A 72089-nucleotide genomic window follows, 5' to 3' on the forward strand; every position below is an offset into this window, starting at 1 on the left:
ATCTGGGGCAAGAAAAACTGAAGAAAATGGTGTTAGCTGCATCTTATATACCCATGGCGCACTGATGTCAGGGAAGAAGCGACAGCAACCGACGCCGGACCAAGACTTTGAAACTCTGGCCAACTGCGGGACCGCCTGACGGCAGGATAACCCAAGTGTAATGACTGCAGCAGTGAATACACTTGAACATCTACATTTCTGGTAGGTACAAAACTGTACTTTATCCTTATGCCTCACTAGTGGTCCCTGAAACAGGATATTGCGAACTAGATTTTTTGCAAGTGGGGCCAGCCTCGCTGCAATCTTTTTGCCACATCCATCAATGCCAAATGCAGCAGCTATTTCACCCTAGTCCTCCCACCATGACAATCATCCAGGGATGCACTTATTCACAATTGGCCCTCGGGACTTCTATATGCCTTTCCCACATTCCCTCTGATACCCAAGGTTCTTCAGAAAGCAAAATCATTGGGTTGCAAGCTAATACTCATTGCTCCCTACTGGCCTTGTCAAATCTGGTTCCCATTTCTTTGGCCCCATCTTCAGGAGGAGCCTTGGATTCTGTACCCAGTTCCGGATCTGCTGATGCATCAGTCGGGCACGCTACACCCTTCCTTACAGAATCTCAAGGTGACAGCTCGGTTCCTCCACTTCCCATCTTAGCCAGGCTTCCTGACATCTCCCCTGCAGTGCAACATATTCTAATTTCCTCTCTCAAATCCTCTAATAGAAAACTGTATGCTAGTTCTCTTGTTGGGCAGCCAAAAATAGTATTGATCCTTTTACTGCACCTATTTCAAAGATCCTCGAATTCCTCTCTGAAACCTTTAACCAAGGAGCAACAGCAGCAACTATCAGAGTTCAACTGGCTGCTATTTCCAGCTTTCATGTGGGAGAAATGGGTTCCAACGTTATGTCCCACAGGCTATGCAAAGTTTTTCTGAGGGGTACTATCCTTTTGAGACCCCCAATAAGAGAACCACTTCCTCCTTGGGATCTAAATTTAGTCCTAGCTGCCTTGATTCTTCCTCCGAACCAGCTAATTCCTGTTCTCTAAAATTTTTGACTTGGAAAACGATTTCTTGATCACCATTACTTCAGCTAGGAGGGTATCAGAATTTCAAGCTCTATCCATGTGTCCACCTTATTTAATTTTTCACAAAGATAGGGGTTTCTCTCAGAACCAATACCACCTTCCAACCAAACGTTTGCTCAGAGTTCAGTCTGAATCAATCAATAGAACTACTTGTATTCTTCCCGAAGCATGGCAACAAGGCAGAATATAAATTCCACCAACTGGATGTTCATAGACAGTTATGGTTTTACTTGCAGAGGACACAGGAATTCAGATGATCTGAACAATTGTTCGTATCCTTTGCAGAAAACAGAAAAAGATATTCAGTCTCAAAAGTAACTTTATCAAAATGGCTTTCAGACACCATTACTTACGTCTATAATTCACAGAACAAATAGCTGCCAGGAAAAGTTCAAGGACACTCAACTAGGGCCTTATCTACCTCTACTGCCTTTCAGGCCAGACTGCCTTTAGACTCAATTTGTGTGGCAGCTACGTGCGTTAATCCCCATACCTTCATCACTCATTACAAAGTAGATACAGGGTATCCTTTGGTTCCACATTTCTAAAGAGTCTATTCCATTGAGCCACCCAAGAAGAACGTGTTGGGGACGCGGTCACAACCAAAAAGAAGGAAGGTGAGATAGGGACAACATAACTTAAAGAAGTTATGTACTCACTATAACATTCCATGTTTGTTGTCCTTGATCTCGCCTTCCTTCTTGCATCCCACCCTCCTTCCCCCTCCTGGAGGATCGAGAGGAATTATCCATCTTTTAGCTATATAGGCCTTGATTCCCTTCCTGGCTTATAAGTTGGGTAGACTGAGTTCTTCTACTTATGGCTTGGTGGGTTTTATATATGTATGTATATACATTTATATTTATGTGTGCCTGTAGTTTGTATATCTGTATATTGTAGTCTAGTGTTATGGGTTATCACAAACGAGATCTGGGTAACTCCCACTAGGCATGATGGGATAGAGTCTAGCCTCGAGCCAGTGGAAGCTCTCGAGCTTTAGAATACAGCCGAGTCAGAGCTGAGGATCAGCTCCAAACCCAATCAATCAACCAACCAAGAAGGAAGGCGAGATCAAGGACAAAAAACATGGAACATTATGATGAGTACATAACTTCTTTTTGTCATGGTAGAAGTTGGAACATACAGAGTTAACTTGCAAACTCTGAGAAAATGAATGTTTTGATGTGCTATGAGGTTAGTTAATACAGCAAAGAGACAGAATGTCTCTAGTTAGAAATTCTTTCTATTGTCTGGAAACAGAAATAATTACAGGTTTCAAGGGTAAAAGTATTTAACTGGTTTTACGGCTTCCAGTTCCAGACAACGTCTGAGAGAGAAGTCTTTAGACACAGAAGTAAAAAAGAATGATGTAAGCTAAGATAACCCAGCAGAAATGTTTGATAATAACTTAAGAACTATCTCAGAGAGTAAGTCTGTGCATTTTGTATTTATCTTTGGACCTGTAAACATCCATTCAGGACTTCCATTTGCCTGGCTGTGTAAGTAAGTTATTTAGAGCATAGTTTATCTTAGGGATAGGAATATAGTAAGATCAGTATCAATGATGTTCTTCATCTCACATTGCTGCAGTCCTTACTTAGGGGTAGTCCGCTGTCCTCGGTCGGCCCGAATACCAAAGTATTAGGCTGACGTCGGTCATGGGCGCTCAGATCTGACATCAGAGCGTCAGGGTATAAAAGCGCATGACCGACGTCATATCCTCAGTCTTTTTTGCCGCATGGTCCGATGCAGAAGCAGCGTTGCAAGTGCCGTTCGGCGTTCTGAAATTTTTCGTTTTTGGAGTTTCAGACCGATACCAAATTGGGCTAAGTACCCCGTTGGGGAATATTTTTGTTTTTTCTTGCCTCAGTTATTTACCGGATGTCAGAAAAAGTGAATAATTGTATTTCTTGTGGGAAACAGATACCGCATAGGGATTATCACTCTCTTTGCATTCCTTGTTTGGGACCGGAGCACGACGTAGTCGGGTGTCGGTTTTGTGCTAGGTTTAATAAGCGCACTATTAAGCGAAGGTTAAATTGCGCTAGGTTAGTTTTTGGTAAGCGGTGTAATTATAATATGCCGTCGGATCCTCCGACGCCCACTTCCACGAAGAAGCGCAAAGACAAATCTTTAAAGCCTAGGCAGGATGATTCGTCCATTTCGGACGCCGGTCCTTTAGAAGCTACAGTGGAACAGGTGGATCAGGCTGAAGTTTCTGTTGAGACTCAGGGGGAAACTTTGATTTTACAAGATGTGGCCTCTCAGGAGTCAGGTCAGGCTGAAGGGGCCTCTCAGGTTACTGTTCTCCCTTCTATGCCTAGGATGGTTAGGCCTTCTGCTTCTATTTCTAAGGCTCCTTCTAAGGGGAGGTCTGTTTTGCCTTCCTCTGGTGTCAGTCCTGGTGCTTCAGGGTCAGTGCCTAAAAAGCACATGCTTAAAATGGCAGAAGATTTGATTACTTTAATTAGAGGTTCTATGCCCCCTCCTGATAAGAGGCCCAGGGTGGAGCCAGAGTTGGAAAGTTTGGATCAGGCCTCAGATGATTCAGAGTCTTCTGCTGAAGTCATTCCAGATTTTCTCCCTTATTCTGATTCTGATGCAGAGGATTCCACTCCTTCTGCTTCTCCTCCAGAGGATTTTTCATTTTCAGAAACTCTTCATTCCATGAGGGAGCATTTTAAGTGGGAAGGACAGGATTTCTCTGATTCACGGAAGAGGCTTAGGGAGTTCTTGTTTTTACCACAGCATAGACCCTTGGCTATACCTCCTGTTTTGGATGTTGTTCAGGATGTTTTTTCGGAGGCTTCCCTTAATCCAGATTCTTTGCCTCCTGCACCAGTTAAACCGGACAGGTATTATAGGGTGCCTGAGGCTCATAAATATCTGTATAAGAGTCCTAGGGTGGACCCAGAAACTATTAGCCAGGGGCCTAAGGGTGTTAGAGCCTCTGTTGTAAAGAATCCAGTTCCTCTAGATAAGGAAGCTAGAGCTTTGGACAGATGGGGTAAGAAGGTATATACCTCTTCTACTTTAGCAATGAGGGCTTTAAATTGCCAGTTCCATATGTTGAAGTATCAGAATTTCCTCCTTTCTCAGCTAAGATCTAAAGTGGATGCTTTGGCAGAGGGCATAGAGTGTAAAGAATTGCAGGATTTGGTACATGTATCTGAACAAGTGGGGAAGCATTCTTTGCAGTGTGGTTTTGATGCTTTACAGGCCTCTTCTAGGGTGGCTGCCACTGGTTCAGTTCTTCGTAGGCACGCCTGGCTTAAGGATCAGAATTTATCCGAGCATGTTAAAACTAGAATTCTGGATGCCCCTTTACAGTCTGAAGTATTATTTGGGCCCCCTGTGGAGTCTGTTTTGAAGAAAATGGAAGACAAGGCTAAGTCTATGCAGACTGTTAAAGATTTTTTACAGGTGCAACCTCCAAAGTTTAATAGAAATTGGCCTACTAAGGGGTGGACGTACCCTTCTTCTGATTCTCAGTCTAGGGGTAGATCTAGACATGGTAGGGGCAGAGCTCAGAGTACCTTCAGGCCCAGGACATGGAGTTCGCCTGCACAATCTGCTGGTGAGGGCAGGGGCCAGTCCTTTCGTAAACAGGCCCAATGACCTGCATTTCCGGCTGCCAGATTCTTCTTGCATGGCAGCCCCTTTGGGAGGAAAGCTAGCACTTTTCAAGCAAAACTGGCTTTTAGTCACCCAGGACAAATGGGTATTGGACATTATACACCGAGGTTACAAGTTCTATTTCCATACCTTGCCTCCTTTCAAAGGTATGCCAGACGTTCCTCCTCGGCAAAGGATAGAGGCTCACAAACAGATTTCTTTACTTCTTCAAATGGGAGCTATACAGCCAGTTCCTCTGTCAGAAGTGGGCCTAGGATTTTATTCTCGCCTGTTTCTAGTACCAAAGAAAGGAAACACATGGAGACCGATTTTGGATTTATCTATCCTGAACACTTACTTGGACATTCCAAAGTTCAAAATGCTGACGTTACAACAGCTTTTACCTCTGCTGGGAAAAGATCACTGGATGGTTACTCTGGATCTGAAAGAGGCTTATCTTCATGTTCCAATCAGGCCCATTTGCAGGAGGTACCTGTGTTTTCGGGCTGGAAATTTACATTATCAGTTCTCTGCATTGCCCTTTGGCTTATCTACTGCGCCCAGAGTGTTCACAAAGGTTCTGGCTCCAGTGATAGCCTTTTTCAGGTTAAGAGGAATACAGATTTATCCTTATTTGGACGATTGCCTGATTATTGCACAAGACAAGGACGAACTTCTTCAGCATCTACAGTATGTGATGGTAGTGTTAAGATGCCTAGGGTATTCTGTGAACGAAACAAAGTCCAGTCTAGTACCCTCTCAGGACATGTGCTTTCTGGGTGTGAGACTGAATACAGCTTCCCAGATGGCCTTTTTGACCCCGGACAAACAAAGAAGCCTTTCTCTTTATTTCCATCAAATGTCTCTACAGTCCAGGCTGACTGCAAGGACAGTCCTTCAAGCCTTGGGGTTCATGGCATCTTGTATTCTGGTGCTTCCCAATGCCAAACTGCATATGAGGAAGCTTCAATGGTATCTCAAAAATGTATGGACACAACACTGCCAAGATCTAGACACTGTCATTCAGATAATACTTTGCATTCAGAAGGAATTTTTGTGGTGGGCTCAGGAATGTCACCTAAACAAGGGACTCTCTGTGACCCGACCAGAGGCGAGTCAGATTCTAATGACAGATGCCTCCAACAAGGCTTGGGGAGCACACCTCAATGGAAAATGGGTGCAAGACACGTGGCCTGTCAGACTTCAACATTTGCATATCAACTTGAAGGAGATGTTAGCAGTCCAATTTGCATTGATGGCTTTCAAGGATTTACTTCATCCAGGGCAGGTGTTGATTCAAACAGACAACACTACTGTCATGTGGTACATCAACAAGCAAGGGGGAACTCATTCGTACCCACTTTGCAGGCAAGCGATGATTTTGTGGGAGACTGCTCTCAGTTTACACCTCAATCTTCAGGCAAGGTTTCTACCAGGAGCACAGAACTCCTTAGCAGATGTGCTGAGCAGACAAATAGTGGATCCTCACGAGTGGAAATTGGATCCTCATATATTTCAAAAGTTGACAGTGTTATGGGGAACTCCAGACATAGATCTGTTCGCTTCTCCACTAAATTACCAGTTGCCAAAGTTTTGCACAAAAATGTTTCATCCCACAGCTTGGAAGGTGGACGCTCTATCATTCAGTTTGAACAATCTTCATGTATATGCCTTTCCACCTCTGCCTCTTCTACCCAAGGTACTCTTGAAGGCCAGACAAGACAAGCCATCCATGATTCTGATAGCGCCGGATTGGCCTCGACAACACTGGTACCCACTACTGAGGAGTTTAGTACGAGAGCCTCCATGGCCTCTGCCTTTGATTCCGCACCTTTTGTCTCAAGAGGGCAATCACTTCCTCAATGTCAGGATTCAGTCTCTGCATCTAACAGCCTGGCATATTCTGTTTTAGACTCTGGAGGGTCTCAGCTTCCACAACAAGTTTTGAATGTTATTTTGGAGGCCAGGAGGCCTAGTACCAGGAAAGTTTACGCTGATAAATGGAGGAGATTTTTTATTTGGAGCAAAGGGAAGGACTTTGATGTTTCCAAGCCTGATTTAAGTGTGTCTCTTCAATATCTTACTGAGTTATTGGACAAGGGTTTGTCCTTCTCCTCCATAACGGTTCATGCTGCAGCCATTTCTGCTCACTATGACTGTGACCCTCCTTTATTCTCTCATCCTTTGTTTAAGCAATTTCTTAGAGGGGCAAAGAACATAAGACCCCCACGTAGAGCTCCTACTCCTGCTTGGGATCTCAATTTTGTGTTGGAAAAACTTACTCTACAACCTTTTGAGCCTGCAGCTACTGCCGAGTTAAAGTATTTGTCATGGAAGACTGCTTTTTTGTTGGCCATTACCTCTGCAAGAAGGGTTTCTGAATTACAGGCCCTTATGGCAGTGGAACCTTTCCTGATTTTTCATAAGGATAGGGTATCTTTGCGTACTAATCCTTCCTTTATGCCTAAAGTGGTGTCTAGTGTGGCCTTGAACCAAACTATTCATTTGCCTACTTTTTATGCAGACCCCCAAAATAAAGGGGAAAAGATTTTGCATACTTTGGATATTCATAGGCAGTTGCGTTATTATTTGAGCAGAACCAAGGGGTTCAGGCAGTCTCAGCAGTTGTTTGTTTCTTTTGCTCTAGGTTCTCAGGGAAAACCTGTTTCAAAACAAACTATTTCTAAATGGATTGGTTTTTGTATTTCTTTCTGTTATTCCCATCATGGTAAGGAGATTCCGGCTGGAATCAGACCTCATTCCACTAGAGCTACTGCCACTTCTACTTCCTTTCTAAGGGGGGTAGCTATGAAAGATATTTTGGAGGCAGCTACTTGGAGTTCAGTACATACTTTTTCTAAACATTACCACCTTCCTCTCTATTCTAAGTCTAGGGCTGGATTTGCCACTGCTATATTACAGGGCATTTTAGCAGCCCCTAATGCTTTATGATTTTGCCATCCTCCCTTTCCTCTGCTTTGGGATTCTACCCATAAGTAAGGACTGCAGCAATGTGAGATGAAGAACATAGTACAGTTTTGTACCTACCATAAATGTAGATGTTCGAAGATCCACATTGCTGCAGTCCAATTTACCCTCCCTCCTTCCCCACTGTAGTTTGGCATGGTTATATGGTTTGGGTGGTGGTTGTTGTTGGGCATGTTTTTGGGTGGTATTCTGTTTTTGGCTGTGGCCTTTCTTTTTGGGGCCTTCTGACATCTGGGGCAAGAAAAGACTGAGGATATGACGTCGGTCATGCGCTTTTATACCCTGACGCTCTGATGTCAGATCTGAGCGCCCATGACCGACGTCAGCCTAATACTTTGGTATTCGGGCCGACCGAGGACAGCGGACTACCCCTAAGTAAGGACTGCAGCAATGTGGATCTTCGAACATCTACATTTATGGTAGGTACAAAACTGTACTTTTTCTGTATTTATGTGAGACTGTCCTGCAATGTTGTTTTAAAATAGTTCCTGTGATTCTGAACTCTGTTGTCACTGTGTTGAGTTATTGAGTATTGTCTTGTGCTTTTATTAGATATTATTAGATATTATTAATTGTAGCTGGTTTGTTTAGAGATAGTTAATCTCTTAGAGTACTTGCTTATGTATTTGGGGACACTTTACAGGCCACTCTTGAATAGCCTTAAAGTCTTGGACACACCATTTGGATAATAGTAACATCACACAGTAGAATTGGTCACACTTTGTAAGGGCCTTATAGTAGCTGATAAAGAGATGGTTGGTGGCAGTGATAACTACTTTTTAGTCTGGGCAGCAGGGGGCATAGCTAGTAAATTTGTGCCAGCTTTCCCCAGGAGTGCCTGTGTGTTTGCATGTAAATCAAATCTCAAAGTGCATGTGTGTGTGTGTCAACTACTTGGCAGGGACACGAAGCACTGATTGGACAGAGAGGATGCTGGAGGTTTTGTCATGACCACTCAGCTGAGATCTTAACCCTATAGCTCTGCCAGTGGGAAGTCTTATTGGGGATCTGGAGAGATAAGGAGAAAACAGCCCCAGGCTGTGATCTCTGTCTGCTCTTAAGGGAAATTTTACTTTACTGTGTGTGTACTTGTCATCCTTCCAATGTGCACGTCCCTCACTGGTGTTAGTGGTGATAATTGAGACTCCTTGATTACTGGGCCAGTGCAGGGGTGTCACACTTCGATTGAATGGTTGATATACAGATGTGGAGTGCTATGCCATCTACAGCTAGCTTAAGTAAGTTAGGAAGGTTGGCAGGGGGGTTGGAACATGGTTTTAGCTTTTGGAGGAGTTTTTTTTATAGTGGAGACTGGGATGTGTTTGAAGGAGAAGAGAAAGGGGTGGGAAGTATGTGCAATAGAGGGAGAGAAGTTGTGGGTGAGAGGAGTGGAAGGAGCGATGGACTTCTGAGGGAAAGACATGGTGAGCTTGGCAATAGAGTCTATGAAGAAGGAGTTACATTTGATGGCTGTGATATGGTCTGGAGAGCTAGGGTCAGGGCAGGGATTGTCTTTTTGGCCAGGACTGAGGAGGGTAGAGGTACTTTTCCAAACCTTTTTGGGATTGGATTTGTGCTTATTTTGAAGCTTTGAGTAGTATTTGCAGTCAGAAGAAATTAGTTTTTTTTAACTCTTTTACAAAGTTGTTTGTATTCAGTAAGGGAGTTGGGTGTTTTATATTTTTGGTGGAGTTTCCATGATTTGTCATGGGTATGCATGAGGGTTAATGTTTCTTTGGAAAGCCATGGGGCAGTAATGGATTTTGCTCTTTTTGTTCTGGGAGGGGCAAAGCAGTTTAGTAGGTTAATAAAAGTAGTATTAAATTAAGTAACAGCATTGTCAAGAAGAAGAGTTTTCAGAGGGTTACAGTTCATCTCTTTTAAGCTATCAGAAAAGGTTTGTGGGTTGAAGTTTTTGAGGTTGCGGGTTAAGATGTAATTGTACTGTAAGTGTAGGGAGGAAGGAGTGCAACTAAGGGAACTGGGCAAAGTGCTGCTGTTAGAAATATTGTTGGGGTGGGAGACTAATATCCAGTCCAGAATGCTGCCTGAAGAATGGTCTTCATTAGGTCTAGTAGGAGAGTTAATTAATTGAGAGAATATAAGAATATAAGTTGATATTCTGGGAGGACATGGTTGACTGAATAGAAGTCCAGTTAATGTTAACGTCTTCTAAGATTGTTTCATTGGTAATATTAGCTGAGAACCAAGAAAGAAATATCTTCCAGAAGGGGGATGTTATTTCCAGGTGGGATATATAGAGTGGCTATAACTATGTTTTTATGGTTGTTGATTTTCAGGAGGGCTAGGATTATTTCAGCCATTCTGAATTTGGGTATATGGTTGGTATAAGCATTTACTGTTAGAGACGAGGGAAAAAAGTAGTGTTACTCCACCACCTTTCTTTTGAGCTCTGTCATTTCTTATGATTCTGTAGTTGGGGGGGGGGGGTTGGAGTCTTTCAAATGTGGTTTGAAACATGTTTCAGTGATTCATACTATGTCAGGGTGTTTATGGACAAACCAGGTGTGGAAGGTAGGCAGTTTGTTACATATGCTTTGGGTGTTAATGGCAGTAAAACGTGGAAATTTGTGGGAAGAGGGAGTAGCGGTTGGAATTTGATATGGATGCTGGTTTACAGGGGGTCTTGGGTTGGAGTGGATGTTGTCAGAAAGAAGGATAGAGATACGTTTGAGGATATCTCTTAGAAGATTTGAGGCACCAATAGAGTTGGGGTTGAATGAAAGGACGCATAAGGTATAGGGATTGTGGTGGATGGGGTAGATAGTTGGGTAGGTGAAGAGCTTTATGGCAAAGAAGAGAGAGTCATTGCTTTGGTAGAGGTGAGAAGAAATGTAAGAAGTGTAGGGAGGTTCTTTTATGAAGTGTATAGAGGTTGTGTGTAGGGGTGAGGAATAAGGGAAGTTGGGGAGGCAGGTTAGGTGGAGTAGAAGGAGAAGAGGGGAAGGAGTATGTGGAGTAAGAAAGTTGCAGGTATATGCTGTACATGGCTATAATAATGTGGTCTGGAGGTGAGGAGTGAGAAGTGATAGGCAAAGTGGGGTGAAGTATGAGAAGGTAGGGAATCCTTTGAAGCAGAGCTGGCTTAGCAGTAGAGTAAGGGGAATTGATAAGCAGAGAGAGGGAATGTAGACAATAATGATTTAGTTGGAGTGAGGTATAATAGGGTGAGTAAGTGGAGGGAGTGGTTAGAAAATGAGTAAGGGGAAGTTAGTAAGTGAGGGGAAGTTAATAAGTAAGGGGGGTAATATGGGCAAAGTGCGTTATGATAGGTTGAGTAAGCCTGTGGGAGTGGCATAGTGGATATAAAATTAGAGATAGTGGGGGCAGGTGGGAACTGAGGGCAGGGTAGGGGAGCAGAAGGAGGCCGAAGGGAGAATGGAATGGGCAGAGTGAAACAGAAGGGATGTATGAGACGAGAATGTCTACAAAAACTATTAGTGAAAAACAGCCACAATTGGGAGGATAACACTGCGGTAAGTCTGAAGTGAGTGCTGAGAGTTATTAGGTTGTGGTTAACAGGGTAAGTACACTGCAGAAGAAGATTGAAACACTTAACAGAATAAAAACTCTGAGAAACGGGGAGCAAGGCAGTAATGCACAATATATTGTTAAAAGTGGAAATGGGGGGTATACTGCCATCTAGTGGCGTAACTGTGCAAAGATAGTGTTGAGGAAAAGTAAAAATGCTGGCAGGGAGGAAAAAGGCAATGGAGGGGGAAAAAGTAGGGGTGAGAGACCGCTGTTAAACAGCCTGTGTGCACGCCGTTTGCATAGGCAAAAATAATTATATAGTAAGAACTAAGGAGCAGGAGCCTAACATACATTCAAATAACAGTAGAGAGAGAGTGCCGTTGAATCCAGAGATGGTTTGCAAAAATTCTAGTGCACGTTATGTGAGTTGGAGGAACCAGTCAGACCACTGTGTAGCTGGTTGGGAAGGGAGCACCCGAGGTTAAGGACAATAGCAATCTGTAATGAAGAGAAAATGAGTTAAAAAAACAACAGCAGATAGCAGTTAATTAAGGAAGGAGAGGGGTAGGCTAGGGTAGTAGAAAAATGGGTGACTCTGGTGAAGGATAGGATCCTAGCAGTTTACAATTATGTGGAGTCAGCCAAGGAAGTTATCACAATACATTATAGCAATACCATCAAAAGAAATAAGGCAATAAAATGGAAGGTAGGACACTGTATCCCGGGTTCACACAGGAATGCTTGTATATAGAAATAAGCAATACACAATGTAGAATTGAGTGAGCAGATGCTACTACAAATGAATGAGCAGTTGCTAATGTATATACATTAGGGACTTGAAAGAGCAGGTATTAATACAACTACACAATATGCATTTGAGTGAATGGGAAACTAAAAACACCCTCAGTCAAATTATTGATGTGCATTATATTATGTATCTTAGCCGCTGTAGGAACAGTACAATCAGAGTCAAAGCAGAGAAACAGCTTTGACACTCTTACTAGATCAAACATTTACTAAAATCAAACATTTACAAGCTTTACACTCTTACTGGGTATAACATTTGTGAGTGATATAACTTATATCAACTACAATAATCTTCTAATTGAAGGAAGAAGGGGTAGCCAGTACAGAGAAGTAGTGGTTGATGAGCCAAAGACTGTTATCACAGTCTCATTTGGAGAAATTCTTGAGATCCTTAAACAGAGAGGTGGTTGGACCTCTACGAACCCTTCACCGGAGGAATCAGTATTTCTGGAAGCCTTTGGAACTGGCCAGTCTACCTCCTGGGTTGATCTTCCCACCAACAAGCTCATTGATTTGGTCTCTAGATGGGCATGGAAGGAATCTGACTCACTTGAGCCAATCCCTAAGAGGCCAGATTGGATTCTGGCTCCACCTGCCAGGAAGGAATTTTGGAGTAAGGGGGTGCCAATGGATGCCATGGTCGTGGTGGCGGCCATTAAGAAGGAACTCATTGAGCAAAGTTCCTCTGTTTATCCCCTTAACGGGGAGTCTAGGGTGACAGACAACTTTGGGAAGCATGTTTATGCTTCAGTGACCTTTGCCCTTAGGTCGCTGAACTATTTGGCACATTTTACAAGACTACAAAGGGATTTGATCAAAGAACTTTCAAAATCCCTTTGAGGGACCATTACTGTCGAGGCTCAATCTTCTGGGGCCTCCCAGTTGACTACTCTCCAATCCATTTCAAATTTGTCCATGAGGCTTATCTTGCTTGAAGCCGAAGGTGCCTGAAGTACAGCAGCTTCAGTCAGGCATATCCATTAAGAGGCATTCTTGATGTGCTTATGTGATTTTGCAGAGCCTTTTAAGTTCTCATTTGTCAATGTCCACTTTGATGGCAATTCATTGGCCCAAACGTGAAGTGTGAGAAGAATGGAAAGACCCTCTCTGCAGTGGGCATACATTTTTCAACCCATCAAAGATCCTTTCTAGGAATCAATGAGGTGGTCAGAAGATTCGGTTCAGAAAGTCGCAGGGTCCTTTCCAGGACACATGTAGAGATAGTTCCTCTAGGGGCAGAGGGGGGAACTCTAATGGACAACACCATCCACTCAGCAGAGGAGGCCCACAAAACCAAGCCTCCAGAGATTCTTTCTCTGACAGACCCTGTCAGCGCTCCTGAAAGGAGGCTCAATTGTCCCCACTCTGGAGGCAATCAGGCATTGACTTTGCACTAGAGAGCCTAGCTAGGTTTAAGAAGAGATACTTGGGTCCAGAGAATTATTTCCAGACGCTATATAATTCCCTTTTCCCTGTCGCCTCCAACTGTATGCATGATTCCCGATGTTCCACCCAGTCAGAGGAAGCAAGCAGCAATAGAAATACAAAAGCTGATAGAAAAAAAGAGTCATCCAAGAGGTCCCACCAGATCAGATAGGATCCAGAACTTACTCAAGATTCTTTTTAGTGCCAAAGAAAACAGGGAACTGGAGACCAATTCTGGATCTCAGTGAATTGAACAAATCAGTTTGGCATACCAAGCTTTGGATAGTCATGGTTCAGTCCATTTCTCTTCCTTGGCAAGGATGACTGGATGTGCTTGATAGACCTTCAAGACCTTGATAGAGTACTATCACATAAAAATGAACAGACAATCCAGAAGGTATTTACACTTCGGACTAGGAGCCAGTCATGATCAGTTCAGAGTACTGCCCTTTGGCCTCACCGCAGCCCGCAGGGTGTTCACCAAATGCATGGCAGAAGTAGTGGCCAATTGAGAATGCAGGGATTATGAGTGTTTCTTTATCTAGATGACTGGTGCATTACAGCCCTGACCAGGCATCTACTATTACTAACAAGAGTTTAGGTGATCCAGAATTGTTCTCATCTGGGGAAAACCATAAATTACAAGAACTCACAGTTTCAACAAATTCAAACCTTGGAATTCATAGGAGCAGTCTTCAACACCACATCAGTGACAGCTCCGCTTCCTTTCTCAAGAGTACAGACTATCAGGTTCCAGGTCAGAAAAATAAATTACATTACCAAAATTTCAGCCCACTTAAATCTTCAAACCCTGGGGTCTATGTCAGCTGCTATTATCATAGTCCCAGTAACAAGGTTTCATACGAGAATTTTCCAAAGGATACTAGCAACACAGTGGTCAGTTCTTTCCCAGTACATGTCAACCCAGGTAATAATTACTCAGGCATGCAAGAAATATCTTTGGTGGTGGTTTCGATCAGATCAGGCCCAACATGGTCGTCCTTTCATTCTCCTTCAGCTGAAAGTCATAGTGACTATGGATGCTTCCCACATTGGGGAGGGACACTTCCTGGGGAAAACAGTCCAAGGCACATGGTCCCCTGAAGAGGCCAATTTGCATATCAAGGTTCTAGAGATGAGACCAGTGCTCTTAGCATTGCAGACCTGGCAAGATGCTCTCCCTTTTGGGAGAATTGTGATTCAAACAGTCAATATGTCAGTTGTTTGGTACATCAGCAAGCAGGAACCAAATCCTGTCCCTCATGTCAAGAGGCAGTCAGAGTATGGCAATAGGCGATCTTATCCAACCACTCATGAGTGGTCTGTCAACAAGAAAGTGACAGACATGATTTTCCATCAATGCTGCGATCTTTTTGCATCTTCCCTAAAAAAAGTGCAGCATCTTCTTTGCCCTTTACCCCCCCCCCCGGGAGAATCACTGAGGTGCACTGTACTCCACAATTGGCCTCCCAGTCTCCTTTATGTCTACCCCCACTCCCCAAATTCCTACAGAAAGCTGCTCATTGCTCCTTATTGGACTCAACAAATTTGGTTTCCCTTTCTTTGGCCTCATCTAATTTACCCACCTTGAATTCTGGATCCAATTCCAGACCTTCTGTCTGACCCGACAGGCTTGATTCACCCAAACATCTCACATCTCAAGCTAACAGCATGGTTTCTCCAATTCCCTTAATAGCCAGACAACTGCTGCTCTGGTCCCCTGTCCATCATATACTTTTATAAAGTTTCTATGAGAAAACTTTATAGAAGTAAATGGAAAAGATTTGTTTCCTTGGCACAACAAAAATGTATTGACCCCTTCTCAGCTCCTGTATAATGTGTTATTGATTTTTTATTATCAGTTTTTAATGAAGGAGCTAGTTCTTCAAACATTAAATTTCAGTTAGCAGCAATCTCTAATTTTCACATTGTATTTGAAAATTCTTCTCTGGCCTCGTCTAAACTTTGCAAAGCATTTTTGAGATGCACACTCCTTCTGAGACCCCCATATATATAAAGACCCTACTCCACCATGGGATTTGAACTTGGTACTGCAAGCCTTGACTCATTCCCCCTTTGAACCAGCAGCAAAATGCAATCCTAAGTATCTGACCTGGAAAACTATCTTTCTAGTGGCTAATACCTCTGCTAGAAGAATTTCAGAACTTCAAGCACTATCATCTAAACCTCCTTACGTGATCTTTTATAAAGATAAAGTCACTTTATGTACCAATGGATCTTTCCTTCCCAAGGTGGTGTCAGAATGCACTGTCAGTCAATTTATTAACTTGCCAGTTTTCTTTCTTAAATTTGTAAACAAAGGTGAATATACGTTGCATTTATTGGATGTTCACAGACAGTTTTGTTTTTATTTACATAGGACAAAAAAATTTAGAAAGACGGATCAATTATGTATCCTTTGCAGATTCTAAATTGGGCAAATCAGTTGCAAAGGTGACCTTAGACAGATGGCTGATGGATGGCTTATCATTTATTTACAGCAATTCAGGTCTATCCTTACCAGGACCTCTTAGAGCCCATTCAGTTAGGTCCATGTCTATTTAAGTATTTCTTTCTAGAGCTTCCATGGATGACATTGTGTGACTGCAACTTGGTCCAGTCCTCATACTGGTCTCCAGGGGAAGAGCAGTTTTTGGCTAAACTGTGTTCAGGAATATCCTTCCTTAGAGTCCATCTAGGATTTTAGGTAGCTGGGGACTCTGTCTCAACAGTTGGGGATAGAAGGAAAATTTACAATATCAGATAAAAAAAAGTTATGTACTTACCATAACATTCCATCTATGTGGTTCATTTGCATTCTTCCTAAGCTTTCCACCCACCAACACCCATCCTTTGCCATTGCTGACGTCTGGGAGAGCAAGACACTATAAGGATACTGCTGTCCTTAATATTGAACTCCAGCTATGACCTTTCTGTCAGAAAAGTTGTAGTGACTCTCTCTGCTTTCTGTGAGACAGCAAACAAAATCTGAGTTATGTTACAGGTTGGAGCATTATAGGTAGGTGGAGGAGCTCGAGAGTATTTTGGTGGCCACGAGCTTGAGTATCTGCAGAGTTGGATCTGAGGGTCGGATCTGAACCCAACAGTTGAGGAAGAATGAAAATGGACAACACAAATGGAACATTATATTAAGTACATAACTTCTTTTTTCCTTTCATCTTAGGTCTTTAGCTTTGGCTGTTTTCAAACAAACCATTTATTCTTGCATACCTAAAGCTATTTCATTTTGCTATTCTTTTCATGGGAAGAGCCTTCCTTCCTCTGTTAAAGGACCACTGTGTGCTGCCTCACTTGTTTTCTCATTTCTGAAGTCCCGTTTTCCCTCATCTTTTGAATGACACACCATGCCATATTTGTTCTGCTATCCTAAATTACGATTTCAACATTTTTTTTTCATTAGCTCTTCTTACAGGTCTGGTGAGCCATCTTTAAGCATGTCACAGTCTTGCAGAGCTGTAGAGAACATATGGATGCTCTAACCATTTAATAATGCCCCATGTTATTTTTCACTTTTTCTTCAGTTGCTGTCTAAGAACCGCCCACCGGCCGCCTCCTTCAGTCCTTTCACCCTGGGAATGCCTGCACTATTAATTATGCAGGATATCTTTTAATTTTGGTTTCTGCAGCCAATAAAAATGTGATGCTGATTGGTTGTGGGAACTACTCTATTCAGTGAAGTTGCTAGATGCATCTGTTTTGTTGTTGTACCTATTTACCCTACAAGTGTTTTTTTGGGGTGAAGATTTTTTTCCTTCTACCACAAGTATGTTTAGCACAATTACAGATGTCTGAGACATTTTCATCAGCTTGTAACTACTACTTGTCTGTGTATCACCTTTTCTCTAAGATTCACTTCATGACAAAAAATGTAAGATGAATCCACAAACTAAAAAAATGCTGCCTTGTCACAGAAATCATAAACAATCGTCACATTTTCTCTAAGATTAGTCATGCCATACTCCTCATCCCATCTTCTTTGCTCGAGAATACTATAAATGAAAATACGATAGTGCACTAGTGCAATATTGGCTTGATAAATCAATGCCGATATTGCCTTTGCAGGTCTGACTGAAGTGATAAAATTACTGCTGTTGATTTTACTAGTTTTTGTCATGCTTTTGACTTTCAGTCTTTAAGATGGCAATTATTGATGCACATTTTCACATTTCCTAGTTTACATTAGTGCATTGATTATTTTACTGTTGAAGTGTCTGCTTCACGTTCTTATTTTTGTAAGGTAAATCAGGTGTCTTATGAAGCAGTGGCTATCAGTTCATCTTTGATGCAGGCAATATGTTTGGTATCTTGGATTTCTGTTGCATTGAACAATGACTTCCTTAGACCTTGAATTTAGCCTCTGCAAGCTTCTATCTTGAGTCTCCCAGTTAGCTTTGAACGGTTAAGGCGAGAGTTCGTTAAGCATGGTTGGTTGAGTAAGGGAAATACATGCAGCATTTAGCGCCATGCTACGATTAGCATTATATTGTATACTGCATTTTGATGTCTTTTTTTTTTTTTTTTTTTTTTTTTTTTTTTAGAATATCCATGCAGTGGCGACCTATTCAGTTTTGAATGCTTTGCCTGTAAAGTAAGTTCTGCTATGTACTGCAACCGATCACCATAGCTTATAACATTGGGATTCAGATGGTAAAGCTCCGATAGAACTGGATTAATAGAAACCGAAAAAAAATAGAGGCCCTTTACTGGAGAGAACAATCTTTTGAGGTTACTGATCCATTTTTTTACCTTAATGATTTTGAAGGACTGAAAATCACTGAATTGTGCAGAGGCATGGGGACTGACAGCTATCCGAGACGGGTGAGGAACAGGATGAGTGGGACTGATCAAAAAAGTCAAATCGGACATCAGTGAAAAGGCTCACATTGAATTGCTTTTGTCCATGTTTAGCAGAATTTCTTCTGTAAGGGTCCCCAAATTAAATCCATGCTGTTTCAAAGGTACTGATGCAGGTGAGATAATAGCTGGCTGTAGATAATTTTTTTCCTAGATTTTTACCTAATACTAGCAATACTGATAATGAGCAGAAGTGGACTGTTTTATTGGTCCTATATTGTATGGGCAGAGGGCTGACTAGTATTGGTTTCCACACATTGGGCATATGGTTAGATGTAAGACATATGTTGTAAATGTGCAGTAGAAAAGTTATTATGGATTGAGACCCAATAGCGCATGGATTTGTTTATATTTTTTTGTTAAATTTTGCAATTTATTGATAATTATGACAGTAAGGTAGTACTTCATTATGTTGTAGTAGAAAGATGAGACCGCATTATTTTAAATTGCACGTGTTTAACTGAGACATAAAGAGTACTGTAATGAATTTTGGTTCAATAGGCAAACACACGCATTTCATATTGCACAGTAGTTTTATGTCCTGAATGATATGATAATTGGCTATGCGGGGTTAAAGCCTGGTGTTTAAAGCCTTATTAACTTGGAGATAGAGCAGAAATGTGTTTAATAGTTTATCAACATTGCGAGGATGTGATGTGATGTCAAATGGGGCACGCGTTCATGTGGCCAATGTAATTATTGCAGATACGTTAGACACGGTAACACAATTAAACATCCAGTCACTGGGAAGGTATATAAGTTTAATGTGAAGATTGATTGTGCCACCAGGAACATAATGTATTTAGCGCAACATGATTGTTGCTTATATTTCTATGTTGGGATGATGGGTCGTATGTTTAGGGAAAGGATCAGTGACCATGTTAGTAGTATTAAGAACAAAGATTCTGTAAGTGCATTATCTAAATATACACAAGAGACTGGTGTCTCCCATATTTTTTTGTTTATGGCCATCAAGCAAGTTGATGTGGGTGATAGGTTGGGAAACATTAGGAATAAAATCGAACGTAGTGAGCTTAGATGGATACTAAAACTTAGGGCGGATAGGCGGTATGGAGTGAGTGGCAAAGTCTCCATTAAGCCAGTGCTTGAAGCTAGGGGATTGCCTAGGAGATAGTGGGTTTGAATTAAGGAATTATTAATGTATGTAGGCTGTTTGTGGTTTTTGAAATGTAAAGCTCTCAATGAAGGCTTTTGTGTAATGAATAGAGCTTTAGCCTATAGTGGAGGTATAATAATATGTAGGTTTTACTCTGTTAATATTTGATGTTAAGTTGTCAATCTCGCCTTCATTCTTGCTTGATGGGTTCGGAGCCGATCCCTCGGCTCCGACTCGGCACTTGCTAAGCTCGAGAGTCACTTTTACCAGCTCGAGGCAGCCCCATATCCCATGATGCAAGGCGGTAAGTACCCAGATCTCATTTGCCGCTTCGCTTATGAGGTCCTCCTTTTACCAGCTCCTGGTAAGTGATTACTATTTTAGCCCCTTTTAAACTTAAAAACCCCTTATTGTTAGTTTTTATTTAGTTTTAATCTGTTTCTGACAGAAATTTGTCTGTCTCTTATTATTTTTTAGTCAGACTTTACCCATCCCATCCCCCCCCCTGTTAGGGTGTGTGTGTGTGTTGGTACTTATACCTTTTTGGTATATTTAAAATTTAAGGCTTTGACTGGTGTGTGTGTGTGTGTTTTGTGTGACACCATGTCAAAAGAAAGGGTCTCAGGCTTTAAGAAGTGTGACTCGTGCTGTCAGAAGATGTCTCTGACAGACGGTCACACTTCTTGCCTTTATTGCCTGGGGCCTCTTCACCTGCAGGACTCCTGTGCTATATGTCATTCTTTCAGCCAGAGAGTCCTGCAGGAAAGAAGAAACAAGCTAATACTTAGGGGCCTTCTTAAGCCGGAGGGCTCTCCGGCTAAGTCGGCTCCACCTAAGACTGCCAAGTCTTCCAAGGCCCAGGCTTCTGTGTCAAAGCCTGCGGCCTCGGCTCCGACTCGTTCTGAGTTGAGTTCGGCTCCGGCTGGAGCCGATTCTAGCTTAACCAAGCCTTCGGCACCGATGGCTATCGGTGCCGATTCTGCATCGACCACTTCGGTGTCGGCTCCGATCGGCTCCGACCACCATGTGGCACAGGCATCGGTGTCGGCTCCGATCGGCTCCGACACCATTACTTTTGTGGCTGTATCGGCTCTGGCTGGAGCCGATGCATCGAGGCTACCTGTCGGCTCCGATAAGTTGTCGGCTCCGACAGGGTCTATAGTTTCATCGGTTCCGATGGCTCCTTCCAGGAAGAGGTCGAGGTCTCCTTCCTTGGAGCCGATACTTTCGGCTCCGGCTTCACCTCTCCTTTTGGAACGGAGCCATCGGAGCCGATCTTCAAGGTCATCCAGGCTTTCTGACCATGACTTAGAGAGAGTGGTCAGTAGATTACTTAAGTCACAGGCACTGGCCCAAATGTTACATAGTCCGTCTCAACAGATGACTATTGGTCCACACCCCGTTACAGTTCCTCCTTCAACTCTACCCCAGAGCTTGGAGTTGGAGTCTTCGGGAATGGTTACTGCTACGGCTGGAGGACAGATACCCCTTCTGTTCCTTCAGCCTCTACTCTTATCTCCTCTTGAGACCTTCCTTAGAGGGATTCGTGGTCGGGCTTCCATGGTCTCCTCCGAGGGGGTGAGTGGCATCGGACCCTTGTCCGAACCCGCTCTTCCCCTTGGAGCCTCGGCCTTGGTGAGCTCGGCTCCGACATCTGCCTCGGAGGCTTCCCTTTCGGTGGTCCCTGGAGTTCCTAGTTCTTCGGAACGGGTTCTCTCGGACCTGCCTGGGAGGGGAGCATTCGAGGTGATGAAGAGTGTGCTGGCCACTGGTATCAGTCAGCAGTCTGTTCCCTTAGCTCCTCCCTCTATAGTGCCTGTTGACATCTCTGCCACTTCTCTTGCTACAGGACCCAGAGATCCTCCGCCTCAGGTTTCCCCATTAGAATTTCCCCTCTTCCGAGGATTCTCCTGATGTTTCGGGAGATCCTCCTAGGAAGAGGACTTGTAAGAGGAAACATGTAGACTCCCGAGTCTATCACTTCAGATACTGACTTTGATGAGTCAGAGGGATCCCTAGATCCCCTCTGAGGATGTCTCCTTCTCAGACATCCTAGAACTCCTTAAACAGAGGGAAACTGGCCCACCAACAATCCCTCTGAGGATGAGTCAGTATACCTAGAGGCGTTTGGATCTCGGCCCTCCACCTCCTGGGTGTCTCCGCCTTCGACCCCTTATGCACGTTATTGCCCGAAAGGCGTGGGCAGCTCCTGACTCTGTAGAGCCAGTCCCTAGGAGGCCTTCAAAATTTATCACTGCCCCAGGTGACAAGCAATTCCTCACTAAGGGTGTCCCCGCTGATGCCATGGTGGTGGCTGCTGCCACCAAAAAGGAACTTGCAGATCCTTCCGTACCCGTCCATCCTCCTAATAAGGACTCTAGGACCATGGATAGGTACGGTAAGCGGATGTTTTCCTCAGCGACCTTTGCTATGCGTTCGCTGAATTACCTATGTCACTTCACCAGACTCCAGAGGGATATCCTTAAGGAGCTGGGTGAAGTAGTACAGGATCCTACAGCTGCAGGGGCTCAAGAAAAAATTGCTTCACAGCTAGGAACCCTTAATTCCATTGCAAACTCCTCCATGCGGCTAATATCATATGCTGCTGATGGAGCGAGTAGAGCCGCAGGTACAGGTGTGGCTCTTAGACGCCAAGCCTGGATGCGGCTATGTGACTTTGCAGATCCCTTTAAGGCGTCCTTCACAAATTCTCCCTTTGATGGGTCAGCTTTGTTTGGCCCTCAGGTGAAGGAAACTTTGACCAGGTGCGAGCAGGACGGCAAGACTCTTTCTGCTGTAGGAGTCCGTTTTTCCACCCCTTCTAGACCTTACCCTAAAGGACAGAAAGGTGGCAAAATGTGGTTCCGCAAATCCCAAGGAGTCACGCCGGATTCACGTGGTCAGTTTACCCCTAGAGGCAGAGGGGATAACAACAACAGACGCCGCTCTAGAGGCAGAGGGGGTCCAAAAACCAGGGAAACAGAGAGCCTCTCTGACAAGCCCTTTCAGCATCCCTGAGATGTTGCCCGACTGTCCCTCCTTGGAGGCAGTCGGGGGAAGATTATCACTGTACCCAGAAGCCTGGCATTCTCTCACTCAAGACAGATGGGTACAGTCGATCATATCCAAGGGTTACATAATTCCTTTCGAGGAAAGTCCTTTCCATACAAATTCCCTTCCAGATGTACCACCGGCTCTAAGCGAAATTGCAGCGTTAGTAGTCTCAAAACTACTGCAAAAAGAGCCATTCAGCCAGTTACAACAGACCATTCAGAGCCCGGAATCTACTCAAGGTTCTTTTGGTCCCCAAAAGACGGGAGACTGGAGACCAATATTGGATCTCAGCAGACTCAACAAGTCTGTGAGGAAGACAAGATTCCGAATGGTCACTCTTCAGTCAATTCTGCCCTTCTTGCAGAAGGACAACTGGATGTGCTCAATAGATCTTCAGGATGCGTACTATCACATCAAAATTCACAGACGCTCCAGGAGATTTCTCCGCTTTCGGCTGGGGTCCAGTCATTTTCAGTTCAAGAGCCCTGCCCTTTGGTCTCACTACAGCCCCCAGAGTGTTCACCAAATGCATGGCAGTGGTCACGGCTCACCTGAGACGTCAAGGATTCCAGGTGTTTCCGTATCTCGACGACTGGCTCCTGTCAGCCACCACCAGGCATCTGCTTATACAAGCCAGGGATTACACAATAAATCTTTGTTCTCATTTGGGCATCTCGATCAACTTCGAAAAGTCATCCTTATCGCCCTGCCAGTCTATTACCTTCATAGGCGCAAACTTAAACACTGTTCGGATGTCAGCTACCCTTACAGATCAAAGAGTTTCAGACATTCAGAGTCATGTCAGGATCATTCTGGCCAACAAGAAAGTACAGGCCAGAATGGTTCTAAAGGTATTAGGCCTCATGGCTGCGGCCATTACTCTTCTTCCCTGGCTCGATTCTACATGCCTTCTTCAGTGGATGCTGTTCACACAGTGGTCGTACCAACAACTTCCTATGCGTCACCAGATTCTGGTGACACAAACTTGCAAAGATCATCTTGCTTGGTGGATCACATCTCCTCAGGTTCACCAAGGCAGGTACTTTGTACCCCCATCCCGATAGCCACTGTCACCACGGATGCCTCCCTGATCGGGTGGGGGGGGGGGCATTATTAGGGGAGGATGGTTCATGGGGCGTGGCAGCCGTTCGAGTACCATCTGCACATAAATGTCCTGGAGATGAGAGCAGTGCTTTTAACATTGCAAGCCCTCAATGACTTTCTTCCCGTAGGGACAATTGCAGTCCACACAGACAACATGTCTGTAGTTTGGTATATCAACAAACAGGGCGGAACCAAATCCTACCCCTTGTGTCGAGAAGCGCTCAGACTATGGCAATGGGCGATCTCCTCTCATCGGTTTCTGGTAGCAACGCATATCCCTGGGAAAACCAACATTGTAGCGGACAGATTGAGCAGAGCTATTCTCATGCCTCACGAGTGGTCTCTCAAACAATCTATAGCGGAAGAGATATTTCTGGAATGGGGTCGTCCATGTTGCGATCTTTTTGCTACTCCCCAAAACAGCAAATGTCCAGACTTCTTCTGTCTCTTCCTCTACCAGGCCATCCCCCCAGAGACGCTCTGACCCAGGATTGGCCCCAGGGACTTCTTTATGCCTTCCCTCCATTTCCTCTGATCCCTCAAGTTATCCAGAAAGCTACCGTTTTGAGAGCCAAATTGATTCTCATTGCCCCTTACTGGCCTCGACAAGTTTGGTTCCCGTTCCTCCATCATCACCTTTTGGTGCAGCCGTGGCATCTGGACCCAGTGCCAGATCTTCTGATTCACCAATCGGGTCAGCTGCACCGGTCTATCCCTTCTCTCAACCTCACAGCATGGTTGCTCCACTTCCTTCCTTAGCCAGGCTTCCATTGATCTCTAATCCAGTTAGAGACATCATAGTAGCTTCGTTAAAATCCTCTACCAGGAGGATTTATACAAGCAAATGGAAACGTTTCTCTTATTGGGCTAAGGCCAAGAATATTGATCCTTTCACTGCCCCTATTCAGGCAGTCCTGGACTTCTTAGCAGAGATTTTTCATGCAGGCTCCTCTTCTTCCACAGTCAGAGTTCAATTGGCTGCTATCTCCAACTTTCATGTCGGGGTAGCAGATCATAATATTATGTCCCATAGGCTCTGCAGGGCCTTTTTAAAAGGAATTTTCCTACTAAAGCCTCCAGTCAGGAATCCTCCTCCTCAGTGGGATCTAAATTTAGTGCTGACATCCTTGATTCTTCCCCCCTTCGAGCCAGCTGTTTCTTGTTCCCTGAAGTTTCTTTCTTGGAAAACTTTATTCCTAGTGGCTATTACATCGGCCAGGAGGGTGTCTGAACTTCATGCTCTATCGGTTCGACCCCCCTATTTGGTTTTTCACAAAGACAGAGTATCTTTGAGAACTAATCCGACCTTTTGCCTAAGGTCGCTTCAAAGACCAATTTGAATCAATCCATTGATCTCCCTGTATTTTTCCCAAACTATTCAGACAGAGCTGAACAAAAACTACATTATCTTGATGTCCACCGTCAACTTAGATATTATTTGGACAGAACAAAAAAATTTAGAAAATCTGATCAACTTTTTGTTTCCTATGCGGATAATAAAAAAGGCCTTCCTGTTTCTAAAGTGACCTTGTCCAGATGGCTTTCTTCGGTCATCTCTGAAATTTATCTGCTCAGGGGAAAACAGCTGTGCTCAAAACCTAAAGCACATTCAACTAGGAGCTTAGCCACTTCTACAGCTTTTCAAGCTAGACTTCCTTTAGACACTATTTGTGCAGCGGCCACTTGGGCCACTCCCCACACTTTTGTTTCCCATTACAAATTGGACTTGGCCTCCAGGGACAGAGCCAGTTTTGGCTCTACAGTCCTCAAGAGTCTGTTCCATTGAGCCACCCAGGATAGAGGTGCTAGGGACGCGGTCCCATCAAGCAAGAATGAAGGCGAGATTGACAACTTAACATTAAGAAGTTATGTACCTACCATAACGTTCCATGTTAGTTGTCTTCTCGCCTTCTTTCTTGCGACCCTCCCTCCTTCCCCCTGGCCTGGACAGACCTTGTTATAAGACATTATTATGCTGAAGACCATTCAGACCTGGTCCTTCTTCCATCTGTGAGTTTTCTTTCTTCCTTTGGGAAGTATTTTATGCTTGGTGCTATTGCCCTTTGTCATCAAACGAGATCTGGGTACTTACCGCCTTGCATCATGGGATATGGGGCTGCCTCGAGCTGGTAAAAGTGACTCTCGAGCTTAGCAAGTGCCGAGTCAGAGCCGAGGGATCGGCTCCGAACCCATCAAGCAAGAAAGAAGGCGAGAGAAGACAACTAACATGGAACGTTATGGTAGGTACATAACTTCTTATTTTATAGCTAGGAGTGTGTGCGACCACTCATGACTGTTATATTTAAGGTTAGATTAGGCTTGAACTCTTTTCTTATGTTAGTACTCTTATTCTTGTGATTGGGGTTTTTGAAGAATGGGGCTTCCATTTTTAGAGAATGTAGTATGGACAATATGTGCCTTTTTAAATATAATTTTTGTTTGAAGTGGGGGACGCTGATACTGTTATAGTGATGTTTTTATTATACTCTAACTCCTCGATAGAATGTGCATATATAAAACATTTCTGCATTTTATTTTTGGATGCGTCTGTTGATGTAATTCAGAGTGGTTGATGTGTATATATAAGGAGCACTTGATGTCATCTTGTTATTACAGGATATTTTGTAAGGTTATATGTGCAACATATTTTTTAAGTTTATGTTTATATTTTTAATATATGTGTGTAATTCAAAGTTAGTCGTATTAGTTATAGTATGTCCATTTATAGTTTACCTGTTTCGGATGGATGCTTGTGGTTATATATTATATTACTCCCTTTTTAATGTTTAAATGGGACTGTTTCTTTAAGGGAGATAGAGCCTGCCTATGAGTTTACATAGAACACGTTTCAGAGTAATGGTGGGTTTACTTGGTACACCTGATGTATATTAGTGGATTATTATTGTTTGAAATGTGAGTATTTAAATGTTGTTGCATTTCCTTTATTTTATATGGTCTGATGAATCCACTATATGAGTGGTGAAAGTGCTTACCTGTCATTAAAAGTCTTGTGCTATTTTTAGCCGTGTTTCGTCTAACCATTTGTGCTTTCCTTGCATTCGTTGTTTTTGTTTGTTTGAACGGTTACTCGTTTATCCACTGGGTGCTTTGTTGTTGTGAGTTTATCAACATTGTTGATCTGAGCTGGTCATCTCTCTTTTACTGAGGACATCCCAGCGTGTGGATTCCAGAAGCAGTATAGACCAGGAACAATTGATTTGGCCAGTAGATGTGTAAATATTTTTGAATTGCTGAATAATATTTCTTGTTTAGATAAATTTAGATGTTAATGTTTCACGTAATCCACTGCTACTGGGCAGTACACGTCAAATACCTGACAGGTAAGAACATTAACACGTTTTAATGAATTAATCACATAAAATAATTATTGTTTACAATACCCTGTCTATTGCTTAAATAATGACAAAGTTTTTAGTCCATGTAACTTACCGTAATTATTATTCTGTAAACAGTTATTTGCTTGTAGCCTTCTGCATACATGGGGGCACCATACACAAGCGGTTCCTTGCAGTCTGTCTCATTTTTATGTTGTATATTTTCTCATAACTGTTTTCTTTTTAGGCTATGACATTAAAACATGTAAGTAGCATTTGAGAAACATTCTTTAACATGTTCTGTTTTAATACATTGTGATGATCAAGAGACAGCATCTTGAAGCTTGCCCTAGTTGTACATATAGACTATACTTTTATTTCTAAGGAATTTAAGTGGTATCGGTAAAATTGATTACCTTTTTCAAAGGGGTATGTAGAGATGCTTTGAAGTAACCCTTTCCAAAGACATGACTTTGATGTGGTTGTTGCTTGTGGCATCAAGTGGCTACCCGCATGTTAACTGTGTTATTTTTTAACATCAGAGTAGTGATGTTTTCATGCAGGTTTTGTAATTGTATGGAATTGCTTTAATAGAAACCTCTTCAGTTATGCAGGCAGTTGAGAATTTAAGTGTATATTTGGTGGCTTGTAATTTGTTATAAAAGCAGATGGAACTATGATGAGCAAATGTGAGCAAACAAGGAAACCAGATTTGGTGCAGTCATTATAGCTTTTTCCAGTAACCACAGGTTCTGGTAGTGTATGTACAAATTATTTTGAAAGACTTCATGCTTGATTTATGTTCATATGGATGGTATTTCTACCCAGAACTGTAGTTTCAACAACCTTTACATTGACATGTTTTTTTCTTTATATAGTTGAATGAATTAACAGCTGAATACCTTCTGCTGCTAATTTGCTGATCTTCACACCCCTCCCCCTTCCTGTGTTGAATGGGTGCATTCATGGATGGTTGCATATGGTGTTGTGGTACTTTTCATTATCTTGATGTACACTCAGCACTACAGGCTGTTGAGAGGGGAATCTATGTCTGGCATACAGGGCATTGTCAGACCCCACCCTGATCTCCTGCAATTCCACAAAACAAAACAGAATTTACCCCTTCTAAACACTTAAACTTTGCCTGTGATATGAATAAGACCTGCTGGAGAGACAGGCATGTGTCCCAGAGACTACCCGTCTCTGAAACAGACTCCCCATCCATGTGAAGCAGAGTTCCTCTAACCCATTTTAAGTGTAACTTGGACAATTGGATGGGGAACAGGAAATGCAGCCCTGGTTTGGCACCTATGTCTCTAATGGAAGCAGGCAAGCTGTAAGTGGTTCATATCCCAGACCCCTGCCTGTAAATGTTTAATCTCCCAAGTCCCTGCTTACACTTATCAAGGGTACCAGAATTTGTCAGAGGTTTGGGATGCTTGGCTAGGCTTAAAAAGGCCCTTGTGGTTGTTAGCCTAATAAACACCTATGAACCTTATTATGAATTGTGTCAAGTGGAAAAAATGAATCAAGGTATCAGATTACTAAAGCCAAAGGAGCTACCAGTAGGCAATTTTTAATTCCGTTTTTTTTTTTTTGCTTCTGTGAAATAAAAGGGCAAGAGGTTGTATGTGCTAGCAGGAAGAATGGAGAATTCTTGGAGAAAATCTGTTACACAGAGCTGTCCTTTTGAGAACTGAATTGTGTTTTGTAAAGGTCTTGATAAGACATTCAACACCACCCCACACCTGTGCATCAAACAAAAACTCTTCCCCAGCAAAATGTTAATCCCCATGCAACTCTCTGAATAGCCAATTGACTTCAAAGAGAGCCCATGTAGTTAGGGTGAGTTTCTATGCCTCCTGCAAATGTTTTGTTTAGCAAGTGGTCATCAGTGTTTATGCTATAAAATTTGAAAGCAGTGTTAGCAGCACAACAGGTAGCATACTTGCCCATAATGCAAAAGGTTGAGGGTTCAACTCCCACACCATATAGGTGGATTGCTGCTACTGTGTTGTACTTTAAGGGGTGAAGGGTTCTGCAGTCCTGAGTGTGTCCTCCTTTGGATGAGATGCCTAGGAACTATGAACATGTTGTTGGTTTGCCATCCATTCCCTATTACAATAGTATCATCTTACCAACTTTTTTTTTAAAATGTAACATATGCAGTTTATTTTTCAAGGGCAGCAGGCACTGAATTTGTAGATGAATTACTGAAATATAAAGTTGATGTGATGTTGTCCTATCTGGCCTTCATTCTTACTAGGTTTGGATCCAATCCTCGGATCCATCTTGGCCTTTATATTCAAGCTCGAGGTCTTCTGCCAGCTTGTGGCTAAACCCTATTCCAGCATGCACTAAAAACCTCTCCCAGATCTTGTTTGCAGCTAAACAAGATTGGGTGCTCGTTTGCTAGCTCTGGTTAAGTAATATTATTTCTTATTCAATATTTAAAAAAGTAATTTTTTTGTCCGTTATTTCTCCTTACATAGTCAATATTTAGTGAGTAAGTCTATTTCCGTTTTTGTGGCTGTTTTTTTTTTTCTATTGGCCGTTGCCTTTCATTTAGCCCTTGTGGTCCCTCTCCCGGCTTTTCCTTTTAAAAGTTAAATAGCCCATTTAAGTTAGAGGGCCTTATTCCTGTCTTGTATTTCTTTTCTGAAGCCCTTTTGAGTACATTTCGCTTCAGTTAGAGAACTGTTTTTCTTCTTAGCCCGGTTACGTTAGAGGACATTCTCTATCCTTTTTTTCATCTCCCAGGCATAGCCTATTTAAGTTAGAGGGCTGTGCCTCCTTCTATTCCCCCTTTTTTTCTTCCAATATTCCATATATAGATTCCAGTAATCTACTTAAAAAAAGTTGTTGTGAAAACTTATTTCTCTTTTCTATCCAGTTAGTTTCCTGTTTTTTTTTCTGTGTAAATTGTCTGATAAGGATTTGAAACTAGTGGGTTTCAAAAAATGTGAAGGCTGTGGGAAGAAAATGCCCTTAAGTGATAGACACACTCTTTGTGTCTATTGTCTTGGAGCTGTCCATCTGGAGGAGTAGTGCTTTATTTGTCATGCCTTTAACCACAGAGTGCTGCTGGAGAAGAAGAAAAAATGAATATTGAAAGGACTATTAAAAACTCCCTTCTCAGAGGCTTTAGAAGAAGATCCAGGTTTATCTAAAACGGTCAAATCTCCCACCTCTAAATTAGACAAGTCTGGAAAGAGGTCTTCCTCTTCTACCTTTTTGGAACCATCAAAAAAGATTTCAAAAATCTCCACACTGGATCCAAATCTTATTGGATCCAAAAAATCCTCAACTCCAACACCATCTGTCTCAGTGCCAGTAGAGTTTGAGATACAGAGCCGGTCTCCAGCCTTGAAGCCATTTTCCCCTACGCTCGGATCACCAATTCAATGACAGTCCAAGTCTCCAACCTCCTCAACTCAGTCTTCCAGGAGTCTTTCCAATGACGACATAGATCAGGTGGTGCAGAGGCTGTTGAGGACACCAGCACTGGCCAAGTTGTTTTTGGATCTGACCCCAAGTGCTTCAGATCCTACCATATTCACCTCTTCTTCTCCATTTCCTCCTCTGATCCAACCCCTGGCTTCGGTGTCAGAGGATCTGGAGCTGATCGTAGTGGAACCTTCAGATCTGAGACCTACTACGGGATCTACAGATCCAACCTTTGTTCTGACATCTTCGGCTCCATTGGAGCTCGATGAGTCTAGGAGCTAATGCTCTCCAGTCGGGTCCAGAAAGGCGAGTTCGATCGGGGAGTTGTCAGATCCCGCTGTGCCTCATGGGGCCTCTCCTTGGGTGAGCTCGGGTCCTACCTCAGCCTCAGGCCCATCGTTCTTGGTTTTGGGTGTCCCCTCAGCTTCTTTGGATCCAGGGATATCCTCGTATCAGGGGAGTAGGGTGTTTGAGATGATGAGGAGAGTGCTGTCTCCACAGACAGCTCCACATTTGTCTCTGGATGTTCTACCCCCAAAATCTTCAGTGTCTGCCTTTTTACCCTTGCATCCACAGAGATGCAGAGATCCTAGGCTTCAGGATGCTCCACAGGGCACCCCACACTCTTCTGAAACCTCTCCAGCGTACCCCTCTGAGGAGGTCCCTTGAAAGCTATTATGCAAGAGGCTCCCTGGAGGACTCCATCATTTCTGATATGGACCTCGATGAAGCTAAAGGGTCCCCACAGTCATCTCCTGATGATGTCTCCTTTGGAGACATCCTGGATGTGCTAAAGCAGAGAGGTGGCTGGAAGTCCAACAACCCTTCAATAGAGGAGTCCGTATACCTGAAGGCCTTCGGATCTCACCCTTCCACCTCTTGGGTGTCTCTACCTTTCAATGAACTTATGGACCTAGTTTCTCAGAAGGTGTGGGAGTCCCCAGATTCAATGGAACCTGTTCCTAGGAGGCTGAACAAATTTATCACATCCCCATCAGTCAAGACTATTCTAACCAAGGGAGTCCCAGTAGATGCTGTGGTTGTGGCAGCAGCCACCAAGAAGGAACTCTTAGAGGCTTCTTCTTCTGTCCATCCCCCAAACAAGGAGTCTTGGACAATGGACAGATATGGAAAGCGCATTTTTTTCAGCGACTTTTCCCTCAGATCACTGAATAACCTCACTCATTTTACTAGATTGCAGAGAGAACTCCTGAAAGAGCAAAGAGATATTGTCCAAGGTTCAGTAGCTAAAGGAGTCTCAGAGAAAGTATTCTGTCAGCTCTCTACCTTAAATTCAGTTGTCAACACCTCCATGAGACTCATCGCTTATGCAGTGGATGGAGTAAGTAGAGCAGTGGGTTATGAAATTTCCCTATGGAGACATTCTTGGATGCACTTGTGTGACTTTGTGGAGCCCTTTAAATCTACCTTTGTGAATGCCCCGTTTGATGGCTCGTCCCTGTTCGGGCCCAAAGTCAAGAACACACTAACCAGGTGTGAGCAGGAAGGAAAGACTCTGTTTGCCATAGGAGTCTATTTTTCCATGCCTACTAGACCTAATCCTAAAGGTCAGAAAGGAAGTGGTAAAATGTGGTTCCAAAAATCTCAGAGATCTTTTCAGGACACATGTGGTGAACCTTCTCGCAGGGGCAGGGGAGGGGAAGTAATAATGGAAGATGCTGACCATGCTGCAGAGGGGGGTCCACAGAATAAGGGTGACAGAGATTCTTTCTTTGGTAAGCCTTTTCAGTGCTCCTGAATTTAGGCCCACCTGTTCACCTCTGGAGACAGCCGGGGGTCACTTATCTTTGTACCCAGAAGCCTGGCAACAAATAAAAGACAAATGGGTACAAAGCATCATATCCAGAGGATACACCATACCCTTTTCCTTCCCTGTTCCAAAGATAAAAAAAGGTTCTGGACATTCCACCTAGATAAAAGGAACAAGCAACTTTAGAAATTCAAAAGTTGCTAGACAAAAGAGTCATCCAAACAATCCCTGCAGACCGAATAGGATCAGGAACTTACTCAAGATTCTTTTTAGTTCCAAAGAAAACAGGGAACTGGAGACCTATTCTGGATCTTAGCAATTTAAACAAATCAGTAAGAAAGTCCAAGTTCTGGATGGTAACACTGCAGTCAGTAATCCCTTTCCTGGGGCAAGATGATTGGATGTGCTCTGTAGATCTCCAGGATGTGTAGTACCACATAAAAATGGACAGGCGATCCAGGAAACACCTGCGCTTCTGGCTGGGAGCCAGGTTTCCTAACCTCTCTTCTTCAGTTAAACACATCCTAATTTCTTCTCATAAGGCCTCAGCAAGAAAGGTATATAGAAGCAAATGGAAAAGATTCTCCTTATGGACGTTTCATAACCACATTAATCCTTTTTTTGCCCCAGTCAATTCCATTCTAGAATTCCTAGCAAAACTCTTCAATGAAGGTGCAGCTGCGGCTATCATTAGAGTTCAGCTAGCAGCGATCTCTAATTTTCATCTAGGTGAATCCAGCCTCAACATTATGTCTCATAGACTATGCAAAGCTTTTCTTAAAGGTATTTTATTATTAAAACCACCTGTCAGAGACCCTCCAGCACCATGGAACTTAAATTTCATCCTGTCTTGTTTAATTTTTTTCCCCTTTTGAGCCAGCATCATCTTACGAACTCAAGTTTTTGACATGGAAAACTATTCTGCTGATAGCAATCATAGGTAGGTACTAGGCTATCTGCCCAAGGGCATTTATAAGCCTAGCCAGAGTGTGTCGGCTTTCGCCGCCCCATTGATTAATTAACTGATCCTCTGTCAAGCAGAGCCAATGAAGTGATCCCAGGGGTGTATTTTCTGTTACCCATCCACTTGTTAAGGTTTCTCTTGAAGAGTGTTAGTGAGGGGCTCTGCTTGATGTAATTTGGAGTTTTGTTCCAAAGCATGGGGAGTCTCTGTGACAGGAATCTATCCCTCCAGCATGTTCTATTTATTGTTGTGGTGAGGTTTAGCTCACTGGAGCATGTGGCTCGCAGTGACTTGGATTTGTTTAGGTGGAGCATGTCCATTCTTAGTTGGACATAGCTTTGTAAGTCAGGCAGAGATCACCTCTGAGCAAGCGATATGCCACTGAGTACAGCCGGAGTTTTTTCAGTCTGGCTGCATAGGACATATGTTTGAGGCCAGTAATCCTCTTGGTGAGGTACTTTTGTGGTCTTTCCAACTGTTGGAAATGTCTTTTGAGGTACATCCCAAATGGGGCATTGTACTCTATGATGGGTCTAATGAGTGATGAGTAGAGGGGCACTGTAACCTCTTTATTTCTAGATGCGAACCCTTTAGTAATTAGATGGGCCACATAAAAGGATTTCCTAACTACTTTGGCAATATGATTGTCAAAGGAGAGATTACTATCTACCTTGGTCCCCAGATCTCTTATTACCTCTTCTGTATTAAGGGGCTGCCACCTATGTGGTAATTCGTGGGTGTTTTGTTTTTCCCAAATGGGATGACTATGCATTTTTTGGCATTTAGCTTGAGGCCATGACTTTGACACCAGGTGTCCGTCTCAGTAAGGCCCTTTTGAAGGATGTCCCTGTCAGCCAGAGAGTCAATTATGGCTCCCAGTTTGCAGTCATTGGCAATCTTGGTTAGCCATAGTCCTCCTGTGTTTGCCTGTACTTCTGAGAAGTATATGCCGAACAGTAAGGGTCCCAGGACTGAGCCTTGAGGGACACCACTTTTGACTGGTTTAGAGTCGGACCTGGAGCCTGCTATTCCTACCGTGTGAGTTCTGTCTGTAAGCCAGTTGGCAACCTATTTTGTGACATAGGGGTTTATGTTCAGGCTGGTGAGTTTTTCCTGTAATACCCGAGTGGGGAATGGTGTTGAAAGCCGTGGCGAGGTCAAGGTAGGTTGTGTGAACCACCTTTCCCTTGTCTATGGCCTTGGTGACAGTCTCGAAGAAGTCAACCAGGTTTAGTAGGCATGATCTGCCATTAACAAAGCCGAACTGGGTCAGGTTGAGTGTTTGGAGGTTCCCAATGTCTTTGTTAATGAGTTCCATGATGATGTGCTCCATAGCCTTGCAGAACAGGCTAGTCAGGCTTATGGGGCGATAGTTACCAGGGTCAGTTCTGGACCCCCTTTGTGGAGAGGAATAACCATTGCTGTGCGCCATTTTATGGGCATGTAGCCTGTGGAGAGGCTGAGGTTGAACAGTGTGTTTAGTTGGGAGGTTAGTTTGTTCTGTAGTTCATGCAAGACACAGCCTGGGACACCATCTGGTCCCATTGACGCTGTGTTTTTGGCTTTTGAAAGTGCTGTTTTCACCTGTGCATCTGTGATTTTTGGGACACTACACTTTTCCGGTATTGTTGTGGGCCCTTTTGGAGGTGAGAGGGGGGAGTGAAGTTTGCACTGAATCTATCTGCCAGGATGTTGGCAATATCAGTAGGTTCAGTATATTTTGTGCTATTTTGCACTAGTTCAGTGCATATCTGTGAGTTGCCACTTAGATTCTTAACATAGCTAAAGAAGGCTTTGTGGTTATCTTTTGAATCCTTGGCTATTTGTCTTTAGAAGTTAGCCTTGGATGATTTCATGAGGGACCTTAGCTTCTTACTGATACTGATCAGGGATGTCTTTAACCCACGGTAGTGGTGCTGCGGTAGCATTGTCGCCTCACAGTAAGACGCTGTCCGGTTCGATTCGCAGCTAGAGCATCTTCTGCGTGGAGACATGCGTGAATGGGCGTACCTTCATTGAAGGTTGTGCTTCAGGGCTGGTAACTCGGCACATAAAAATCAACTACCAATCATTAGCAGACCGGAGTTCCACTGTGGCGACCTCTAACCGGGAAAAGCCGAAAGACGCAAGACTGATCAGGGATGTCTTTCCTTCTTGGGATTTGCTTTTTTTTCTGAACTATTTCCTCCTTCTATTGTATAGCCTGTTTATTGCAGGGGTCCACCAAACTGGTTTCCTTCTCTTAGAGGAGTGAGTCTTAGTTTTGCTAGGGATGGCATGATACATGCATCCTTGTAGGTGCTCATAGAGTGCATTTGTAAAGGTTTCTGCATCTTGGGCAGCATTATCCTTTAGTGTGGGAGTTGTGAAACTTACCACCTCTGTCTTAAGTAAGGTGAAGTTTGCTTTAGAAAAGTTTTTTACTGTGGTTTCCTTAGTTGGGGGTGGTGGTGGGGTATGGACATCCAGAGTGATTAGTTTATGGTGTGATATAACAAGTGACGGGTTGACCTCCAGTGTGGAACACCTGTCACCCATGTTGGTGATGACCAGGTCCAATATGTTTTCACCTCTGGTAGGGGAGTTTACCAGCTGATCCAGGGCATTTGAGTTGATGAATTCCAGGAAGTGCTGGGCCTGGGAATTTGTACTTGAGTAGTTTTCCCAGTGAATGGTAGGGTAATTGAAATCGCCCAATATCAGGGTGTTTGGTAGGACCTTCATGTTTTCTAGTGTCTCCAGAAAGGTGGAGTGGTGGTCCTGGGTTATGGAAGGTGATTTGTAGCAGGCCACAATTTGCATTGCAGATTTGCCCAGTGTTAGTTGCACATGGATGATCTCAGAGGTATCATGCTGTGCCACTAACCTGGAGGTGTAGGTATGCTTGATGAATATGGATACACCCCCTCCTTTTGTGTTTCGGTCTGTGTTCTGTGGCCAAAAAGTGTGGTATGAGTTGTAGCCCGGTAGTGCTGGGGTGCTCTCTGGAGCCGGAGCCTTGAACCAGGTTTCAGTTACTGCACAGATGTCAACGTTCTCCATACTGAGGAGTGCTTTGAGTGAGTGCTGCTAGAAGAGTGTCAGAATTGCAATCCTTGTCTATAAAGCCCCTATACTTGCTTTTCCATAGGGACAGGGTGTCCTTATGAACAAACTCTTCTTTTCTTTGCCCAAAGTATCTTCAGAGTCAAATTTGAACCAAACTATAGAACTGCCAGTCTTCTTCCCAAATTACGAGAATAAGGCAAAATACAAGTTGCATCAACTGGATTTGCATAGACAGTTATATTTTTCCTTACACAGAACTAAAGAGTTTAAAAAATCTGACCAGCTATTTATTTCCTTTTCAGACTCAAAGAAAGGTACCCCTGTTTCTAAGGTAATACTTTCAAAATGGCTTTCAAATTGCATAACTTTTATCTATAAGTCTCAAAATAGAGATCTCCCCAGAAGAGTTAAAGCCCACTCTACAAGAACCATTGCAACCTCTTCAGCATTTCTGGCTAAATTACCAATTGATACCATTTGTGCTGCAGCAACATGGGCAAGACTGCATACCTTTTCACTCATTACAAAGTCAATTTGGCTTCCAGAAACAGGGCCTCTTTTGGTTCCACGATTCTCAGGAATAGTCTCCCTTGAGCCACCCAAGATGAGAGGTGCTAGGGACGCTGTCCCAACCTAGTAAGAATGAAGACGAGATAGGACAACATCACATAAAGAGGTTATGTACTCACCATAATGTTCCATGTGTGTTGTCCATCTTTGCCTTCATTCTTACATCCCACCCTCCTTCCTCCTACCCTTTTTACTCCTGAAAGAATGAGTCTGTACAATTGGATTACCCTAATCTCTGACCTTCTTCACCTGACTCTGAGCTGTTTCTGTGATACATTCATACCCTTATTATAAGAGCAAACAAGATCTGGGGGCGGGGGTTCTAGTGCATGCTGGAATAGGGTTTAGCCACGAGCTGGCAGAAGACCTCGAGCTTAAATATAAAGGCCGAGATGAATCAGAAGACTGGATCCAAACCTAGTAAGAATGAAGGCGAAGATGGGCAACACACATGGAACGTTATAGTGAGTACATAACTTTTTTTCTAGCAGTAACTTTATCATTAGTTACAGATCTCTTTAATGTGGAGTTATTCAGACGAGTTTTACTTCTGCAGAGATTGTGCATATTGACTGATATTGATGTTGTGTAGTTATTTATTTATTTTATTTTTAGGCTGCTGGCATTGAGCAATAACACCTTGAGATTCAGTTTAGTTGATTTTTGCTATGACACTAGGTTTGTCAATAGGACATTGCTTAAAAAAGGCACTATGGGTGTGGATAACATTTTAGCCTGTAATCAAAAGCCTAGAGGCGATAGGTGCAGACCATCCATGTCCTCCCAAACTGACAAATATTGGATCCACTTAAGAGTTAACACCAGAAAGTCAGCCAGTTGTTGAAGCAATAATTTTTTGCTTATACGATGACATCTTTATCATCATCATCAGTGATGGTAATATGCTGTCAGTGCTATGCCCATACCATCCTGAAAGCTTCATAATGTCTTTCTTCATATAGTCCAGGGATGTAGATCTCAGGTCATTTATACCTACATGGGTAATGATGGAGTCATACAGGTACATGTGGCGTAATGTCTTGAGTGTGTCTGTGATCTGTGGACTACTAAACTTCCCCCCACTAGCCCTACTCTACCTCCTCTCGTTTTTCCTTTACCACCTCCAATCGCTCCTCCCCTTCTGCTGTCATTTTCTTTAAATTCCCGTGGTCAGGATCTGCTAGCCTGTGAATCCCACATCCTACCCTCAGCTCCTCTTTTCCGTTATCTCCCTTATCCTCTGTCTGCCACCTCACCATGCCATACTTGCGCTTACTTCACAAAACTTGTGTTCAATCGAATGTAACTATATGCAGCTACATATGCTAACTTCTATATTAGTTCTGCATTCCCTATTGCTGTAACATTTATATTTGTACATTGCATTTTTGAAAACTCTGTAACCATCATTGTGTCTTTTGTACTAATAGAAAATTGTATTTGTGGAGCTTTTCCCCCTGGGCCTCTGCTAAAAAACGGGCCAACAATGGCCCAGCCAGACTCTCCCAGTCAACAAATGGAAATAAATAGTAAAATAAATAAATCTGGTAGATCCTTACTTAAGATGAGCAACTAACAATTAACTCATTGTTCAACCTAGGCATCAGTGTATCTGGGAAGTGTATTTTCTTTTTTTAAGGGCTTAGTGTTTGGGGCTCCACTGAGAGTGACAATATGTGTGGTGTTAGGTGTTTTTTTTCTGTCATTGGGCTTGCTGAGGCATAGGTTTCACATGTGTTGTAGGCGATCTTTGTTATTTGGAAAATTGCTTATAAGTGCTTCAGCATATGTTAGTCTATATGTTTGTTTTGCTCTATGTGAGGTGGGTGTTGTGTGCGTGGTTTTGACAACTTGATGTGTGCTTGTATGTGAGAGTTTAGTCACCAGTGTAATTGGTAAGTACACCTATCACGTCCAGTGTCTGCTTCTTTTTAAGTGGTTGTTGGTAAACATGAGTCAATTGCTATATTCTCTCAAGATGCCCACATTTACCAAGCTGGCTACAGAGAAGTTATGAAATTACATAACCATACTGTACAGTCCTTTCATGAGCTACAGGGGATTGGTGTATTGGGGTTATTGCTTTGTTGGTGCAGGCCGATAAGGGTGCAGATTATGCAAAACAGTACAAAATACTACTAACTTTAATGTTTACACAGTACCAAATCTGTGCCCATTACCACTAGACACCCAGCTAGCACTAATCTTGTCAGCACACAACGTATTTGCTGTACTTTGCTGCTTTACAGGGTACATTTTTATGGACCATTCTACAGGGAAAAGTCACTTTCTAGGTGTTTGCTGCTGTACATGGTACTGCTAACCCATGCAAACACACACATTTTGAAGCAGCATATAAAAAAACAGAAAACTAACTAATTAGCCCTCTGGCCAATAAATGCTGCATTACAAGTCCTTTTCTGTATTTCTCAACTAATATAGGCAAACACCTCTTGCCACACGATGAATAAACCCAGTCCTCTTAATGTAAAAACAAAGTAGAAGAGACCCACAACTGTTATGCTATACCACAATTAAACAACTAGCTGGAAATCTCTTGCTGAAGATGATTTCAAGTCAGTCTTACAGTAGTACCATTAAGAGGAAGAGGATTTTTTTTTTCCAAAAACAAAAATATGGTGAAATGCACACACAAAAGCAGGAAACAATAGCGATTACTCGAATAACTTAAGTAAGTGCTATTTATTGTGTCTAACTGTGAAAATATGAGGACTGTTTTATCTGCAGTTCCTCTCTGTGAGTAAAAATCTCCTTTGTGTGGTTTGGTTTCTTTTATTTTTTTAGGTCATTAACCATTTAAAATGTGTTTACGACTGTAGATTCTACATCCAGTGAGGTTTCCACTGGTACTATGTTGCTCCTAGAGGATGTAAAAATGAGCTTTTAAATTGTCCTTTGGCTAGAAATTTTGGTGCCACTGCTGCAAAGGTTATCAAAAATGTTTAGAGGATTAGGCTGATATACAGGGAATCTGTCAGATTTTTTTATCCCTTCCTGTCTAAATTTTCCAAATGTTATTTTGCTCCCTTGTCCAACAGCATCAAGAAATAAAGCAAAACAAACACTCTCAGCAATATGCTGGTTAGAAGACATTAAAACATGGTAGGGAGGTTCCCTAAAAGAAAGCAGGAACCCCCAGAACAAAGAACAGTCAGAAAGGCCAGAATGAGTATGTAAGGGGCCTTGTCTCACCTCCCACCCTGGCAGACCCTTATCCCTTCTAGAAAGTCAGATTCTCCATTTCTGTCTCTTTGATAACCAGTTGTTTCAGACAAATGGGTTCTGAGAATGACTAAGTGGGAAGAGATTCCTCCTTTACAGGGAATTATTCTACATCCCTAGACTAAACTCCTTTGCTCCTCCTGTCCTACAGCACATGCTTTATTTGGAGGGGGTAATAGAAATAATTCCTTTTCCCAGTGGGGACGAGGTTTTCATTAAAGAATGTTACTGATGCCAAAAAAAAAAAGAAAAAGCCTGGAAATCAGTTGTGGACTTTTTTCTTATACCAGTTTGTAATAGTACCCAAGTTCAAGATCCTTTCACAACTCAATCTCTTACCCCTTCTTCTCCATTTGAAATTGTTTGGTAACCTTAGATTTAAAATCACCTTCCTATCCATTAAGGCTTCAAAAGTTTGTTATGGCTTTATGTATCTGGATTACATTTTCCATGTTTTGCTTTACCCTTTGGGCTATCCACTGCCCCAAGAGTGTTCATACAGTGCATACCTCCAGTTATAGCATATTGCAGGCTGCATGATATCCACATTTTTCCATATTTAGATGTTTTGCTTATCTGTTCAGACTCTTTTTCAAAAGTGTCAGGAATCTCTCTGTTTGGTAAGAGATCTCATATGTAGACTGAGATTCCAAGAGAACCTCAGTACATAGATCTTTTCTTCCACAGGAAAAAAAATATAACTACATTTAGATCTATTCCAGGGTTTTCACGTGATCCCTCTGGTGTTACACGTAGCCACTATGGGTTGGGAGTTAGCAATGTCTTCTGTGACTGTTGGGGTCCCCTTATTGGGCAAAAGAGGGAATACCTCAGGATGCTGAGTATATTTGCATCTATGATTCTCATGATACCTCTGACAAGATGCCACATAAGAAAGATGCAGTGGTTTCTCATATATCTTAAGTCCCAGCACCAACACCCGTTATCTTTTCAGATCGCACTTCTGGGATGTGTGAGAAGAGAAATCACTTGGTGGAGACCTCAAGTACCCTGAATCCACATCTCTCCTTCTCCCCTCCTGTTCCAAAAAAGTCAGTCACCACAATTACATTGTAGTTTGTTAGAGGAATAAAAGTGCAATATCTGGAACAAACACAGACACAAGCACATAAATGTAAAGCAGGACAACAAAGACAGAGTCAAGCACATAAATGTAAAGGAAAAGTTTGCCGTTATCAAGGCATTCGACTCTCTGAATCACCTTTGGTCCTCAGGCCCACTTCAAGTTGTTACAGACAATACCACAGTGATGTAGTACATAAAAAAGCAAGGGAGAACCAGGTCTTGCCCACTTTGCAGACTGGCTATGTTATCATGGGATATAGCTTTACAGCAAAATCTCACTGTATACTTCATACATTCTGTCAGAGCAAAAATTGTGTGGCAGACAAGCCGGGCAGGACAAAGGCAGACCGTCATGAATGGAAACTAGATTAGGGCTCTTCTAAGATCTGATCCATCAGTGGGGAGTTCTTCAAGCAGGCCTTTTTGCCTTACCAATGAACAATCAGCTGGCAGAATTCTGCTTCAAGACTTCATGCAAGAAGTCCTGGAGGACAGATGCCTTGTCCTTTCCTTGGACAGGAGTATTCCTGTATGCTTTTCAATCTTTTCTGATATTCCAGGGAAATCTGAAGATTCAGAAGGAATCTCCCAAGATCACTGTGCTGACACTCTTCTGGCCCATGCTACAGTGTTTATCCATTCTTTTGTAAGTGGCCAGGGGCATTTACCACAAGTTGCCTCATAGACCTGATCTAGTCACACAAGAACAGAAATGAAAGAGGCAATTGAGAACATATTTTTTGGATAGTAATGAGCTGGCAGATGTTAAAATTCCTTGCAGACTGCTTTATAAGAAATACTGGGTGAGCAAATTGGTATAACAAAGGAAATTATTTTTTTGATCTGTGATACAGTATCGGAATTGTCTAAACATAGTAAGGCCTTACTGAGTTCAGTTCTGATGGCTGCCAACAAAGAGTGTACTAGAAATTGGAAATCAGTCTGAACCACATGTAGTAGAAGAAGTAAATATAGTAAGAGAGATTAAACAACTGGAAGTGGGAGCTTTGGAAAAGGGTAGGAGCCAGTTACATGGGGAAAAATATGTACGGTGGGAACAATACATGCAGAATAATGTTTTGAAGGAGGAATGAGTTTAAGGGAAGGCAAGAATTGAATGAGCTTGAGCTTTGTTATGTTTGACTGACAATTAAATAAGTGATATATAATGTTTGCAACTGAAAGAATGTCAATATGGTTTGTTTTCTTTTATATAAATGTATGATTGCCCATGTTATAAGTGATAATAAAATAAAGATGTTTCTTGTTAAAAAAAGGCTATTTAAAAACTGTGACTGCCTCGATCTTACGGTCTTAGTACCTTTTAGGCACTTGTTTACTGAGGATGTGCAGAAGGTACTAATGGGGGCACGAAAGCCCTCCTCTGGAAAATCATGCATTAGCAAATGGAAAAGGTTTTCTGTTTGGTGCCAAAACATGAACCCATTAAGAGTAGTGCTTCACTTGTTTTGCAATATTTGTGTGAGTTGCTTTTCTGTTTGCCTGTCTTACTCTATCAATGTCGATTTGCTTGCCATTTCAGCATGTCTGCCCATGTATTGCCCCTTTTCAAGGCTTTCCCATGTCAAAACATTTTACAGGGGGTTTGCATAAGAGGCCTCCAAGAAAACCATTGGCTTTTCCTTGGGACATTAAATTTGTGTTACAGAAGCTAACACTTGCTCCTTCTTAACAGGATCATCTAGCTGACTTGAGCTTCTTAACATGGAAAATAGTTTTGCTCCTTGCTCTGACCTCTGCAAGAAACATGTCTGATTTGTAAGCTGTTCTGGTAGGTCAACCTTATTTCATTTTCCACAGGGCTGTTTCCTTGAGAACTAATCTTTCTGTTATACTTAAAGTGGCATTCATATTTTCTTACAGCCAAACTATCCATATACCTGTGTTATTCCCTGAGCACCAACATGAGGGAGAAAGAATACTTCACACCTTGGATGTCCACAGACAGTTCAAGTACTAGCTTGATATTACATTTTTCAGAACTTCTGTTTGGTTGTTCATTTCTTGTTAAGGTAAGGAGAAGAGACAATCTATGTGTAAATAAATATACCAGGGCAGCAGATGTTCGAATGATCACTGCTGCAGTAACCACTCCCTCTACCAACCCACCCACCCCTGTTTTTGGTGCGTTTTTCATTCCAGTGTGTGGGCATTTGTTTTTTTTTTTTTTTTTTTTTTATCCTAGCAATGTCTTCTCAGGTCTCAGCCTCTGTCGCTCAGTTGGCATGAAAGCTCTGAAGGTCATGGCATCCAAACATGTCTTTCTAGCCATCTCAGCTGGGCTAATGGTTTGGGTGAGTGGAAGGTGCACTGAAGCTTTACAGGATACAAAATATGTAGCTTTGGCTACTGGAGTCAGTTGAATATTTACAGTTATAGTCAATCTACCTAAACAACTGAACTTTTCTACAACCCAAAATGATTACATGTAAATTTGTATTTTATTTCAGTATTATTTTCTACAGTTGAAGTACTAGATGAACTGAAAACTCATAATGCAGATTTAAGTAGCAAAGTTTGTGGCTGTGCCTATGTGTTTGTGTTCTTTTTATCAAGCTCAGCAACCAGCATTTATTGTCCCCAACACTCTAGGACATGCCAGAGGAAATGTAGGCATGGACTCTGGTTTTAGTCTATTTCCTACTATAGTGTTGATATCTCATTGTCTACTTTTAATTCTGAAATTGGAAAATGGCCACCCTATCTTCACTATATCCACTTCCACAATATAAAATGTACATTAGGCTGTCTCGACTATGGCCATAAACAGACTGAAACCATAGACTCCATGCCACATAGCAATTACAATTGTTGTTCACCAGTATGTAGTTTGTGTTGCACTGCCCAGATAATACACAGATGACATAGTTTAATGTTGCATGTTAAAACTTTTGTCCTCCTTTCATTTACTTATTCAGGTTTTTAGCACACAGGCTTTTTACTGCCCTGCATATCTGTTACTGAAAGCCAGACATTCAAGTGAAAGTACTTGTCTCATTCACACTTGGAAATGGGTGATGAGAGACAGTAGTTTCATTTATAATTGTAATATGAGATTAATGTTTAATTATTCCGAATGCAGCAATATTCAACACATACCATATGTGTACATTTTTATCACAGTTAACACTAGAAGATAAAATAAAAAATGCCCTTTTCAAGTCACTATATGCCCCTCTGCACCTCCACCCCCCCCCCCCCAGCATCTTCCGGCACCTCTGCTTCTGACTAAGCACTCTGCTTCTTGCAGCATGCAGTCATTTGTCACTGTTCGTACTTGTCATTGGGTCCTTGTACTTGGCCTGCACTAATTTTATCTATGTTTCTGAGAGTTCGAACCACCACAGTATTGCCCAAATTCGCTTTATTGGGACCTTGTTATATACTTTCTCCTAACATAGGAGTGACCAGTAGGACTCTTTCCTCGCCTGTAGCTTCTTCTCAAATATATGTCTCACTGTGAACATCGGATCAGTTGTGCTGCATCCTGATCTGAATACGAACTGCTCCTCCCAACTTGAATTCTACTATCCTGCATATTTGTTTATCAATCACCTTCTCCAGAACTGTCATGCAATGTGATAAAAATGTACACATATGGTATGTGTTGAATATTGCTGCATTCAGAATAATTAAGTACTTGTCTCATTCACACTTGGAATTGGGTGATGAGAGACAAGGTTGGGAGGGTGGCCTAATGGTTAAGGTGTTTGCCTTACAAACACAAGGTGCAGGGTTTGAGTCTCACAAGGGATAACTGGCTAGGCTTAACATGGCTCGCAAGGGCAGTTAGCTTAGTACTAATCTATGAACCTATGAACAGGAGTTTGATGCCTTTACACTGCCCACAGCTGTGGATGTCCCCTTTGTTCTTGTACAGTGGCACTAGTATGCTTATTCTCCAGTCATCTGGGATATGCCTTTCTCTCCACATTGTTATGAGTACTCTCAGAAGCCATTTCTCCCTAGCTAGGGTCAAACAAAAAAATTTCTCCAAAGCTGATTACATCCTCCTGAGGGAAGGTATAAACAGCTTCATAGCACCCTCCCTCTCCACAGAAACTGGCACATAAGTCCAAACTTACACCAAAGTACTATATGAGCATTTATATAGCTGCATGGAATCAGGAATACCAGACAGGATGAAATCATCCTCCACAAGGAAGAGTAAACCAGTCTGGTGGATATCTACAATAAATAAACTCTACAATAAAAGGAAAAAAATTGCTGTCCAGGACCAAGAAGGAGCAGGTGTCTAATTGGAAGCAATCTCTCCTTAGCCTGAACAAGCAAATAAGAGCACTAGTGAAATCCCCCAAAGCAAACTTCAAGTCCAAACTGGCTACATCTCCTAAAGACAATCATAAGGCTTTCTTCACATATGTCCGCAATCTCAAGGGAACCACCCAGATCTGCTCAGGACTGGTGTTCAAGGACACCACATACATAAATACTTTAGATATAGCCAACCTGCTGGCAGACAGGTTCAGTGAAAACTTCACTCTTGTGTCCCCCCATCAGTAAAACAGGACATCAGTAAAAGTACCAGTGACTTTGTGTAGCCCAACAAAGACTAAGAACTGAAAAGGCTCACTAGTAGAATGGTATCCGGGAATAAAAATGGCCTGAATTAAAAACAAACCAAGGCTTTCATTCAAAAAGTTAAGCACTTTTGTCTATGTAGTCGGAGACTTTTTCAGAACAAAACAGCTATTTGAATTCTACAGGACATCCCCAGTACCTGCCCCCCTCCCCTTATCTCTAGGGAGCAAGTCATCACTGCCCTCTCAAAGGCAAAGAATACAGCCTCCATAGGACCCGATAACATCCCAGGCTGCATCCTACATGAACTCAGGCAGGAACTTGCAGCACCATTAGGCACCCTATTCAACCAAAGCCTGAGTACCAGTTTCATCCCAGCCAAGTGGAGGACAGCTACTGTCATTCCTTTGGACAAAGGTGGACCGTCCACTGGTCCAGGAAATTATAGACCCATCAGCCTAACTAGCCTGATCTGCAAGGCCATGAAGTGGATTATCATGGACCTCATTAACAAGGAGATTGGCAACCTCCAGATACTTGATCCCACACAGTTTGGTTTTGTCAAGGGGTGGTCATGCCTGTTAAATTTAGTTGACTTCTTTGAGACAGCCACCAAGGCCATAGATGAGGGGAAGACAGTGCACTCCACCTACCCTGACCTGGCCAAGGCCTTCGATACTATTCACCACTCAGGTATAATAGATAAACTCTCTCAACTAGGCATCAATCCATATGTTACCAGATGAGTAGCCAACTGGATCACTGATAGAACCCACCTAGTCAAAATAAGGGAAGCCGCCTCAAGTAGTAGACTCATAACAAGTGGTGTACCCCAGGGATCAGTCTTGGGGCCTCTGCTGTTTGGGATATACTTCTCAAGAGGTGCAGGCCAAATCTAGTGGGTTATGGCTGACCAAGTTTGCAGATGACTGCAAACTGGGTGCTGTCATCAATTTCTCTAGTGATGTGGACATCTTCTAAGAGGGTCTCACCCAAACAAATGACTGGTGCCAGAAACATGGCCTCAAACTGAATGCCAAAACATCCATCATCATCTCTTTTGGGGAGAATGACATCCCCACATATTATCACATTGATAATAAGGCACTAAGCATGCAATCAGTTGTGAGAGACTTGGGAACCCAAGTTGATAGCAAACTGACTTTTGACCACCATATTGCCTCCATTGTAAGGAAAGCTTTCTACATGGCCCACCTCATTAGTAAGGATATCTCATCCAGGGATAAGGTGGTCATAACATCACTGTATTCTTCCCTTATAAGACCAATTATTAAATAAAATGCCCCTTTCGGCATGTACCTCACAAAGCACATGCAGCAACTAGAGAGACCACAGAGATTCCTCACCCAGAGAATCCAGGGCCTCAAACATCTACCAAACACAGATAGGCTAAAAGCCCTGTTCCTCTTCTCAGTCTCATACAGACTCCTCAGAGGTGACCTGTGTCTGGCATACAAAGCAATCTCAGACCCTGCTAGATGGGACTGCTGCATATCTGCAAGTAAAGCTCCATTCGAGTAACCTGCACGCAAGACCTCAACCTGGTCTGTGACATCAATAGGACTTGTTGGCGGGACAGATTTGTGTCCCAGAGACTCCCCCTTTTGTGGAATAGACTCCCTCTTCACATAAAGCAGAGTACCTCATTAAACCTTTTTAAGCACAACCTGGATAACTGGATGGGGAACAGAAAATACACCCCTGGGATTCCACCTATGTCCCTGCTGGACAGTGGCATAAGGTGCTGACTTGTTGGAACATGGGATAAATTCTTGGGTAGGCTTGTAAGGGCCTCAGGGCCAATAGCCTAGTAACTTCCTATTATCTCACCTAGCATCTTTATCATATCTGCAGTGACTGCATCAGAGCCTTCTGATTTCTCTGACTTCATCTTCCTTAGTGCTATTCTTACTTTTTCTAGGGTGGTCTCCTCATTTCTTATTGTAGCCTTTTTCTGGTCAGTACAGCTTTCTTTGGATGTTCGTCATTCCTAAGCTTCTGGAAATACTCCTTCCACTTTCCATGGATGTCCTGTTGACTGGTGAGCAGGTTGTTGCTGGTATCCCTTATAAAGGGTGTCTAACTGTCTTCTTTATCTTGCTGTATTTGCCTTGCAACGTGATATAGTTTCTTTGTAGCACCTACTGAGTCACTTTCCAGAAGCTGGTAGAGTGCCTCCAGTGCCTTTTTCTTTGCTATTGAAACTCCTTTCTTAGCTTCATTAGGCAACTAATATTCATTCCTATCCTAGTTGGTCTTTTCTGTCTCCCACTTTTTCTTGCACTCCTTTCTTTTGTGGACTTCCTGGACCACTGCATTCCACCACCACCTTTCCTTATGTACCTTATTTCCATACCTGGCTTGGCCACATATAAGTTCTGTAGTCCTAACACATGCTGTTTTGAAGAGCTGCCATTCTTCTTCAACTACACCACTTTCTTCCTCTTCTTGAGGTGCTGGAGCCCTGAGTAATTCCTTGAACTGCCTTACCTTCTCTCCAGTCAACATCCAGGTTTTCTGACTGTTCGCTGTTGAACTTAGAGCCCTGTCTGACCACTGCTTACAGCTGATTGTAGCAACCAGTGGTTTATGCTGTGGAATGAATGTTTCACTGGGGATGACTTTGCAGTCATTGATTATACCCTAGTACCCTTTCCTTACTAGGGGAGGTGTACCTGAGTTTGCCACTCTTGTATAAGAACTTGAGATTGTCTCTCTTTCTGAACCATGTGTTGGCTACAATCAAGCCATTTACCAGACAGAAATCTGGAATGGCGCCTTTCCTTCTTTATTCCTGTTGCCCCACCCATGTGGAGCCAGGCAGTCCTCATATCCTGTTCCATATGCCCTGATATATGCATTCAAGTCATCCAATATCAACACCAATTCATGCTGTCCTGCTTTATCTTGTAGGTCCTGCATCTTGTGTCTGAATGTACTCGTTTACTCAGTATTACAACCCTGCTGTGTAGCATAGGCTGAGATTATGAATGCTGCCCTATCATTACATTGGAATCTGATTGTTATGAGTCTGTCGCTAATTCTGATGATACTCCTCACTGCCTTCTGAAGCCTTTCTCTCACCAGAATTCCCACACCATTTCTAGCCTGTCCTCCTCCTGAGTAGTAGTCTCTGGATCCCAAGCCAAGTGGTCTTGCTGCACTGCCCTTCCACCTTGTCTCCTGCATACACAGGAAGTCCAGCCTCCTCCTTACCATCATATCATCCAATTCCAAGCTGCATTCCTCCAGTGAACCAACACTGAGTGGCAATTCTCAGTTCATGTTTGGCAGGTTCATTGTTTTTTACATCCAGCTTTCACTCAACAGAGTTATCGAAGGTAACCCAGGCTGGCCAACCATACACGGCGGGCAAGTAGCTTATTGACCTATGGCTGCTGACCTTTATGGCATGCACACAGCCAATAGGGGACACAATCAAACAGTAACATAATTTGTTTTTGGTAGTGGATGAAAAGTAATAGGAGTAAGCAGTAAAATTTGTATTTAACACTTATCTTTGTTTCCACAAAAACAAGGAAAAAATGTCTTGAATATGTATACTGAGCAGAGAAGATGTTGAAAATGTGCCGTGAGTACTAGACGCATGACCTAGGGTCATATCATTTATCTCTAACAGTACTTGGCCAATTGTCAGTAGTGATTAGAGAGCCTGAAGCAAGGTTGTTACACATGAATTGATGGTCCTACAGTGGTGTTGTGAATACACAGCAGTGGCTTCACTTCTTCTGGAATGTTCCTGATAAGTCAAGTATGTCTGTCTGTGTATTCATTTTCTGGAAGATGAATTTCTTATTAAATGTGCATACTAGGGGGATTATATTGTGTTTTAAACTGTACCTGGAAGCCATAATGATACTGCTATCTGATGCAGGGAGCAGAGTATTTTGATGACTGTACTTTAGTATATTTTACAGTTGTATATAAATGTCAGAATATGCTGTGAACATGAGTCAGTGTCACCCATAATGCCTGCATTCTATTTGCTGACGTGCCTTATTTGTTGTGAGTTGTATAAGCATTTTGAAGGGTACACATATAAGGAAACCGGTAATTGATAGTCAGATGGTACAGTGGAATAGTGATTGCACAAATATGGAAATGTGTTTGTTTTGAGGTACTGTCTGGTGTGCTCTCCATTCTGAGATGTAACTGTTTTGTGACACAAGCACCATGTGAATATTACTGTGTATCTTCAGTTTAAAAACTGATTTCCTCTGTGACACATCTCATACCTCATCAGATGCTATTGTTAAGATTCCTGTGAATATGCTAAGGCATTGTCAGTGACTTAGGGTTCCCGTGCATATGCTTCATACCTCCTTCATCTTCTGTTGCTGAACAGTCAGTTGAAGTTATTCACTGATGAGTCGTGATGTCTGCATAATGAATTCATCTCCTCAACATGATACCCGTTAGCTCAGCTTGCCCCTTCAGGCAATGAAAGTCAGAGTCATTGTTATTCATCAAGTTTCACAAGTTATGCACTTGTAGAATCGAAGATGCGTGAAATGTGTCTTATCTGCATAATTGATCTGTTTTAGAGAAAGTCTTATAATCTACAAGCAGCATTGTTGCCATAGGCTGTTTGTATTTTGATGTTTCAGCTCAACTGTTTAAAATCCAAACTTTGTCCTTTGAAGCCTTTTCTTTTTCAGAAGCCATAGCTCATCCCCGTGAATACATTTGAGTTGATGTTTGTGTATAATCCTACCAAGTGTTGTCATCTCATCTGCTTTGTTGATGTTCCTGTGTAAAATGGCCTTTCATGCTGGATCCCTGCTGTAAGAACTAAATTCATATGATAATTGAAATGCAACAGTCATGGTTACACAAAAAATGAGTGTGGTATAAAACATATTGTTGGAGGTAGTCTGGTTTATATAGCTTCTTGAGGAAATGTGTGAAAGTTTGGATATCAGTGAATAAAAAAGCTTGTTGTGGCAGACTGCAATAAAAAACATTATTTAAAGTGAGCAAGAACAGTATGCACACTGTTTGGAACAGTGAGAGTAGGCACTGCATAGTAATATCTTTCGACTTTTCCCAGTTAGGGATCGCCACAGAGGAACTCTGGTCCGCTAATGATTGGCAGTGGATTTTTATGGTGCCGAGTTGCCAACCTGACGCCCAACCTTCAAAGAAGGCACACCCATTCACGCACACGCCTACCTGCATGCTTTAAATGTCACTCGACCATGGGGAGAACATGCAGACTCCACACAGAAGGCGCTCCAGCTGAGAATCGAATGGGAGAACCTCTTGCTGTGAGGCGACAATGCTAACCGCTGCACCACCGTGGCCATTGAGAGTAGGCACTGCATAGCACGAGGTAAAGAAAATATTATGTTGCATCAAAAACAGCATAACAACAATGAATATGTGCACACACAAGTGGTAGTGCCTACAAATATAAGGAGACATTAGTGGCATGCCTGAGGAATAACAAGGCAGAAGACTGCAAATCTTTGTAAAGCTAATGTGAATATTCTTCATGATTAGAGTAGCAATTTTCAGACATAGCAAAATGTCAGTGGCCGAGATGAATTGTAACTTTTGCATGTGACAGGCATGTTTGGAGAAATAGCCAAGCAAAAAAAATATATGATAGCAGACTAAAGGTTGGTAAGACAAGACTAAATTATAAAATAAATAAAGAAATACCAAACCAACAGGGCTAAAATCCAGAAACTTTAATAGGTGTATCCAAAACAACAGTAAGCACTTTCACGATGACCACACCACTTCATCAGACCTGTTGGTTTGGTATTTATTTATTTATTTTATATTTGGAGAAATACTTAGGTACCTTTATATTGGGGATTGCTAAAAGCATTTCTGTAATATGATTTACTGTGAAAGTGCTATTCAGATGATAGGAGTAAGGGAAGAGATGAGGGAGTACTTTTACAGATGCACCAGGCAGACTGCAAGCAAATCTGATTGATTTGTATTGTCATGCAACACTGACTATTTAGCTGAACCTTGCAGAGCGAGAAATGTGATACTCTTGCTAGCTGAGGGTTGGAATATGGGAGGAGTAACTTGAGAAGGAACTAAAGCTGATCAAAGTTGAATGATTAAAAAAAGTACATTATCTCATCAATGAGCTGGCAGTTTTGGAAGTTTTTTTTTCACAGAATGTGTAACACATCAACAGGAAACACATTTATAAGAGGCACTATGTGACAGTAAATGATACTTGTACTGAGGCCTCAGAAAATTAGTTGCTGTCCTGTGTTCTTCCTTTCAAAGTGAATGGAACTGTCCTGCAACAGTCCAGCTATGGGCACTGTATTCTCAGAAACAGTGGACTCACTGTGTATTATGGGGAATATTTTTCTTTTGAAGAAAACATACTCTCATCAGGATGTCTGCCCCAAGGAGGGCATTCAGGGTTACAAATAGAATAAAATTAGTAGTGAGTACTTTTATCTGGTATGTACAGGTTTGCAATGCTCCAAACTGAAGGAAAAGTAAAAAAATATATATTTTTTATGTTTTCCTGTAGTTGTCCTTTAAGGCTCATTCCGCTAGGACTGTGGCCTCTTTTAGTGCTTTTTTAAGGATTTAAATTCTAATTTTATTCCTGAGGCAACAACCGTGACTTTTGTGTATAATTTTACCAAGCACTTAAGTTGGATGTGATTTTTAGGGCCATGGCTGGCCTTGCCAGGATCATTCCCCATGGCTTCCTAGAGGGCTTTGCTGGCCCTTCCTCCTCCCAGTCTTATTCCTGAGCTTTTGCACTCTCTCTATTGTAAAGATACTGCAAAAGGGATATGGAAGTACATAGTATATTTCTGTAAAGTCTTACCATAACAGTAGATGTCCTTCTCTTCTCTGTTGCAGTATTCACTGTCCCCTCTTCCCCCTGGTCCTCTTTCCTTCTGGATGTGCTTGTTACCTACTTTTATATCTTTATATTATCGTTCCTACTGGATATTTTTTCAGTTCTGAGGATGGTATGTCTGGACGTCATCTTTATGCTCTACACCGTGTGTGTGGGGGAGCATATGTGTGATGCACGGCATACCCTTTACAACCAAAAGGCCTTGGTATACAGGCTGGATGTCAGGCTGCCTTTGGCAGGAGATCTCTAATATAAAGAATAATACAAAAGTGAAGAGAAGGATATCTACTGTTGTGGTAAGATTTTACACAACTGTACTTTACCCCCTGCAGTACTCACATGACCTGTACGTATTTTGTCTGGGAGGAGGTGTGAACACTCAGATCAGGACTATGTCTCTATCTGGGCTAAGACTTAGGTGAAAAGAAAGGCTAAACTTGTGCTGAAATGTCTTAGCCCAACCTGTGCCATTTCAGCTTCTTCTACTGCTGATGTTGCTTCTTCACCAGTTAAAAGACCAAAGGTCAAAGATAGGGAGGAGGAAGATAAAGATATGTCTAAAGAGAAGGAAAAATAGAGTGGCCCCAGAAAAAGATTTTCTGAAATTTCAGTTTTTGACAAGCCTGTTTAGAAACCCCCAAGGCTTTCTATTTTATTGGCTATTTCTTCAGATCCAGCTTTGGCACCACTCCGGTCCCAATCCCCAGTGTATTTGGCACCAATGTTCGATACTTATTGGTCCTAACTTTCAGAAGTTCCAAGTCATATCTTGGCTGTGGATTCCCAGTACAATTCCTTGATGCTAGCAGCACTGTTGGAGCCATCATCATCTCTGCTCTTGTCTCAGTTGCATAGGCACCAAGACTCATACAGGCCCCCACTATGGCATTCCCTAAGTCTGTAATGTCCTCTTGTAGCATTAGGAAGTTAGACTTGGACAAGATGATGTGAACAGTTTTGCAGGTGCATATTGATTTGGGGATCATTTCTGCCCTCCCTCTATCTCCATTCCAGTGGTGGAGAGGATTGCCCATTCAGCCTGTTTTCTACTTGCTCCTTCCCTGGTCTGTCCTGTGGATCTGGTAGTCTTGGATCCAACTTCTCCCCGCATAGTTCGTCTATCAATGCCAACAGCTTGGATGTCTTTAGCTCAGCCTCTGACCTTGATGTGTTAATCTCTGGCTGTTTTGGAGTCATCTGCATCCAAGGGATGGGAGATTGGGGTAATCTCTAAGACTTTCAAAGCCATCCCTACCCCGGGGGCCTCAACCTTGGACAGTTCAGCTCCAGTCTCTGCATCAAGTCCAGACAGGCTGGTGGCTGGCTCATGGGCTTCCAAAAGGTCCTCTAATTAGAAGAGGTCCTTTCCTAGTTGTCCAGCTTTTGCTTTGATGTTTGAAGTAATAGAGAGGATCCTATCCCATTCATGGGTAGAGTAGCCATTATCTGGGTTGGATCCAGCTCAATTCCCCAGTCTTCCTGCTACGTCTATGTTCCATCAACTTGTTAAGGGAAAGTATGCATCTGGATGCCTTGACTAGCCCCAGAGCTGGAGCTCCCTTGAGGTGTCTTTATCTCCTACAGAATCCTCCTTTTCAAGGGGTGCAGGAAACATCTGTGCAAGAGGAGGCACCTAGACTTTTCCCAGGAGTTGTTAACTGAGGATATTGACTTCACTGAGGGGGAAGGTTTCCTGAAGCCTCCCTGTGATGATGTATCCTTTGGCAGTCTTCTGAAACTGATGAGCTAGAGGTGGAGGTTTGAACATCAAAGCCTCTTCTCCTGAGGTGTAAATTTTCCTTAAGGCCTTTGGTGCAGGCCCATCAATGGCCTGGGTTGTATCCCTGTCTGGACACACACTTCAATTTGGTGTCTAGGATAGAATAGAGAGAACCAGACTTGGTGGAGATCTTCCCCAGATAGCAAGGCAGGGTCTTAGTTACACCCAAAGATAGAGCACATTGGAGCAAGGGCCTGCAGCCAATGCCACTTTTGTAGCATCAGCCACCAAGAAGGAACTCTCAAATGAGAGAACATCTGTCCACCCTCCATATAGAGAGTCCAGATCATTGAATAGATACAGAAAGCACAGGTATGCTTCAGTCACATTTGCCCTTTTGTGCACTGGACTAATCAGACAAGTGGTCTCTCGGTTCAGTAGTGGCAATGGAAATCTTCAGCCATGGGGGCCAACCTTGCTGCAACCTGTTTGCAACACCTTAAAAAACAAAGTACTGCAAGTTCTTTGCCCTGATTCCCTAGAAGAGACATTCACCAATGGATGATGTAGTCCATGCTTGGCTCCTGGGCTCCCTCTATGCATATACCTGACTCCCTTGATAGTAAGGTTTTTACAGAAAGCATGTTGTTGCAAGGCATTTATGATCCTCATTACCCCCTTCTGTCCCAGACAAGTTTGGTCTCCCTTCCTTAGGCTTCATCCAGTTCACACTCCTTGAGTTCTGGATCCAGTCCAACATTTAGGTTGCAGTCATTGGACAAGCCTCACCTGGATCTCAAATCCCTCAAACTAACTGGTTTCTCCACTTCCAGAGATGGCAAGGAATCCCAAGCCATCTGCTAGAGTTGTTCATATCCTTTCTTCATCTCAGAAGTCAATTTTAGCAGCAAGTGGATATGATTTAGTATATGGACCATTTCTAAAGGTGTAGACATGTTTTCAATGTCCTTGGATGCATTCTTGGACTTTTTAGCTGGCCTTTTTCAATTGGGGCAAGTAACTCAACTGTCAAGGTCAAGTTAGCTGCCATCTCTAATTTTCTTGTTGGAAAAGATTATTCTCCCATAGCTTCACTAAGACTTTCTAAAGCCCTTTTGAAGGGGACATTTCTTCTCAACCATCCTTGAGAGATACAGTTCCTCCTTGGGACTTGTCCTTTGTTATAGGTTTTAAAGATAGCACCATCTGAGTCTGCAGTAAATACAGCCCTAAAGTTTTTATCTTGGAAACGGCTAAGTTAGTGTAAGAACATCAGCCTTGTCCTGTAAACCTCCTTATTTAAATTTTCTCAAGGACAGGGTACCCCTACAAACTAATCCAGCCTTTTTGCCTAAGATGGCCTCTGAGTCCAACTTAAGCCAGTCTATTCATTTGCCAGTGTTTTTTTCCCCAAAGTTCAGTAGTAAGGGTGAGTACATTTTTCACTGTTTGGACACACACTGACAATTATGTTCGTGTGTACAAGGGATGAAGAACATCAGGAAATCTGGCCATTTTTTTTTAGTCTTTTGCAGAGTTACACCAGTTAAAGGGGTCCCTAAGGTCACTTTGTCTAGATGGCTTACTGATTGTATCTTTTTTATTTACTAGTCTAATGGATTGTAATTAACAGCAAAACCAAAAACTCACTCCACTAGGGTAATTGTGACCCCAACAGCCTTCTTTAGCCATGCCACTTTGGACAAAATGTGTTCAGCAGCTACTTGATCTAATACTAATACTTTTGTAAGTCAGTTCAAAGTTGACATCAGTCTAGGTCAGGGGCTATTCTTGGCTCCACCGTTATCCAAAAATGTTGTCTCTTAGTGCTACTCAGATAAGCCTGACTGGGAACTCTGTCTCACAGGTTGAGGCAGATGGAAGAAAGCATTGGATACAATCTGATAAAGAGAAAATGGCTACAGTCTGGTGGAGAGTGATTGGCTGAGGGAAAAAAAAGAGAAAAGAGAAACTGGCTAGGAGATAATGCTCTGTAAAGCATTCAGGGGCTTTCCCGAGGTAGTTAACTCATTAACTTCACTGAAGATCAGGAAGTTTGCACTGTAACTTTCAATGGGCGGAGCCTAAACCTTTTCACAGAATAAAATGTTGTCCTCACATTTCAAACAAATGTTCATATCTCTAGAACCATGAGGATTATGAAAATAGTATCAATGGCAAACTCTTCAGCACCAGCTATTTTTATAGTTGTAGTATTCTTTAGGTTCTAGGTTTAAACCAAATTTTATAAGTCATGGTAAACACAGTAACTATTACATTTCTTATATTTTGTAAACAACGTACAATATCTCAACAACCACACAAGTTACACACATACTGTTAGCAGTATTTTATTCATCTAGTGGAGAGCTTTCATATGAGGCTAAGGAGTTTGTCTGTGTTACTTGGTTGTTCGGATATTTAGAAAAATGTGAAAATGATACCTATATAAATTAATTGCATAAAAAACAACAGTTAATATCTATTTACCTGCACTAAACAGAGGTAAAATATTAATGCAGTTGCATTTGCTATTGTGCAAGCTTTAAGATGAAATATTTTAAAACCTTGTACATAGCATGGTTTTGGAATTATTGATGCAAATATGAGCAAACAATATTTGATGCCTAGAGGCGTCAGTAGGAGTTAACTGCAGATGCACCTGGAGGCGTCACTTCGATGCAATGAGTAAATGTTCTCTGAAAACATTCAGGGATTTTCACAGCTGGGAGAGCTATGAAGATAAGACAAAACCAATCATCACTTAGTAGAAGCACAGACTGCACTATGCGTCTTAGCATGGATGACCTTTCTTTTAGGTTAACTCAGTTCTGTGAGAGTGTCTGTCAACTTGGGACTTTTGTTCTTGTTATAGGTTCATAGGTAAGTACTAGGCTATCTGCCCATGGGCATTTATAAGCCTAGCCACAGAGTGATGGCTTTCGCCTCCCCATTAGATTAGTAACTTGGGCCTCTGTCAACAGGGCTCCTGAAGTGATCCCAGGGTAGAACTTACGATTACCCGTCCACTCATCAAGATTTCTCTTGAAAAGGGTCAGAGAGGTGCTCTGTCGAATATGGATTGGGATTCTATTCCAGAGCAAGGGGAGTTGCTGGGACAGGAATCTATCCCTCCAGCATGTCCTGTTTATTATTGTACATAGGTTCAAATCGCTAGAATGAGTGATTCTGAGGGATCTCATTTTTTTGAGGTGAAGCATGTCCATTAGTTCAGGGTTTGACATGGCCCTATAGGTCAGACATAGGTCACCTCTGAGAAGATGGTAAGCGACTGAGAAGAGCTGGAGCTTTTTTAGTCATGCTTCATAGGGTAATTGTTTAACGCCCTTAATCCTCTTAGTGAAGTACTTCTGTGGTCTTTCTAGTTGTTGCAGGTGTCTAGTGAGGTACATCCCAAATGGGGCATTGTACTCTATTATGGGCCTAATGAGTGAGGAGTAAAGTGGCACAATCACCTCCTTGGATCTGGATGAGAAACCTTTTGTGATCAGGTGTGCCACATAGAATGATTTCCTGACTGTTTTTGCTATGTGGTTATCAAAGGAGAGCATGCTATCTACTTGGGTACCCAGATCCCTAATTACTTCTTCTGTACTTAGTGTATTCCCATCTATGTGGTAGTTTGTTGGTACTTTGTTTTTCCCAAATGGGATTACTATGCATTTTTTGGCATTTAGCTTGAGGCCATGACTTTGACACCAGGTGTTTGTCTCTGTGAGACCCTTTTGCAGGATGTCTGTGTCAGCTGGAGAGTCAATTATTGCACCCAATTTACAGTCATCTGCGAACTTGGTTATCCACAGTCCCTCCACCTTTGCCTGTACTTCGGAGAAATATATACCAAACAGGGGGGGTCCCAGGACTGAGCCCTGTGGGACTCTGCTTGTGACTGGTTTAGAGTCAGACATGGCACCTGCCATTCTTACTATGTGAGTTCTGTCTGAGAGCCAATTGGCAACCCATCTCGTGACATAGGGGTTAATATTTAAGCTGGTGAGTTTGTCTATGATTCCTGAGTGTGGGATGGTGTTGAATACCTTAGCGAGGTCCAGATATGCTGTGTGGACCACCTTCCCTTCATCTATGGCCTTGGTGACTGTTTCAAAGAAGTCGACCAAGTTCAGGAGGCAAGATCTGCCTTTAACAAAGCCGAACTCTGTGGGTTCCAGTGTCTGGAGGTTCCCAATGTCCCTGTTAATGAGCTCCATGATAATGCGTGCCATGGCTTTGCAGACCAAACTGGTCAAGCTTATAGGGCGATAGTTCCCAGGGTCAGTTGTGGCACCACCTTTGTGGAGTGGTACGACTGTTGCTGTACGCCATTCTTTGGGTACATAGCCTGTAGAGAGGCTGAGTTTGAATAGTGATTTGAGATGGGGGGGTTAGTTCATTTTGAAGCTTGTGTAAGACACAACCTGGGATAGCATCTGGTCCCATTGATGCTGTGTTTCTGGCCTTTGCAAGGGCTGTCTTTACTTGTGTCTGAGATATCTGGAGCACCACATTCTTCTGGGATGGGTGCTAGCCCCTTTGGTGGAGAGGGAGGGGTGGTTTGCACTGAACTTGTCAGCCAGGATGTTGGCAATGTTGGTTGGTTCAGTGTATTTATGGCCATTATGCACTAGCTTGGAGCATATCTGAGAGTTTCCCCTAGACTCTTGACATAGTTAAAGAAGGCCTTGCGGTTATCCTTAGAGTCATTGGCTATTTTTCTTTCGAAGTTGGCCTTGGATGATTTAATGAGGGAGCGCAGTTTTTTACTGATGTTAATCAGAGATGCCTTCTTATTTTGGGATTTTGTTCTATCTTGCAGGAGTTTCCTCCTTCTGTTGTAAAGTTTATTTATTGCCGGGGTCCACCAGACTGGCTTCCTCTTTTTTGAGGAGTTGGTCTTGGTTTTACTTGAGATGGCTCGGTCCATGCATTCTTGAAGGTGTTCATAGAATGCACTTGTAAAGGATTCTGCCGATGGGTCATCATTTTCCATTTGATTGGGAGCTTTGAAACTTCCCAACTTGGTCTTGAGGAGTGTGAAGTTGGCTTTAGAGAAGTTTTTTACCGTGATTTCCTTGACTGGGGGGGGGGGGGTTGGGATGTGGATGTCCAGTGTGATTAGTTTGTGATCTGATCTTACCAATGACGAGTTTACCTCAGGTGTGGAACATAGGCTCCCCATGTTGGTGATGACCAGGTCCAGTATGTTGTCACCTCTTGTGGGAGTGGTGACCAGCTGTTCAAGGGTGTTTGAGTTTATAAACTCAAGGAAGCATTGGGCTAGGGCGTTTGAGCTTGAGTAGTTTTCCCAGTCAGTGTTTGGATAGTTGAAGTCACCCAGTAGCATGGTGTTGGGAAGAATCTTCATACTTTCTAATGTTCTCAGGAATGCTGCGTGAGCATCCTGAGACAAGTTGGGATATCTGTAGCAAGCTATAAATTGAACAGTCAATTTACCCACTGTCAATTGCACTTGTATGGTCTCAGATTCCGTGTGCTGTGCTACTAACCTGGAGGTGTGGGTGTTCTTGATGAATATGGACACACCCCCTCCTTTTGTGTTCTGGTCCTGGTTTTGGGACCTAAAGGTATGATAGTAGTTATAGTCTAGTAGTGCTGGGGTGCTCTCTGGAGCCTTGAACCAGGTTTCTGTCACTGATTTCTTCCATACTAAGGAGAGCCTTGAGTGTGTGCATTTTGAGGTTTAGACTTCTGGCATTGAGCAGTGTTACCCTCAGTTTTTGTTTATTATTGTTGTTTATGGAGGCAGGTTTGTCTTTTGAGCCTTGCCTAAAAAAGGCAGTATTGGGGCGGCAAGAGTCTTGGCCAGTATGGTAAAACTTCAGTATTTCAAGGTCCATATAGTTTTATGTGTTAGTATTAAGTTAATAGCTTTTAGGGGGTATTGGGGGTGTGTTTGCAATTTTGTTTTAGGGCTTTCAATAAAACAAAAAGTATTATCAGATGTGGCATAGGCTCAAATTTTTATGACAAGAAACAAATGTATAAAAGTTCAACCTGCCAGTGTATGCATGTAATACAAAAGCTGGAACTAGACATTTAACAAAAAGGTGTTATACATAAAACATGGGAATAATAACTTTTTAATACAATAATGCTTTCTTTAATGTCTTTAAATATAAATGGCCTCACAGATAAATACAAACAAGGAGTAGTGAACTATATTAAAAACTGTAGAGTGCAAATAGCTGTGTTACAGGAGACAAACTTAGAAAGAACTGAACACGTTAATTCGATAATGAAAGGTTTTCAGGATGGTTATTCAGCAGAATACCTGGGACAAATGAAAAGAGGAGTACTTATATTAACTGCAAATGGAGCTCCAATAGTGATAGAAGATATAATAGCAGATTTGTAGTGCTAGGGCGCTACTGGCAAGGGAGGAGGATTACACTAGCATGCATTTACCTTAAGAAAATTCTGAGAAAAATAATCAATTTTCAGCAAGGACTATTACTCTTAGGCGGGGACTGGAATTTGATTTGCAGCAGTGAAGATGCATCTGGGGGGGGGGGTCCAGAAGGGAAAGTATAACAAAGGAGGGTAGATTTTGAAGAAATTTATGAAAATATTTGGTATGGTAGATGTGACTTCAGTAGTAGGAGTTCAGAGTGAATTTACATATTATTCCCCACGATATAAAAACCGGGCTAGGCTAGAGAGAATTTATAATTCACAGGAACATGTGCATTTAATTGACAGCCTTGATACCCACCCAATAGCTATTTCAGAGTATGCGCCAAATAATAGCTGAAATAAAAACACAGGATAATGAAATAAACATGAGACACTTGCGCTTTCCTAGCTATCTGTTGAAAAGAGAATTAAAGGAATGGGTAGTGGAGATTATTCAGGAGCTGTTAGAGAGAATAGAAATTTCTTCTGAAAATACAGCTAGGGAGTGGGATAAAATTAAGGTGGACTTTAAAAATAGAGTGGAAATAAAAGAAAGGGAGCTATGGTTAAGAAGTAACATAATTATTTTAGAGGGACTGACAAATGTTGAAGTATTGCAGAATAGGGGGAATTACACAGAACAAGAAGAGGATCAACTACATAATGCTAGGCAGAAAATAAGGATTACCTTGATAAAATGCACAAGCTTAGAAAGATTGCTGTTAAGCAACCTTTTTTTGATAATAACACGAGAGCACAAAAATTTTTAGCACAATGACTCAGGCAACAGAAAGTAGAAAGGGCTGTCACCAAACTTAGGGAGCCTAAAACAAGGAAGGCAACCAGAGATCCTGTAGAGGTATTAGAAGTATTTCTGAAATTTTATGAGAGTCTCTACAAAACAGAGAAATATGAAAATCAAGAAAAGATACAAATGGAAATGTTTATGGAAGAAATACATATGCCAAGATTAGAGGTAGATGAGTCTCAATTACTAACAGGATAGGAGTAGATGAGAGAAAATTTGTGATGTGTAACCAATCTGCAGAAAAGTCCCCAGGAATAGATGGTATTCCTGTGGAAGTTTGGAAGTTAGGAGGAAAAAAAGTGATAAAGATCTGGAAGGTTTTGTTTAACAGTATCTTAAGGGGAGGAGAAGTACCACCATCGTAAAAGAAAACAGTGGTAGCTGTAATACCTAAAGAGGGTAAAGATCCATCAGATCCAGCTTCATACAGGTCCATTTCAATACTAAACCATTATAAAGTGTTCATGTCTATAATGGCTAAAAGAGTGGCAAAAGGAATGCCAAAACTGATAGGCATGGATCAATGTGGTTTTGTGGAGGGGAGGCAAACATTTGACAATATTAACAGAACACTGATAATCCAGAGGGAAGCAGAATGTAAGAAAATACCATTGTTATTGGTGGTTGCATTTCCTGAAAAAATTGTAAGGTTGATTAGGAGAATATACTGTATGAGGGATCAGAGGCCAAAATTAAAGTGGGTGGGGTATTCTCTGATAATTTCTGCTTGAGCAGAGGAACCAGGCAGGGGTTTCCTCTTTTCCCTTTATTATTATTATTTGCATTATATTTAGAACCATTGGCAAAGAAAATAAGGGACTCAGAAAATCAAGGATATAATTGGTATGTCTTTATTTGCAGATATTATTTTTACCTGACAAAACCAGAAAAAGACATTACAGTACCGTGGAACATTTTGAGACAGTTTCACATATTTTGGGGATACAAAATTAATGAAGCTAAAACAAAGGCAATATCAGTAAATTATGTACCCACACATGAACTGGTTCAGGAATACCCATATTTATGGTGGCATGATAAAATGAAATATTTAGGAGTATGGATTAAAAATTATTCTAGTGTAGCAGCTAAGGCTATGTGGGAAGAGACTAAATGAGATACTACAAAAACTGAGAAAATGGAAGCTTTGTTATATGGATATGGATAGTAAGGTACAAAGAGTTAAAATGTTTTAGTCCCATCTTATAACCAGGTCGGGCATATTTTCTCAGCCAGAGGAGAAATTGTGGGTAGCAATTAATAAAGAGCTGAAGAACTTTATCTGGGAGGGGAAGACAGACAAGAGTCAAGTGTGATAAACTGATTCTTCCAGTAGAACAGGACAGATTGGGATTACCCAATTTGAAGGGGTGTTTCAGAGCTACACAACTGAGACATAGCACAAGCATAAAACTGTAATTCAAAATGAAAGGGATGACGATGAAACATGGGAAATGCTCAAGAAACAAGTCGAGACTGGGATTTTGGATACAGGCCTTTAAGAATAACAACAATCATGCAGAATATTATATCTATAAAATAGCAGAAAGTATTCTAAGAACTAAACCAACACAGGAATGGACTAAGGAGATTCTGCCGATAGGGATGACTGCAATTAGGGATACAGACAATAGGCAAGAGGGGCCCAGAATTTATTGGAGAAAACTGGCAAAGGAACCAAGGTATTGGGAGCAAATAACAAGAGATAGAAAGATGATATAATGGGAAGATGTCAAGAATTTATTTGGACTGCAGGTTGGAGATTGCCTTCCCTATCAGGGATTGATATCAGAGTATAGCAAAGAGAAAAAAATAGGGGTGGGGGTCCTAAACATAAGGGCAGCACTGGTAGAGTTTTTAATAGAATCTAGAAAAGAAGCTGCCATTAAAAAAGGAATAATTAGTACAGCATATAAAATATTGCATGACAACAATAATAATTAATCAGAGGAGGATAGAATGGATTGGGAAGCGAGATTGGAAAAGCACTTCACAAAGAAACAATGGGAGAATGTGTAGGCCTCCCATATATGCAACAAAATCTAGAAGATTTAGGAGTTTTGTCTGGAAATGTTTACATAGATATTTTTATATCCCAAGTAGACTCCAGAAATTTCTTCCTCAGGCAGACAGTAAATGTAGGTGTGAAGGAGAAGAAAGAGGTAATTGGGAACCTATTTTCTGGGACTGTGGTGAGATGGTGGACTTTAAGGATTTCTTGCGGGATGCACTGTTAGAGATGCTGGGTAGGTGATTGGTGTGACAAGGGAGATGATTTTTCTGAGCTATGATACAGAATCAGAATTGCATAAACATGGTAAGGCCTTGCTGTGTCTAACAATGGTGGCTGCCCAAAAAGCAATTACTAGAAAATCAAAATCAAAATCTAAACCAGCTATTCTGAAAGTAGTGAATATAGGAGCAGAGATAAACAACTGATACTGAGATCTTTAGGAAAGGGAAGGAGCAAACTACATAGGAAAAATTGGGAATTGTGGGAACAATACATACAAGGGAGGAATGAGGTCTAAAAGATGGCAGGACTTTGAGTTATGTAATGTTTGAGTGGGGAAGATTGGGTAGATTATAACTGATGTATAATGTTTGCAGCTGGGAGTGTGTCAGAATGGTTTGTGATGTAAAATGCTTGCGACTAGGATTGTGTTGGTGTGGTTTGTTTTAATTTATATAACTGTATGATTGCCTGTGTAATAAGTGATGGTTTAATAAAGATGTTTCTTGTCTAAAAAAGGCAGGAACTGAATAATTTATGTAATATTGCTTAGGTTATATGATATATAGCAATATATGTGAAGTATAATATTTGCTATTTTAATATAGTTTGATTACTTTTATATGAATTTAAATTTGCCTATGTCATAAGTGATATTTCAGTAAAGGTGTTTGGGAGGAAATAATGTTAGGCAACAAGTGGGGGAAAAGAATAAGAGGAAGGAGAGGTTATTTACAGCAGAGGGACAGACAGATCACACTGAGTCTGGCAAAAGCAAGTCCAAGAGTTTAATAGGTTAAGGAGTCTAATAGGTGTAAGCCCTTTTATTTTTTCACAGGGACAAGGTGGTATTCAAACTAATCTAACCTTTTTGCCTTATATGGCTTCTGAGTCCAACTTAAACCAGTCTATTCACTTGCCAGTGTTTTTCCTGTAAATTCAGTAATAATGTTTGTGCCCCGACAATTACATTTTTACTAACACAGGATGAAGGATATCAGGAAATCTGATTAACTTTTTCTGTCTTTTTCCAAAGTTACACCAGGAAAATGGGCATCTAAGATCACTTAGTCTAGATGACTTACTGATGTTCAGTCTTGTTGTTTACAAGGTTAATGGATTGTCCTTATCCAAACCAAACACTCCATTAGGGCAGTTGCTACCTCAACAGCCTTCTTTATCCATGCTTGTTTGGACCAAATTTATTTAGTAGTTTTTTGGTCTAATACTCATACATTTGCAAATCACTACAAACTTTTGATTGATAATGGCTAGAAATTCTGCTGTAATTTCCTCCCCGTCACTGACTTTTATATGTATATCTGTTTTTCCAGTATATTTGTGATCTTATTGCTTCATTGACCTTTTTTCTGTGTTATAGATATGCATGTATATGTGTGTGTGTCTGTGTGTGTGTGTGTGTGTGTGTGTGTGTGTGTGTGTGTGTGTGTGTGTGTATATATATATATATATATATATATATATATATATATATATATATATATATATAAATGTAAAACATTATTTCTCTGGATATAATTATCTGTATTGTTTAACAGTTTATGTATATGTTTTGAAATATGCAGTTGTATGTTTTGCTCATCTGGGCTCTGATCTTAAATGAAAAAGGTCTTCAGACCAGGCTAATTACTTTAAAAATTAGAAGAACCAAACCCAGATACTGAATATAAATCCACAGTCCCAAATAAAATCAGTACACAGCAAGTGGCTTCCACACGCACAAGTCCCTTTAATTCTGTTGAAAAACACTTGGTAAAACACTTTAAAAATACCACAAAATAAAAGCTAAATGGTTGAGCGCATTCACATGTTAATTTGACATCTTCAGAACCGCTAGCTATTAACACAGTAAGCTTAAAATAAGCTTTCAAAAACACACATCCCTCCAAAATAACCAATCAGAACTAATATTCAAATAAGGAGAGCATACATCATATTAAAAGTCTACTAACAGTAATATAACCAATGATCACAATACTTGTGATAACCAATGAAAAAAGCAACTTTGGCAATTCAACCCGTGATAGAATCAACAGACGAAAGCACTCAACTGTTCAGCTTTTATTTTGTGGTATTTTTAAAATGTTTTACCATGTTTTTCAATGGAATTAAAGGGACTTGTGTGCATGAAAGCCGCTTACTGTGTACTGATTTTATCTGTCAACAATTAGAAATAAAATAAAGGGATAGGGATGTAAAGAATCTTCTGGTTTTTTTCTACTCATATCCCAGATTCTGATTCAGAGGAAAGTGTTTCCTCTGAATCTACTTTAGAGGAATTTTCTTTTTCTGAAACCGTTTCAAGGATGAATATGTTTCAGTGGGAGCAAGATGGTATACCTTCCTCTTTGAGGAAATAGGATTTATTACAACTGTATTTGCCACACCTTAGCCTTGTAGGATGTTTTTAATATTGCATGCAGTATGCCCGATAATCAATCTGCAGACCTTAAAAAAGTAGAGAGACTTTACAAAGCTTTTGACAGGTTTGGAAAGAGAATTTAGTTTTGTACTACATAATTTTTCAGAATTCTGCATTACCAGGCTCATATGTTACCAGGGCCGCATAGTGCCTTTGAAGTGTCAATGATCAATGTATCCTGCAATTCACATTACTTCTCACAGCTGTCTACATTCCTCATTGACACACAAGATGAGTGGTCCACTGTTCAGAGTTGTACAGATCTCTCTCATCCCCCACCCCGGTCACCATGTGGCAACGGGGGCATATAGCCATTCATCATCACCCACAGATCAATTTGTCTATCATTTCCCTCTCAGAGCTGGGTAATGTTTCCTGTATTGAGTCAAATTAAGCCACAAGCTCCACTTCTGGAATTATTTGCTGGCTTGTTTTGACAGTATGAAGAGCATTTCTGTCCATTTGCCATATTCAGAAGGTAGATGTTCCCTGAATTCTGTTATTGCTACTTTTCCCAGGTAACTAATCATTCCTGGACAAGTGCTTATGACTGTACTCTTTATCCAGAGCAGCAGCTTTTGCAACTGTTATGAGGCGTTTTGCTTAGGTATATAATTAGACATTTTCTGAAGATGTTAAATTTGAAATCTTAAACTCGCCTTTAAATAAGGAGGGTTTTGTTTGCTTCAACTGCTCTCAGTTTGATGAAAGAAGGAAGTTGATTCAGGGGGTTACTCAGATTTTGCAGCCTTCCAAGACTGCTAGAACCTCTGGTCCTTTTTTCTTTTTGTTTTAAACAAGAAACATCTTTATTAAATTATCACCCCAGTTGAATATCAACCCCTATGTTGTCAGGTTGGTTGCAAACTGGCTAATAGATCAACAACTCTCAAAGTGGGAGACTTTATGTCTACAGCAGACCTGTCACCAGTGAGGTCCCACAAGGGTCAGTACCCTCTTTTGCATATACTTCTCAGAAGTCCAGGCCAAAACAGAGGGGCTGTGGTTAACCAAGTTTGCGGATGACTGCAAATTATGTGCTATCATTGAATCCCCTAGCAATGTCAGCATACTTCATCAAAAGGGGCTTAAACAAACCAGTGATTGGTGCCAAAGCCATGGTCTTAAACTAAATGCTAAAAATTGCATAATCATTCCCTTTGGTAAAAACAATGACCCTGCTGATTATAAAATAAACAGGAATACCCTAAGTACCAATTCAGAGAGACCTGGGAACACAAGTTGACTGTGACCTCAGCTTTGACCACCATGTGTCTACTGTGGTGAGGAAGGTATTCTACTTTGCTCACCTGATTAGCAAAGGCATCACCTCAAGAGCAAAAGAGATTATAACTCCCCTGTACTCATCCCTCACCAGGCCTATTATTGAATGTAATGCTCCCTTTGGTATGTACCATACCAGACACCTGCAGCAACTTGAAAGACCTCAGAGATTTCTAACTAAGAAAATTAAGGAACTCCAGCACATATCTTGTACAGACAGATTGAAGTCATTGTCTGTGTACTCAGTAGTGTATAGACTACTTAGAGGCGACTTATGTCTGGTTTACAGGGCTATCTGTAACCCAAATCTAATGGAAATGCTGCACATCCATAAGTCAAATGGGACTGCAGTCGCCTCTTCCAGGGACCTCAGTCAAGCCTGCAACATAAACAGGACCTGCTGGAGAGACAGATACATATTTCAGAGGTTGCTACTTCTCTGGAATAGGCTTCCAGTCCACCATATCAAGCAGAGTACCTCCATGACCTTGTTTAAGTGCAACCTGGATGACTGGATGGGAAACAGTAAATTTCTGCCGGGATTGCCGTGGTTTCTGTCCTGGACATGCATAGTCCTTGTTAGGAAAAACCTTGGGCATAGACGATATCTCTCATCCAGTATTATATCATGATTTAACGGCTAGGCTTGTAAAGACCCTCAGGTCAATAGCCTAGTAACATCCTATGACATAGCTAATCATACATTTATATAAATAAAAACAAACCATATTGACATAATCTTAGTTGCAAGCATTATACATCACAAACCATACTAACATAATTTTGGTTGCAAACATTATAAATCACTTATAATCTACCCAATCACTGTCAGCCAGACATTACATAGTTCATTTAATTCCTGCCTTCTTTTAAACCGCATTCCTTTCTTGTATGTATTGTTCCTACAGTTCCCATTTTCCCCCATGTAATTTGCTCCTACCTTTTTCTAAAGATCCCAATTCTAGTTTTTATATGTCTGTTACTATTCACTACCTCTAGTACAGTTGGTTTAGACTTCGATTTTTATTTTCTAGTAACTGCTTTTTTTTCAGCCGCTATAATTAGACTCAGCAAGGCTGATTCTATATCATAGCTCAGAAAAATAATTTCCATAGATACAGCAATTTGTTCACCCAGCATTTCTGATAGAGTAGTCTGCAGGGAATATTTAAAGTAGGCCAACTCATCACACTCCCAGAAAATATGTTCCCAATTACCTCTTCACCATCACACCTCCAGCATTTTCTGTCTACTTGAGGAAAAATTCTCTGGAGTCTGCTTGGGGTATAAAAATACCTATGTAAGCATCTCCAAGAAAAAAATACTAAATGTTCTAGATTTTGTTGCATATTTGGGAGACATACATGTAGCCCCCATTATTTATTTGTGAATTACTTATCCAATCTCTTTTCCCAATCCATTCTGACTTCCTCTGATACTGCCCACCATGGGTTCCCTTTTATCCATGTACAGCACTGTGTATCTTTTTCCTGTGCAGTGATGCCTGCTTGCTAAGTAGAGATCCCGTTTTTCCCCAACTTATCTGCAGAGTTGCATACCTTGTTTGCCGGCCAGATTCTCATGTCATCAAGCAAAGTGTTAATGGCTTGTTCCCTCACCAAAAGGTCTGCCAGCTTTTCAAAAGTAGTGGTCTGATACTCACTCACCCACCTATGAAAATAAGTGCTTAGTTCAGCAGTATAATCATATACTCTTTCATCTGCCTTGCATCTATGCTCACAAACCTTTTTCCTGTATGCTTTGGGAGTTAAAACATTCTAATAAGCAGATTTTAACTTTCTCATAATCTAAACGATCAGTATTTGTCAATATGGATACAACAGTTATAGCTTTACCATGGAGTAAGGGGGGTGAGTAACTGTACACAGAGTCCCTGATAAACATTATACTGTTCACATACTCTCAAATGTATGAATAAAACTATCAAAATTATCACCTTCCTGGTACTGAGGAAGAAGTTTACTGACCTTTATTGCTTCTGGGGTATGGTTACTCCCTTCCCCAGTACCTCCATGAACTTAGCAAACAGTCAGCATTTACTTTTAATGTTACCTCTGTTTTTTCACTCTCTTTGCCCTCCAAATGTCTCATCCTCTGTGCTGGTTTTAATTCCATCTGTTTTGCCTGCCACAGTCTCTCTGCTGATTCTCATTACATATGTTTGGCCTCCAGTTCAAGTCTCTTTAATGCCAGATAGATTTTTAAGTCCTCTGAGGAAAAGGTGAACTGTCCCATTTCTGAGACTGTCCCTGCTCCAAGTAGCTCACACACACACACACACACACACACACCTGGAAAAGGCTGGCACAGATTTCCCTGCTGTGCCCCCTTCTGCCTAGATTATAAGGTAGTTATCACTGCCACCAGACACTCCACAAGCAGCTACTCTAAGACCCTTATCAAACGGTGTCCTATTATACTGTGTAATATTAACACTAATACAAATGGTAGTAGTTGACCAAGACAGCTTGGCCTTCAGGAGTGGCCCACACACAAGCACACTCAAAAGTTAAATACTTTCTACAAGGACCAGCCACAATAACAGTTTTAAATATATTTAATAATAAATAATAAAAAAAAATGTCAATACATAGTCAGTATTTTCCAGTGATTTTTCAACAGAGTTCAAATCACAGAAAATACTGAAAATAACATTGATGGACAAACTCAGACAAATAAAGAAAAACAATATCTAAACTAAGCTTCACTATATTTTCCTGATTGAATCTAGGAGAATTACTTTTCTACTTGTTTAATAGAGCAAGACAGATGATGTGGTGAATGGTACTTCTTGTTGTCAGGCCCAAGACAGAATACTCAGTACAGAGATATTTCTTTTTGTAATATCTAAAATTTCCAAGATGACTGTCAGAAATACCTCATCTGGTCACCTGACTCTAGGTTCTCAAACTATTCCACTTTGAAGCTGAGACATGCATTTTCCATAGACAGCTATAATACACATCTAAATGTTTATGGCAGTGCCCTGGAACCATGAAACAATTATAGTACTTCTCCTCTTCTTTACAGAGGATATTAAACACTGGCCTCTCCCATACCTACTGACTCCAGTTCTATTCAGCACAGTGAAATGCCCTTTTAATGGTTTAACAGCTCATTACATTTCTGTTATTTTTCTTAAAGTAAGGTACCTGGTTAACCTCTGCTCTTGAAGCTCATTGTGATACATTTTTTAACATTAGCAACTTTACAAACATTTTGTTTTTTAAATGCCATACAGTTCTAATACATTTGTAACATAAGCATCTGTACAAATCAGTTTGATATTCAAATGCCATACAGTTCCAATACATTTGTAACACAAGCATCTTGTACATATCAGTTTGATATTCAAAGAATATCATTCTTTACAAAACTCCAGCTAGCTATACTGGCACTAGCCTATATCATCACAAATATACTAAAAAGTAGGGGGCCCAGGATAGCCCCATGGGGAACCACTATGGAAACAGGTAGAAGGGAAGAGAGAGTATGTTGCCATTTGATGGCATGCTGGTGGTTAGTTAGGTAGCTGAGTAACCATGCTAGAGATTGTTAAAGCCATAAATAAATAAACAAATAAATAAGAATTTACCTTATATGCCTTCAGTCAGGAACAACACTTTAGGATCTGCAAACAGAAATTTTATTTACAGCACTGGGAGACAATCTTCATAGCAGTTGGTAAATCAGTCTCACTTGACAGAGAAGAACTGTATCTATACATTTTCCTTATCAAACCTATCATACAGATGTTCTTCATTCCACATTGCTGCAGTCCTAACAATTGGGTAGTCCGCTGTCCAGTCGGCCCGAATACCAAAGTATATGGCTGACGTCGGTCAGGGCGCATTAGACTGACGTCAGTACGTCAGGGTACTAATGCGCATGACCGACGTCATATCCTCAGTCTTTTTTGCCGCATGGTCCGATGCAGAAGCAATTTTGCGAGTGCAGGTTGGCGTTCTGAAAGTTTCTGAAGTCAGAGTTTCAGACCGAATCAAAGTTGGCTAAGTACCCCGTTGGGGATTATTTTGGTTTTTTCTTGCCTCAGTATTTAACCGGATGTCAGAAAAAGTAAATAACTGTATTTCTTGTGGGAAACAGATACCTCATAGGGATTACCATACTTTGTGTATACCTTGTTTAGGGCCTGAGCACGACGTTGTTGGATGCCGCTCTTGTGCCAGATTTAACAAACGCACTATTAAGAGAAGGTTAGACTGTGCCAGGTTAGTGTTTGGGAAGCGTTGTAACTATAAAATGCCGTCGGATGCTCCGACGCCGGCTTCGGCTAAAAAACGCAAGGACAAAACAGCAAAACCTAGAGGGGAAGAACCGACAGTCCCAGACGTCGGTTCTTTAGAGGGCTCAGTGGAGCCAGAGGTTTTGCCAGGTGTTTCTTTGGAGTCTCAGGGAGAGACTTTACTGTTACAGGATGTTTCCTCTCAGGAAGTAGGCCAGGCTGAGGGGGCTTCTCAGGTGGCTGTTCTTCCCTCACTTCCTAAGGTGGTTAGGGCCTCCCCTTCTGTTCCCAAGGCTTCCTTAAGGGGCAGGCCAAGTTTTGCTTCAGTGGGGGTTTCTCCTAGTGCTTCAGGGTCTTTGCCTAAGAAACATATGCTTAAAATGGCAGAAGATTTGATTACTATG

Source organism: Protopterus annectens, chromosome 7.part0 (assembly GCF_019279795.1).
Source record: "Protopterus annectens isolate FY-2018-M chromosome 7.part0, PAN1.0, whole genome shotgun sequence".
Lineage (NCBI taxonomy): Eukaryota > Metazoa > Chordata > Ceratodontiformes > Protopteridae > Protopterus > Protopterus annectens.